Below are 70,364 nucleotides of genomic sequence, written 5' to 3'. Positions count from 1 at the left end.
TGCTAAAAGATTGATTTCCTTCAACGGCAGAACGAGCATTATGTGACACCTGTATCGGTGTCAGTTCTGCAGACTGAAGCAGTCAAATGGGCATACATGGGGTAAGGCCATCTCTCAAGTAAACTGGTTGCAAGTTGTTCAGTGTTTTATATATCAAATGGGCAACCAGTGCAGGTATGTGAGCATAGGTGTTATATGCTGACACGGTCTCATTCCTGTCAGCAACCATGATGCACCATTCTGCACTAACTGCAGCTTCTGGATCAAGCGCAAGGAATGTCACACATAGAGTGCATTGTAGTAATGCAATCTTGAAGCAACCATCCTTTTGCAGGAAGCGTGTTCTAACAGGCCCATCTATCTACTCCAGTATGGAGGACTTGACCTGGCATGTGTAACCTGACTTGGTTGGATGAAGCAGATGGGCCTGTCCTTGCCGCTGCTTGTCCACCAGGTTTCTCTTACCCACAGCCACCCAGGTCATATGGGTGGGGGGGGGGGGTTGCAGTGATTTTTAGGAAGTCATTAGCGTACACCGGGCGTCCTATTGGGAAGACCCAGTTTACTGAGTGCATGTTCTGGAAGTTGGGCAATAGGGGCAGTACAGGATTTCTTTTGGTGTACCAACTTCCCCGCTGCACCAAGGATTCCCTGCCCAAGCTGCTTCAAGTCGTAGCAGATGTTCTCCTGGAGACACCTAGTTTGGTTATCCTAGGGCAGGCATGTCTATCTTCAAGTAGGCTGTGAGCTACGATCCAATATAAAAAACTGGCAGTAATCTACCACCCTGGGATGGGTTCAGGGTGGGCGGGCAGGCGCTGGCTGCTTCCCCCAAAGGCGCAGGGCAAACTTTGATACCATCAACCAAGACATCCTTCTGGGCCGTCTAGAGGGGCTGGGAGCTGGGGGCACTGTTATACAGTGGTTCTGCTCCTTCCTCCTGGCCCGTGTTCAGAAAGTGGTGTTGGGGGATAAGTGTTCAGAAACCTGGGCTCTCACTTGTGGGGTGCCTCAGGGCTCTGTCCTCCCCCCCATGTTTTTTAACATCTATATGACGCCTCTGGGAGAAATCATCAGGGGGTTTGGGCTATGTGTTCATCAGTATGCAAATGTTACCTAGCTCTACCTCTCTTCCAAATCAGAACCAGTGAAGGCAGTGAAGGTCCTGTGTGAGTGTCTGGAGGCGGTTGCAGGATGGGTGGCGGCTAACAGATTGAGGTTGAATCCTGACAAGACAGAAGTACTGTTTTGGGGGGACAGGAGGCAGGCAGGTGTGGAAGATTCCCTGGTCCTGAATGGGGCAACTGGGCCCCTGCAGGACCAGGGGCACAGCCTGGGAGTCATTTTGGACTCACAGCTGTCCATGGAGGCGCAGGTCATTTCTGTGTCCAGGGCAGCTGCCTACCAGCTCCATCTGGTATGCAGGCTGAGACCCTCCCTGCCCGTGGACTCTCTTGCAAGAGTGATGCATGCTCTAGTTATCTCCTGCTTGGACTACTGCAATATGCTCTATGTGGGGCTACCTTTGATGGTGACCCGGAAACTACAACAAATCCAGAATGCAGCAGCTAGACTGGTGACTGGGAGTGGCCGCCGAGACCAAATAACACTGGTCCTGAAAGACCTACATTGGCTCCCAGAATGTTCCGGAGCACAATTCGAAGAGTTGGTGCTGACCTTTAAAGCCCTAAACGGCCTTGGTCCAGTATACCTGAAGGAGCGTCTTCACCCCCATCTTTCAGCCCGGACACTGAGGTCCAGCTCCGAGGGCCTTCTGGCGGTTCCCTCCTTGCGAGAAGTGAGGTTACAGGGAACCAGGCAGAGGGCCTTCTCAGTGGTGGTGCCCACCCTGTGGAATGCCCTCCCATCAAATGTCAAGGAAATAAACAACTATCTGACTTTTAGAAGACATCTGAAGGCACCCCTGTTTAGGGAAGTTTTTAATGTTTGATGTTTTATCGTGTTTTCAATATTCTGTTGGGACCCGTCCCGAGTGGCTGGGGAAACCCAGCCAGATGGGCGGGGTAATAATAATAATAATAATAATAATAATAATAATAATAATAATAATAATAATAATAATAAATTTGTTGTTGTTGTTATAACCTCTTCTCAGAGTGTCCAGCCAGATGCCCCAGTGGGAAACCCACAAGCAGGACCCAAGCAAAAGAGCATCTACGTTCCTGTGGTTTCCAGCAACTGGCAATCAGAAGCATTATTGCTTCAGACTATGAAGGCACACATGTTGAAAACCTCTGATTTAGGGGACTAGCCTAGTCCCCCATGTCCATTGACCACATGCCACTGTGTGGGAGCAAGTTCCATAGTTTAACTGTGCACTGTGTCAAGGAGGATCTATTTCATCTGTCATCTGTTTAGGACAGCTTAATCCTACGTAGCAAAACTGAAAAGGAAGAAAAGAATAACCGGAAAAAGGAAATTAAAGCAGCTCACCACTTCATTAGGATGTACCATGAGCAGATAGATCCCAGGGTGTTTCCCAGCCACCTGGTAGGAGCAGTTGATTTCCTCCATTTTACAAAGAGCCTCCACACACAGCTCACCTAACAATTTAAAAAAGAGAACGCCAAATGTTAGGGCTGTTGGAACCACCATAATATGAAGGCAAATGATCCCTGCATAAGATGAAAGTCATCCTCAAAGAATCATAGAACAGGAACAGTCACTATGCAGATGGTTTTATCCTATAAAGCGTCTTAAGGGAGATACCTGACTCGCCTTTTCATGAAGTTCAGAAAGGAGTGTGTTTAGCTTCGCTTTGTTTTGTTTGCAAAATGAATCACATGGTCAGGCATTTGGGGAAGGGGGCTTTCTTTGTTTTGATCCACTACCTTTTTATTATTAGTGTTTTGTCCCAAAAGCAGCAGCTCTGGTCTGTGTAAATACAAGTGATCACTGATGTCTTCTGTTAATCCTGGTGTCCTCTATTAATCCTGCCAATTAATTGTTTTTGAAAGATGCTTCCCCCCGCCCTTCTCACACACAGAACTAAATGCATATTTTATGAGGGCACATGTCGCCTACAATTGTTAGAACTGGTTGTGGGATTTTTAAAAAGTCATCTGCATCGTGAGTGCTGGAGAAGGCCTCTCCCCCCTCAGGCTCACCTTCCATCTGGCCTAGGGGGCGGGGCCCAGACTCACCTTCGCCACAGCTTTAAGAGGCCTCATTGGGGTCTGGGACATCGCTGCTGCTGCATCGGAGTGTCGGAGAAGGCCTCTCCCTCCTCAGGCTCACTCCATCCGGCCTAGGGGGCGGGGCCCAGGCTCACCCCCGTAATAGCTTTAAGGACACTGGTGCTGCTGCAGCATATGTTAAACATGTTTATATATATTTTAAGGTGTTTTAAAGGTGTTTTTATTGTTTATTTTGTTGTACCACCGTGAACGGTGGTTTTTATCCATGTATTTTGTTTTGTTTTGTTTTGTTTTGGGGTCGGTCATTGAGTGGGGTGGGGATTGGTTTTGTTTGGGCACAATTGTTTTTGGTAGTTTTGTTTTCTATTTTATAAATGGAGGCTTGTATGAGGCCTGGGATTGCTACCGTGGAGGGGCGAGGGAGGTATGGCGGTGGGGGCAGATATTATAGGCGAAGGGGATCGAGATACGGATATGCTCGTACCCCTTCCAATCTGCGCCCCATCCCGAGGGACGAGGGTAGGGTGAGCAAGGATTACTCACCTCCTTCACTGGTGTTGTGCAATGCCAGGTCTATAGGCAACAAAACCGCTACCCTGCGAGATTTCTTTACCTCGCAGGGGGTCGACCTGGCTTGTGTGACGGAGACCTGGGTGCGCGAAGGGGTAACTGTTACCTTACGAGAGATGGCGCCCCCGGGTTTCTCCGTCCTCCACCAGTCACGGACTGTGGGCCGGGGGGGAGGGGTGGCAGTATTAATCCGGGAAGATTGTTCTTTCAGGGCTCTACCATCGCCATCGATCCCCGGCATTGAATGTGTTGGCCTAGTGTGGGGCTCCGAGGAGAGCTTGGCTGTCTGGCTGGTGTACCGGCCACCTAGCACACCAGCAGCCACCCTGTCAGGCCTGCTGGAGGCGGTGGCCGGCTGGGCCTTGGAGTTCCCTAACCTATTGGTATTGGGAGACTTCAACTTCCACGCTGATGCCACTCCCTCCTCACAGGCTCTGGACCTGGTGTCTTCCATGGCGACACTAGGGCTCTCCCAGTTTGTTTCGGGCCCCACACATCAAGCAGGCCACACGCTGGATTTGATCTTTGGCGCCGGTATAGATGTGATCATGTCTCCTTCGATGAAGGTGCCATGGTCTGATCACTACGCTCTGAAAGCCAGGATTGACTTTCCACCCCCACCCTGCTTAGGTGGCGAGCCGATTTGGGCTCGCCCGCAGAGGCTGATGGACCCTGATAGATTCCGTCAAGCATTGCGGGACCTTGCTCCCCCTGGCGACTCATTGACTGAGCTTGTTGAGGGCTGGAATACCCAGCTCCTGGCAGCCATCGATGAGATCGCACCTAAGCGCCCTCTGCGACCCCGCAGAAATCGGGCTCCCTGGTTTACCGAGGAGCTTCGGAAAATGAAGCGGGACCTCAGATGGCTAGAGCGAGTATGGCGGGGTGCCCGTGACGGAGCCTCAAGAACATCTTATAGGGTTTTTATGAAAACCTATGAGATGGCAGTGAAGGCCGCTAAGAAGTCTTACTTCTCGGCCTCCATTGCATCCGCTAGCTCTCGCCCGGCGCAATTATTTAGTATAATTCGGTCTTTAACGTCCCTTGAAGGACAGCCAAATTTAAATAACAATCTGACACACAGCTGTGAGGCATTTGCGAGCTTTTTTGCGGAGAAGGTCCTGTTGCTCCGCCATGACCTCCCTGCCAATTTGGATACAATAAAGGAACTGGAGGCCCCTCAACTGTCCTCAGGTCCAGTATTGGACCACTTTGACCGGATATCTCCAGCCGATGTGGACAGATTCCTCCAAGCTGGAAAGCCCACCACCTGTCCTCTTGACCCGTGCCCGTCATGGCTGATTAGAGCGTGTCCAGACGAGGTGCGGGCCCCTCTGGGGGATATCATCAATTTGTCCCTTGGCACCGGGATATTCCCAGGGGAACTGAAGGAGGCGGTGGTGCGTCCGCTCTTAAAGAAAACATCGTTAGATCCCTTAGATCTATCCAATTACCGCCCGGTCTCGAATCTTCCATTCCTGGGTAAGGTGATTGAGAGAGCGGTTGCTGAACAGCTTGGTAGGTTTCTGGATGAAACATCTGCTTTGGATCCATTCCAGTCCGGCTTCCGTGCTGGTCATGGGACCGAGACGGCTCTGGTCGCCCTAACAGATGATCTCCGCAGGCAGCTGGATCGAGGCGGGTCAGGGCTGCTGATTCTTCTAGATCTGTCAGCAGCCTTTGACATGGTCGATCACGAACTCCTGGACCACCGCCTTGCCGACGTGGGGATCCAGGGCACAGTCCTTCAATGGCTGCGCTCGTTTCTCTCTGATCGGGGACAGAGGGTGGCGCTTGGGGGGGAATTGTCATCGCGCCACTCCTTGGTGTGTGGAGTGCCTCAGGGTGCGATTCTCTCCCCGATGCTTTTTAACATCTTTATGCGCCCCCTCGCCCAGCTTGTCCGGAGTTTTGGGCTGGGTTGCCATCAGTATGCTGATGACACCCAACTCTATCTGTTGATGGATGGCCATCCTAACTCAGCCCCAGACACACTGACCAGATGTCTGGAAGCTGTGGCTGGATGGTTACGTGGGAGCCGGTTGAAGTTAAATCCTTCGAAGACAGAGGTCCTCTGGCTGGGGCGGGACGATATGGGATCGAGGGGGCAACTCCCATCTCTTGCGGGGGTGCAATTAGTGCCAGCACCGTCCGTTAAGAGTTTGGGTGTAATCTTCGATACCTCCCTCTCTATGGAGGCGCAGATTACAGCTATAACAAAGGCGGCATTTTTCCATCTCCGCCAAGCTAAGCAGTTGGCCCCTTATCTCTCTCGCCCTGACCTAGCCACTGTGATCCATGCGACGGTCACCTCCAGACTGGATTATTGTAACTCGCTCTACGTGGGGCTGCCCTTGAGACTGACCCAGAAACTCCAGCGGGTGCAGAATGCCGCAGCGAGACTCCTTACGGGGTCTTCGCTGCGGGATCACATTCATCCGGTGCTATACCAGCTGCACTGGCTCCCGGTGGAGTACAGGATCAGGTTTAAGGTGCTGGTTTTAACCTTTAAAGCCCTATACGGCCTAGGACCCTCGTACCTACGGGACCGCCTCTCCTGGTATGCCCCACAGAGAAACCTACGGTCTACAAATAATAACACCCTCAAGGTCCCAGGCCTCAGAGAGGTTAGGCTGGCCTCAACTAGAGCCAGGGCCTTCTCGGCTGCAGCTCCAACCTGGTGGAATGCTCTGTCACAAGAGACTAGGGCCCTGCGGGACTTGACATCTTTCCGCAGGGCCTGCAAGACAGAGTTGTTCCGCCAGGCCTTTGGTCAGGGCGCAGCCTGACTCCCTCCTCTGGCAACCTGCACAGAATTTTGTTTAATCGGTTGCCATCAATTTGATTTTAACTAATTTTTATATTGAAATATTTTTAGAATGTGTTATTATTTGATTGTTTATTTGATTGTTGTTAGCCGCCCTGAGCCCGGCTCAGCTGGGGAGGGCGGGATATAAATAAAATTTTTTATTATTATTATTATCATTTTTTCCAGCACTTCTTATACCCCTGTATTGCAGACCAACCTTGCTACCCCTTAGATTACAAATGGAGGAAGAGGAAGCAGAGACTGGCAGAACCGCTATAACTGAGTTACTTTCCTCTAGACAAATGGTGAAACTCCAAATGGTGACCTGCTTAGGGAAGCTATTCCTGTCTGTTTAAATAGGCAGGACTTGGTTTGCCCAATACAGTGGTACCTCGGGTTACAGAAGCTTCAGGTTACAGACTCCGCTAACCCAGAAATAGTACCCAGCTCTACTGATACTGAGCTCTACCTCTCTTCCAAATCAGAACCAGTGAAGGCGGTGAAGGTCCTGTGTGAGTGCCTGGAGGCGGTTGGAGGATGGATGGCGGCTAACAGATTGAGGTTGAATCCTGACAAGAAAGAAGCACGGTCTTTGGGGGGGCGGGCGGGTGTGGGGGACTCCCTGGTCCTGAATGGGGTAACTGTGCCCCTGAAGGACCAGGGGCGCAGCCTGGGAGTCATTTTGGACTCACAGCTGTCCATGGAGGCGCAGGTTAATTCTGTGTCCACCTGGTACGCAGGCCCTACCTGCCCGCGAACTGTCTCGCCAGAGTGGTGCATGCTCTAGTTATCTCACGCTTGGACTACTGCAACGCGCTCTACGTGGGGCTACCTTTGAAGGTGACCCAGAAACTGCAATTAATCCAGAATGCGGCAGCTAGACTGGTGACTGGGAGCGGCCGCCCAGACCACAGAACTTGAAAGACCTACATTGGCTCCCAGTCCATTTCCGAGCACGATTCAAAGTGTTGGTGCTGACCTTTAAAGCCCTAAACGGCCTCGGTCCTGTATACCTGAAGGAGCGTCTCCACCCCCATTGTTCAGCCCGGACACTGAGATCCAGCGCCGAGGGCCTTCTGGCGGTTCCCTCATTGTGAGAAGTGAGGCTACAGGGAACCAGACAGAGGACCTTCTCGGTACTGGCGCCCGCCCTGTGGAACGGCATCCCATCAGATATCAAAGAGATAAATAATTACCTGACATTCAGAAGACATCTTAAGGCAGCCCTGTTCAGGGAAGTTTTTAATATGTAACGCTGTACTGTTTTTAACACTGATTGGGAGCTGCCCAGAGTGGCTGGGGAAACTCAGCCAGATGGGCGGGGTATAAATAATAAATTATTATATTATTATTATTATTATTCTTTGGCACTGCCCTTCTTTGGGATTCAGATGTAGACTGATCTTCTCCAATCCTCTGGTCACTTATGAGTTTTCCAAACTTGCTGGCATATTGAGTGTAGCACCGTAACAGCATCATCATTTAACATTTTAAATAGTTCAGCTGGAATACCATCACTTCCACTGGCCTTGTTATTTGCAGTGCTTTCTAAGGCCCACTTGACCTCACTCTACTCAGAGTAGACACATTTAAATTAATGTACACCAGTCATGTTCATAAAGTTCAATTGGTTTACTCTGAGTGGGACTAACATTGGCTACAGCCCAATGAAATTTAGGGGTAAGAAAAATTAAGGAACAGCATCTTCACAGAAAAGAAGAGTACAATAATTAGCCTGTGAATTAAATGTGAAATAAAACTGTATTAAAGCATATGGTGACATGCATTGATTAGAGCAGGCAAAATTAGTTATTGCTGAGACAATTCTGCTCCTGGCCTTCCTCCTCCACCCCACCCCCCCTAAAAGTATATTAGGTTTCCAAAGGGAGAAAAAGAAAAACAGCTAACTATTCAAAGCAGAAGTTTAAATCAATCCAGCAAAGGAAACCCAGGGAAAATTAATCCAGTTAATACATTAGAGTAAAAAATAGCTTTAAAAGTGAAAATAGTTTTGTCTGAGCATCACCAGAGAACAAAGGAAACAAAATGAAATCAAAAAACCAAAATTAACCTGACTTCTGTAATGAGAAAAGAGAGACTGAAAAAAAATGAAATACAACTGTTCCTAAGCCAATCCCCAACACAGGATGGCAGCTCAAAAGTTAGACTGAGCAACAAAATAATGAAGGGATGGGTGTTTGAAATCATTAAATTCTATCTTCTCTCAAAGAGAAGGCAAAAGCTGGGACTAGAAGGAGGAAATAATGCAGCAGTATACCAGAAAAACCAGAACTAAATACTGGGCCAAAAGTTAAATCAAGTAACAATGCAGAAGTGCAGCAACCAAAAACCTTTTCCTACTCTAACCTCAAATCCCTGACTGTCTAAAGACTGTCTCTCTGTTTGGGTATTTTGAGGAGGAGACTGGTGATGCTTATCAGGAACACTCTGGGCCCGTGAAGCTGTTGGGAGAAAGGAAGCATCTCAGCCTTGTATAGTGGTACCTCGGGTTAAGTACTTAATCCGTTCCAGAGGTCTGTTCTTAACCTGAAACTGGTCTTAACCTGAAGCACCACTTTAGCTAATGGGGCCTCCTGCTGCCGCCGCACTGCCGAAGCACAATTTCTGTTCTCATCCTGAAGCAAAGTTCTTAACCTGAAGCACTATTTCTGGGTTAGCGGAGTCAGTGACCTGAAGCGTATGTAACCTGATATCTGAGGTTGTTGAGGGCAGCAGTTGAGCTTGCAGGGCAGCAGTTGAAGAAGGAGCAAAAAGGGGTGTGGGTTTTTTGTGTGTGTGTGTGTGTGTGTGTGTGTGTGTGTGTGTTTCTTTGTGGCTGATTAGCTGTTCTCCCTGTGCAAAGGTCAGAGGGGGCAGGATTTCTGTTGAGGCAGGTGATTAGCTGTTGGAGGAGCTTATCAGAGCTTGCAGGGTAGTTTGATCCATCTTTTAGATTTAGGGGAGCTAGTCTCAAACGTTTGTTGGAGGAGACCTAGGTTTTTTTGTGGGGGGAGTTATTTGTCCTGTCTTCACGCTTTTTATGATGGAGGACCGCTGTAGCCACCCCCAAAGACACGTTCTCAAGATGGAGGGGGAGGGAACAGCTGCAGTCGCCTGCGGTTTCTGCGCAATGTTTGCCATCTTGCCAAAGGTTGCAGGCAGCTTTACCTGCAGCAATTGCATGTTGATTGCCCTCTTAAAAGACAAAGTCCAGCAACTGGAGGAACATGTAGCTACGCTCCAAAGAATTAGAGAGCTGGAGCTCTTCTTGGAAGCAACAGAGCACACCGTCTCCACCAAGGAGGAGACATGGGACTCCCCTGAGAAGGAGGCTAGTTCACCAACACAGGAGCCAGATATATGGAGAAACGTGACTCAAAGAAGTAGGAGGACCAGGGTTCGCTCTGATTGTTTAGAAATACACAATCGCTTTGAGGTCCTCTCCCCTAGCATGGAAGACAAAGAGCAGACTCCATTTGAGGATCTCTCCCTCATTACAGTCAATCAGGTATATGAAGACGAGCAGCAAAGTCAGTCCTCAGGGAATGTGCAGGCGACCTTGGAACGGACAGCTCACGGAAGAACCCCGACCAAACCTAAGAGGAGGCGTGTAGTGGTGATAGGGGATTCCCTACTGAGGGGAACAGAAGCAGTGATCTGTGGGCCTGACAAGATGTCTCGGGAAGCGTGCTGGAAAAATAGTGGAAGTGAACAGCTGGCTTCGCAAATGGTGTAAACAGGAACGGTTTGGATTCTTAGATCACGGACTGCAGTTTCTTGAAGATGGACTTCTGGCAAGCGATGGGCTACACCTCACAACGGTTGGGAGAAATGTTTTTGCCAAAAATCTCAGAAACCTCATCAGGAGGGCTTTAAACTGACTAATGTGGGGGAGGGAGACAGTGCTCCTGAAGGTAGGAGTCTATCAATTGATGAAGATGATCATCCAAATGTCATAGACCAAATGGAGCAAACAGCACGCAGACCTAGTGGTGGGAGGAAAAAATCCTTAAATAAGAGACACGGGGGAATGATTAATGGACTTCAATGTCTGTACACTAATGCGCAAAGCATGGGAAATAAACAAGATGAGCTTGAGCTCTTGGTACAGCAAACTAAATATGACATAATAGGCATCACTGAAACCTGGTGGGATAAGTCCCACGATTGGAATGTAATAATGGAGGGATACAATCTATTTCAGAGAAACAGAGCAGACAAGAAAGGAGGAGGAGTAGCGTTATATGTCAGGGATGTGTATACCTGTGAAGAGATCCAAGATTTAGAACCTCAAAGCCAAAGTGAGAGCATTTGGGTCAAAATTAAGGGAGAGAAGAATAACAGTGACCTCATTGTGGGAGTTTACTATAGATCCCCAAGCCAAATGGAGGACATAGATGATGCCTTCCTGGAACAGATGGCCAAGCATGCAAAAGGAAGGGAGATAGTAGTAATGGGGGACTTCAATTGCTGTGATCACCAATAGTCAGCATGGATTTCTGAAAAATAAGTCATGTCAGACTAACCTGATCTCGTTTTTTGACAGAATTACAAGCCTGGTAGATGAAGGGAATGCAGTGGATGTAGCCTACCTTGATTTCAGCAAGGCATTTGACAAGGTGCCCATGATATTCTTGTAAAGAAGCTGGTAAAATGTGGTCTTGACTATGCTACCACTCAGTGGATTTGTAACTGGCTGACTGACCGAACCCAAAGGGTGCTCATCAATAGTTCCTCTTCATCCTGGAGAAGAGTGACTAGTGGGGTGCCACAGGGTTCTGTCTTGGGCCCGGTCTTATTCAACATCTTTATCAACGACTTGGATGATGGACTCAAGGGCATCCTGATCAAATTTGCAGATGACACCAAACTGGGAGGGGTGGCTAACACCCCAGAGGACAGGATCACACTTCAAAACAACCTTGACAGATTAGAGAACTGGGCAAAAACAAACAAGATGAATTTTAACAGGGAGAAATGTAAAGTATTGCACTTGGGCAAAAAAAATGAGAGGCACAAATACAAGATGGGTGACACCTGGCTTGAGAGCAGTACATGTGAAAAGGATCTAGGAGTCTTGGTGGACCACAAACTTGACATGAGCTAACAGTGTGACGCGGCAGCTAAAAAAGCCAATGCAATTCTGGGCTGCATCAATAGGAGTATAGCATCTAGATCAAGGGAAGTAATAGTGCCACTGTATTCTGCTCTGGTCAGACCTCACCTGGAGTACTGTGTCCAGTTCTGGGACCACAGTTCAAGAAGGACACTGACAAACTGGAACGTGTCCAGAGGAGGGCAACCAAAATGGTCAAAGGCCTGGAAACGATGCCTTATGAGGAACGGCTAAGGGAGCTGGGCATGTTTAGCCTGGAGAAGAGGAGGTTAAGGGGTGATATGATAGCCATGTTCAAATATATAAAAGGATGTCACATAGAGGAGGGAGAAAGGTTGTTTTCTGCTGCTCCAGAGAAGCGGACACGGAGCAATGGATCCAAACTACAAGAAAGAAGATTCCACCTAAACATTAGGAAGAACTTCCTGACAGTAAGAGCTGTTTGACGGTGGAATTTGCTGCCAAGGAGTGTGGTGGAGTCTCCTACTTTGGAGGTCTTTAAGCAGAGGCTTGACAACCATATGTCAGGAGTGCTCTGATGGTGTTTCCTGCTTGGCAGGGGGTTGGACTCGATGGCCCTTGTGGTCTCTTCCAACTCTATGATTCTATGATTCTATATTTCTTCTGGCAATCTCATCCAGCCCAGCCTTTCGCATGATGAATTATGGATATAAGTTAAATAAGCAGGGAGACCATGTATAGCCTTGTCGTACTCCTTTCCCAATTTTGAACCAATCAGTTGTTCCATATCCAGTTCTAACTGTAGCTTCTTGTCCCACATAGAGATTTCTCAGGAGACAGATGAGGCACTCCCAGTTCTTTAAGAACTTGCCATAGGCTGTCTGGCTCAAGGTCAGCAACCACACTACCTGGGGTGTACAAGACATCCATATCTTTCTGGTATAATTCCTCTGTGTATTCTTGCCACCTCTTCTTGATGTCTTCTGCTTCTGTTAGGTCCTTTCCACTTTTGTCTTTTATTATGGTAATCTTTGTACAAAATGTTCCTTTCATATCTCCAGTTTTCTTGAACAGATCTCTGGTTCTTCCCATTCTGTCGTTTTCCTATACAGTGGTGCCTCGCAAGATGAAAAGAATCCGTTCTGTGATTCTCTTCGTCTAGCAGTTTTTTTCATCTTGCGAAACAAGCCCATTGAAGGATTAGCGGATTAGCGCTATTAGCGCTATTAGAGGCTTTTAGAGGCTTTTAGCGGCTTATCTGGTGATCGGATCAGCTGATAAGCGGCTTAGCGGCTTAGAAAAAGGGGGGGGGGAGAAAAAAACCAGCAGGAACTCGCAAGACATTGTCGTCTTGCGAAGCAAGCCCATAAGAGATTCGTTTTGCGAAGCACCTCCAAAACGGAAAACTCTTTCGTCTAGCGAGTTTTCCGTCTTGCGAGGCATTCGTCTTGTGGGGCACCACTGTATTTCTTTGCATTGCTCGTTTAAGAAGGCCTTCTTGTCTCTCCTTGCTATTTTTTTTTGAAATCTGCATTCAATTTCCTGTATCTTTCACTATCTCCCTCACATTTTGCTTGCCTTCTCTCCCCCGCTATTTGTAAGGCCTTGTTGGACAGCCACTTTGCTTTCTTGCATTTCCTTTTCATTGGGATGGTTTTCGTTGCTGCCTCCTGTATAATGTTACGAGCCTCCATCCATAGTTCTTCAGGCACTCTGTCCACCAAATCTAAATCCTTAAACCTGTTCCTCACTTCCACTGTGTATTCATAAGGGATTTGATTTAGATTGCATCTTACCGGCCCAGTGGTTTTTCCTACTTTCTTCAGTTTAAGCTTGAATTTTGCTATAAGAAGCTGATGATCTGAGCCACAGTCAGCTCCAGGTCTTGTTTTTGCTGACTGTATAGAGCTTCTCCATCTTTGGCTGCAGAGAATATAATCAATCTGATTTCGATGCTGCCCATCTGGTGATGTCCATGTGTAGAGTCGTCTCTTGTGTGTTGGGAAAGAGTGTTTGTGGTGACCAGCTTGTTCTCTTGGCAGAACTCTATTAGCCTTTGCCCTGCTTTGTTTTGAACTCCAAGGCCAAACTTGCCAGTTGTTCCTTTTATCTCTTGACTCCCTACTTTAGCATTCCAATCCCCTATAATGAGAAGAACATCCTTCTTTGGTGTCATTTCTATAAGGTGTTGTAAGTCTTCATAGAATTGGTCAATTTCAGTTCAGTGGTTGGTGCATAAACTTGGATTACTGTGATGTTAAAAGGTCTGCCTTGGATTCGTATCGAGATCATTCTATCATTTTTGAGATTGCATCCCAGTACAGCTTTCGCCACTCTTTTTTTGACTATGAGGGCCACTCCATTTCTTTTATGGGTTTCTTGCCCACAGTAGTCATCTCATCTGTCCTCCCAGTTGAACGACGTGGCCCAGGGAGAGAGGGAAAAATAGTGGAAGTGAACAGCTGGCTTCGCAAATGGTGTAAACAGGAACGGTTTGGATTCTTAGATCACGGACTGCAGTTTCTTGAAGATGGACTTCTGGCAAGCGATGGGCTGCACCTCACAATGGTTGGGAGAAATGTTTTTGCCAAAAATCTCAGAAACCTCATCAGGAGGGCTTTAAACTGACTAATGTGGGGGAGGGAGACAGTGCTCCTGAAGGTAGGAGTCTATCAATTAATGAAGATGATCATCCAAATGTCATAGACCAAATGGAGCAAACAGCACGCAGACCTAGTGGTGGGAGGAAAAAATCCTTAAATAAGAGACACGGGGGAATTATTAATGGACTTCAATGTCTGTACACTAATGTGCAAAGCATGGGAAATAAACAAGATGAGCTTGAGCTCTTGGTACAGCAAACTAAATATGACATAATAGGCATCACTGAAACCTGGTGGGATAAGTCCCACGATTGGAATGTAATAATGGGGGGATACAATCTATTTCAGAGAAACAGACCAGACAAGAAAGGAGGAGGAGTGGCGTTATATGTCAGGGATCTGTATACCTGTGAAGAGATCCAAGATTTAGAACCTCAAAGCCAAAGTGAGAGCATTTGGGTCAAAATTAAGGGAGAGAAGAATAACAGAGACCTCATTGTGGGAGTTTACTATAGATCCCCAAGCCAAACGGAGGACATAGATGATGCCTTCCTGGGACAGATGGCCAAGCATGCAAAAGGAAGGGAGATAGTAGTAATGGGGGACTTCAATTACCCGGATATTTGTTGGATGTCAAACTCAGCCAAGAGCATAAGGTCAAACAGATTCCTCACTGGCCTTGCAGACAACTTCATTGTCCAGAAAGTGGGAGGAACAACAAGAGGAACAGCCATTTTAGATCTGGTCCTAACCAATGTTGATGACCTGGTTAGTGGGGTAGAAGTGGAAGGATCATTAGGCGCGAGTGATCATGCTCTTCTGAAGTTTACTATACAGCGGAAAGGAGCAGCCAAGCATACTAGGACTATGGGTATGTTTGTAGGGTATGTTCGTAGCAAAAGGAAGAACAAAGAAACAGTGGGGTCACTCAGAGGAGAAGATGGTGAAATGCAAACAGGGGACACAGAAAGGGCTGAACTCCTCAATGCCTTCTTTGCCTCAGTCTTCTCCGATAAAGAAAAGAATGCCCAACCTGAAGAATTTGGAGCAAATGATTCAGCAAAGGAAACACAGCCCAGAATAACTAAGGAGATAGTACAAGAATACTTGGCTAGTTTAAATAATAATAATAATAATAATAAAAAATTTTATTTATATCCTGCCCTCCCCAGCCAAGCCGGGCTCAGGGCGGCTAACAACAATCAAATAAACAATCAAATAATAACACATTCTAAAAATATTTCATTATAAAAATTAGTTAAAATCAAATTGATGGCAACCGATTAAACAAAATTCTGTGCAGGTTGCCAGAGGAGGGAGTCAGGCTGCGCCCTGACCAAAGGCCTGGCGGAACAACTCTGTCTTGCAGGCCCTGCGGAAAGATGTCAGGTCCCGCAGGGCCCTGGTCTCATGAGGCAGAGCATTCCACCAGATTGGAGCCGCAGCCGAGAAGGCCCTGGCTCTAGTTGAGCCAGCCTAACCTCTCTGAGGCCTGGGACCTTGAGGATGTTATTATTTGCAGACCGTAGGTTCCTCTGTGGGGCATACCGGGAGAGGCGGTCCCGTAGGTACGAGGGTCCTAGGCCGTGTAGGGCTTTGAAGGTTAAAACCAGCACCTTAAACCTGATCCTGTACTCCACCGGGAGCCAGTGCAGCTGGTATAGTACCGGATGAATGTGATCTCGCAGCGAAGACCCCATAAGGAGTCTCGCCGCGGCATTCTGCACCCGCTGGAGTTTCTGGGTCAGTCTCAAGGGCAGCCCCACGTAGAGCGAGTTACAATAATCCAGTCTGGAGGTGACCGTCGCATGGATCACAGTGGCTAGGTCAGGGCGAGAGAGATAAGGGGCCAACTGCTTAGCTTGGCGGAGATGGAAAAATGCCGCCTTTGTTATAGCTGTAATCTGCGCCTCCATAGAGAGGGAGGTATCGAAGATTACACCCAAACTCTTAACGGACGGTGCTGGCACTAATTGCACCCTCGCAAGAGATGGGAGTTGCCCCCTCGATCCCATATCGTCCCGCCCCAGCCAGAGGACCTCTGTCTTCGAAGGATTTAACTTCAACCGGCTCCCACGTAGCCATCCAGCCACAGCTTCCAGACATCTGGTCAGTGTGTCTGGGGCCGAGTCAGGATGGCCATCCATCAACAGATAGTGTCAGGGGTTCAGGAGCAGAGACGCAGAGAAGGGAGGAGACAGAGAGCGAGGGGGAGGAATACGAAGGAAAGATGAGTGGGGATGACGACCCGAGATCACCGAGCCTGTCCAGTGAGTCCGAGGATTCCCAGAAGGGAGCGCCAGCGGACAGAGCAAGGGGGGAAAGCAGGGGGACACCCCAGGAAGAAGGGTCCAGAGAGGGATCAGAGAGCAGCAGTTGGAGATCGGGACCCACGTGCCCAGCCGGGAGCAGCGGGGAGAAAGGGGACCAGATATCGGGTTCCGGAGGCTTTCAGAAGGAGGGAGGGCATGAGTCAGGAGTAGTCACGCCCACCTCGGGGAGCGACGAAACGATCAAGAGGAAGGTAGAGAGTTGGGCGCGCGCGCCAAGTTCAAATGTAGCGGAAGCTGGCGCAGTAAGCAGCCCAGAGAGTGAGCCAGGTCCCAAAGCCCGCCGCAAGGAGGCGGAAGGGTCAGGGGGATCCGCGTCAGAAGAGAGTAGGAAAGAAGAGACCCCGGGGGGCAGAAGGACCCAGAGACGGAAGGAAAGGCGCAGGAGGTGGAGCAAGGCTAGGGTATTAAGCTGGTGTGCTAGAGGCGGAGACTCAGACGGGTCTTCGCCGGTCTGACCTAGAAGAAGTAGGGCTGCACATTGCAGTTTGGAAATGGAACCTGTAATCCAATAAAGACTCTTTTAACCGGAACGCTGGCTAACGTGGTCCTATGTGAGCTGGGACTGAGTGGCAGCCCTGACAGTAAGACCCGTCTCCATTAGCTTCGGACACCTGATACCTCGCAGCGGAGGCAGAAGCAGCGAGAGGAGGAAATTGGTGTTTGGGAGCAAGCTCACAACGGTTGGCAGAGATGACGGAAGCAGAGAAAATTTCAGCGCTGCAACAGGCAGTGACCCAATTGAACGCGGAGGTACAGGCATCCAAGAAAAGGGAGGAGGATGCGGCAGCCGCCTACAGAGATCTCCACGCCAGGTTTGAAGCATTGGTTAAGCATGGGCAGCCAGGACCCAGACCGGAGGGGGTTGGGTTGGCACGGAGAGCAGGAGGGCTTGTGGCTCACTTCGATGGGAATTTACAACAGTACCCCAATTTTCGAGCAGACGTAATGTGCGCACTGCAACTGCTGGCAAAAGACTTTAGAGATGAGGAAGAGAAAGTGGGGTTTATACTATCCCATTTGCATGGGGATGCTAAAGCGTGGCTACGCAATTTGTGGAGGGATAAAGATCCGGCGCTTCAGAGTGCAGATGCCTTTATCAAAGCGATGGATGCGTGCTTTTTATCTACCATTGACGTGGATCTTGCCCGACGGGAGATTCATGGACTGGAACAAGGGAGGGCGAGCGTACGGCAGTACCACGCCCGCTTTTTTGCGCTGGTCAGTGCCTTGGAATGGGACCGGGATTCGCCCCCCAGTCAGAGACCTATTCTGGGAGGGTCTGAGCAGTGCTGTTAAAGACGAAATTGCGAGGGGGGAGAGGCCCCGGAGCACGCAGGAGGTGGTCCAAAGGGCGCTGACTGTGGGGGTGAGGCTGGAAGAACGTCCATGGTGCAGAGACGAAGGACGTGGAGGGCGCGAAGCAGCGAGAAGTTTCTCTTTCGTTCCCAGGGAAGCTGCGCGTGCGCAATCCACACCTCCGCCAGGAGGGGGAGTGGAACCTATGGAGGTGGGAGGCGCCAGGGCTCAGTCAGCTACCAGAGCCCCTGCACCGGCGGCAGTCAAGACTAAACCTCCTAGAGGGACCCGGAAGTGTTACATATGCGACAGCTCTCAACACTTGGCGAAAGAGTGTCCCCAGAGGAGCTCCAAGCACACTGCAGCCTCCGCAACGGTGAAAGCGGCCACGCAACACAGCGAACCCCAGCAGGGAAACGACGATGTCTGGCTGGAGACAGAGGCACTGGGGCCCAGCCAGACGCATCACTGAAGCAGTCCCCAGCGATCTTGCAACCCACGGACCCCCTCCCACCCAAACCAGTAGTGCAGCTCACAGCATCTCTCCAGCTACCCGATGGCGTCACTATCGAAGTGCCGCTTTCTGTGGATTCTGGAAGCAACGCAGACTTTATAGCGCAGGATTTTGTGGAGCAGCACGCTATACAGCTATTACCTGCCACTCTGCCCCTGCAAGTCGTCACAGTGGATGGCAGAGAGTTGCTGGGGGGGCAGGTGGTGAAGCAGACGCCGCCAATGGTGATGCGCCTTGGTAACCACATGGAAGTCATCAGTTTTAATGTCACCCGACTGTCGGACACACCCATTGTGTTGGGCATGAGTTGGCTGGACAGGCACAGTCCGACACTGGCTTGGTACCAGCGACAGCTGATCTTCGGCTCCTCTTACTGCGCAGAACACTGCATCCTGCCCAGACAGGAGGGAGAGGAGGAGGAATCACAACTGCAGTTGGGAACGTTGCAAGCAGTCCCCCACAAATACGCAGACTTTCTGGAGGTCTTCTGCGAGAAGGAGGCAGACAAGCTACCACCACACAGGCAATATGACTGCAAGATTGACCTCCTACCAGGGGTGACGCTACCGAAAGGGAAGCTGTATTCCATGTCTGAGGACGAACTACAGGAACTCAAACAGTTCATAGATCACAATTTGGAGCGCGGTTTCATCCGGGAGTCCAGGGCAGTAGGGGGCAGTCCTGTTTTCTTCGTGAAGAAGAAGGACACGCCCCAAAAAAGACTGGTGGTGGATTTTCGCCTCTTGAACAAGATGACCAAGCCCTCTGATTTCCCCATGCCCAGGATTGACGACCTACTGGCGACGGTGCGCAAGGGACGCGTGTTCACCAAGTTGGACCTGCGAGGGGCGTACAATCTCATCCGCATGAGGGAGGGCGATGAGTGGAAGACAGCCATGTTCACGCCTCTGGGCACCTACGAATACAGAGTGATGCCGTTTGGATTGCAAAACGGTTCTCACTGTTTTCAAGCTTTCATGCATCATGTGTTGGCGGGACTCCTCTACAAGAAGTGCGTCTGCTTTCTGGATGACATCCTGATATTCTCCGAATCGCAGCAAGCGCATGACCAAGACGTTCGGGAGGTGCTGGAGAGGTTGCAGCAGCATAGACTGTACGCCAAACTGGAGAAGTGCCAGTTCGACACGAAGGAGGTGGATTTCTTGGGTTACAAGTTGTCGGACAAGGGGCTAGCCATGGACAGCGCCAAGGTTCGCGCGGTGTTGGATTGGAAGAGCCCGCGCAACCGGAAGGAGGTCCAGCGGTTTGTCGGCTTCGCCAACTTCTATCGCAAGTTTATCAAGGGGTTCGCGATGCAGACGGCAGCTATTACGGACACGCTAAGCTCCAAGAAAAAGAAATTCATCTGGACGGAGCAGGCGGAGCAGTCCTTTCAGGCACTCAAGCGTCTCTTCGCGTCGGAAGAGCAACTGCTGCATATCGACCCCAGCAGACCGATGCGGGTAGAGACAGACGCGTCCGATAGAGCAGTGGGAGCTGTCCTGCTGCAGAGGGACCCACAGGGGGTCTGGAGGCCGGGAGCGTTCTACTCCAGAAAGCTCAGCAAGTCGGAGCAGAACTACACCATCTGGGACAGGGAGTTGCTTGCCATTCATGCAGCTTTCAAGGCGTGGAGACACTTCCTGATCGGCGCCAAGCACACGGTGCAGGTCTGCACGGACCACAAGAATCTGGAGCACTGGCGCACGGCGAAGTTCCTGAACCAGAGGCAGATACGTTGGGCGGAGTTCTTTGCTGACTTCGATTTCCGAATAGAGTACGTCCCAGGCGACACCAACATCATGGCGGATGCACTGTCCCGAAAACCGCAATACCTCGAAGAGGCGACGCCAGCGGCAGCCATGCACATCTTCGCGCCAACAGCGTGGGCGTGCGCTTCAGCCACAGTAGACCTGGATGCGGTGCGGCGGGCGTTGCAGGACGACTCATTCGCGCAGGCGAAGATGGCCGAGGTGCACAAGGGCACGGCGAAGAGCGACGAGTTCCAGATACGAGACGGCTTGCTCTTACGTAAAGGGGCCATCTACGTGCCGGGAGACGAACTTCGCGCCAAGGTACTGCAGCAGTTGCACGACGCACCCACGGCCGGGCACTTTGGCACAGAAAAAACGGTGGAATTAGTCGCAAGGGACTTTTGGTGGCCCAGACTGAGAGGGGAAGTCGCGGACTACGTCGCGAGGTGCGACACCTGCCAGAGGGCCAAACCGGTGCACAAACCACCGGCGGGACTGCTGGAACCGCTGCAAACGCCGTTTGAACCGTGGGAGAGGGTGGCCCTGGACTTTGTCACGGATCTACCCAGCTCGAGAGGCAAGACAGCTGTACTAGTGGTGGTGGACTTGTTCACCAAGATGGCACATTTCATACCGTGTGCGAAGGTGGCCACAGCAGAACAAACAGCCAAACTGTTCATAGATCACGTGTTCAAAGTGCACGGGCTGCCGCGGTCTATACTGTCCGACCGCGGCCGCCAGTTCATCTCGAATTTCTGGCAGAAGCTGATGGGCTTCCTGAACGTCAAGATCAACCTGACATCAGCGAGACACCCGCAGACCAACGGGCAAGCGGAGAGGGTCAATGCCATCATGCAGCAGTACCTGAGATGCTATGCCAATCAACAGCCTGCGACGTGGGTGGATTACCTGCCGCTCGCCGAGTTCGCCTACAACAACACGAAGCACGTGTCCACAGGGGTGACGCCGTTCTTCGCCAACAATGGGAGGAATCCCAGAACCTTCCCGGGACTGGACAGAGTGGGGGAAGGGGAACCGCAGACGGCGGACGCTTTCGCGTCTGAGTTGCAGGAGGTCCACGATCAACTCCGACGGCAGCTGGAGCTAGCGAAGCACGCATACAAGGTGCAAGCTGACAAGCACAGGCGGGTTGGCGAAGAGATACGAGTGGGAGACTGGGTCTGGTTGGCAGCCCACGCAGTGCCGACCAGATCGTTAGCCAAGAAGAAGTTGGGGCACAAGCAACTCGGTCCATACCAAGTCGAAGCGCAGATCAACCCAGTAGCTTTCAGGCTGGTGCTACCGGAGGGTTCCAGGATGCATCCGGTGTTCCACAGGTCGGTGCTCACTCCCTACAGGACACCTCACAGGTTCCAGGAACCAGGAACGGCACCGAGTCCGTCTCAGGAGCGGACGGAGGCGGGGAGATTGCCACAGCAGGACCCCATCAACGAAGTCACGGAGATTTTGGACTCCAGATGGGGGGAAGACGGAGTAGAATACCTCCTAGCCAGAGAGGGCACCCGGGCCAGTGCTAATAGCTGGGTGCCAGACTACGCTTTGGAGGAACCCCTGCTCAAGGACGAGTTTCATGCCCTTTTCCCACACAGACCCATGCCAGCAGGCTTCTTCGACGACTGGTTGTTCACGCCCACACTTTCCTCCAGCACGTTCCATGGCTTCGACTCGGACGGGGAGCCCGCACAGGGCACACGTTCCCCAGAGGGGTCACCGGAGGGTTCGGCGTCCGACACCTCGTATTGGTGGGACGATCGGCCAGAGGAGCAGTGGCGCCGGAGGTGGCTGGAGATGCCAGGTCAAGCGACCGACGCAGAGACTGACATGGACGTGTGCGGGGAGGATCTCGGTTTCGAGCACGGCGGCACTGAAATGGAGGCGGAGCAGCTCACCGTTGACGAACGCGAGGAGGAAGACTCGGAGGTCTTCAGTTGGCGGCCAGCGACGAGGAGCGAACTGTATCCGGCATTCACTCCTGTGATGATGGAGCACCCAGCAACCACCCTTGAAAGCGGGGAGGGGGGGAAGGGGGGGCTTCGAGGGGGGGATGGATGTCAGGGGTTCAGGAGCAGAGACGCAGAGAAGGGAGGAGACAGAGAGCGAGGGGGAGGAATACGAAGGAAAGATGAGTGGGGATGACGACCCGAGATCACCGAGCCTGTCCAGTGAGTCCGAGGATTCCCAGAAGGGAGCGCCAGCGGTCAGAGCAAGGGGGGAAAGCAGGGGGACACCCCAGGAAGAAGGGTCCAGAGAGGGATCAGAGAGCAGCAGTTGGAGATCGGGACCCACGTGCCCAGCCGGGAGCAGCGGGGAGAAAGGGGACCAGATATCGGGTTCCGGAGGCTTTCAGAAGGAGGGAGGGCATGAGTCAGGAGTAGTCACGCCCACCTCGGGGAGCGACGAAACGATCAAGAGGAAGGTAGAGAGTTGGGCGCGCGCGCCAAGTTCAAATGTAGCGGAAGCTGGCGCAGTAAGCAGCCCAGAGAGTGAGCCAGGTCCCAAAGCCCGCCGCAAGGAGGCGGAAGGGTCAGGGGGATCCGCGTCAGAAGAGAGTAGGAAAGAAGAGACCCCGGGGGGGCAGAAGGACCCAGAGACGGAAGGAAAGGCGCAGGAGGTGGAGCAAGGCTAGGGTATTAAGCTGGTGTGCTAGAGGCGGAGACTCAGACGGGTCTTCGCCGGTCTGACCTAGAAGAAGTAGGGCTGCACATTGCAGTTTGGAAATGGAACCTGTAATCCAATAAAGACTCTTTTAACCGGAACGCTGGCTAACGTGGTCCTATGTGAGCTGGGACTGAGTGGCAGCCCTGACAGATAGAGTTGGGTGTCATCAGCATACTGATGGCAGCCCAGCCCAAAACTCCGGACAAGCTGGGCGAGGGGGCGCATAAAGATGTTAAAAAGCATCGGGGAGAGAATCGCACCCTGAGGCACTCCACACACCAAGGAGTGACGCGATGACAATTCCCCCCCAAGCGCCACCCTCTGTCCCCGATCAGAGAGAAACGAGATGTATTCAAGTCTCCAGGGTCAGATGAACTGCATCCAAGAGTATTAAAAGAACTGGCAGATGTGATCTCAGAACCACTGGCAGTCATCTTTGAGAATTCCTGGAGAACAGGCGAAGTCCCGGCAGACTGGAGGAGGGCAAATGTTGTCCCTATTTTCAAAAAGGGGAAAAGAGAGGACCCAAATAATTATCGCCCAGTCAGTCTGACATCAATACCAGGGAAGATTCTGGAGCAGATCATTAAGCAAACAGTCTGTGCGCACCTAGAAAGGAATGCTGTGATCACCAATAGTCAGCATGGATTTCTGAAAAATAAGTCATGTTAGACTAACCTGATCTCGTTTTTTGACAGAATTACAAGCCTGGTAGATGAAGGGAATGCAGTGGATGTAGCCTACCTTGATTTCAGCAAGGCATTTGACAAGGTGCCCCATGATCTTGTAAAGAAGCTGGTAAAATGCGGTCTTGACTATGCTACCACTCAGTGGATTTGTAACTGGCTGACTGACCGAACCCAAAGGGTGCTCATCAATGGTTCCTCTTCATCCTGGAGAAGAGTGACTAGTGGGGTGCCACAGGGTTCTGTCTTGGGCCCGGTCTTATTCAACATCTTTATCGACGACTTGGATGATGGACTCAAGGGCATCCTGATCAAATTTGCAGATGACCCCAAACTGGGAGGGGTGGCTAACACCCCAGAGGACAGGATCACACTTCAAAACGACCTTGACAGATTAGAGAACTGGGCAAAAACAAACAAGATGAATTTTAAAACACACGGCCAATCCCCAACACTAAAGGGATCCTAGACTTTTATCGGGTCCCATCCCCTGCAATTCAAGAATGTTTTGCCCCGCCTGGGACTCGAACCCACAACCCTGAGATTCGGAGTCTCGCCCCCCCCCTCTTCTCCTCCTGCCCCCAGGATCCCTCCCCCCACCCACCGGCCTCTCACCTCGCCCAGCAGGAGGCTGTCCCAGTTCTCGCTGGCGAAGGGCAGGATCTCGCGCTCAAAGTCAAAGTACTTCTTCTTGCAGCAGATGCTGAGGTGGTAGAGGACCAGGTGGGCTACGTCCTGTCAGTGTTTGTAGAAAGCAAAAAAAAGAAGGAAAGGGTTCTGACCTCCCTTTATCTTCTCAGACTCCTTGTCGGCACAAAAAGAGTCCACGGGAATATCCTTGCAGAGTTTTATTCTTAAAAGTCTTTGTGCAAAACATGACTGAATAACTATACACACCAGCACCAACCAACCCAAACACCAGCCACAGCCCAAACTAACATTTCTCACTTATATATACAACTTGGTTCAGACCGCTGAGTCATGCTGACCCAGCTTTATTCGCATTAAAGAAACAGCGGCCGTTTTAGCCGTGACACCCCTTCTGTTTCTTAAATGCGAAAAACCCCAACAGAAACAATACATTATATACATAAACCCAGTTTTGTCATCAATTCATTATGGCATGTTGCTGGCAAAGGCTTGGTAAACAAATCAGCAATATTATCTTGTGATTGACAGTACTCCAGTTTGATTACCCCATTCTGTACACAATCTCTCACATTCGCATGACGGATAGCAATATGTTTTGATGCGGATTTCATTATTTCCGAGCCCGCTAATGCAATGCACGATTGGCTATCTTCATACACTTGGATAGGCAAATCTACTTTACAATCTAGATCTTTTAGTATCTGTATAAACCACATGATTTCTTTGCATGCTAGCGACAGGCTCCCATATTCTGCCTCACATGATGAGGTCGCAACAAATCCTTGTTTCTTTGACCTCCATCCAATTATGGAATTGGCAAACATCATAACCATTCCACTTGTAGATTTTCTAGTAGCTACACAGCTTCCCCAGTCCGCATCAACAAATACTTCTAGTTTTTCATCTTGTGTACTAGATATCTTTAAACATGCATTTAATGTCCCCTTTAGATATCTGATAAGCCTTTTCAAAGCACACCAATCGGCAGTACTGGGTTTAGATACACGTTGGCTCAGAACATTTGTAGCACATGCAATGTCTGGCCTTGACCACTGGCTTAAATACAACAGTGATCCTATTTTTGAGTGATACAATTCAGGCTGATCAAATTCATCATCACACGGTGTCTTTGGGAAATCTGGTGTCATGGGAGTCTGAACTGGCTTACAGTTTTCCATGCCAAACTGCTCTATTAAATGAAGAATTTTCTCTTTCTGACTCAATAGGAAGCTTCCATCAGCTTCCTGCCTTACTTCTACTCCCAAGTAATTGCTTACAGGCCCCAAGGCTTTAAGCTTAAACCTCTTTTCTAGTTGACTTGTGAGCTTCTGGATCTCATCTGTGGAACTCCCTGCCACAAGCAAATCATCAACAAAGACTAAGAGCATTAGATATTTGTTGCCTGTCCCCTTGGTGTACAGGCATGGATCAGCCACACTCCTTTTAAAACCAAGTTTTACAAGGGCTTCATTTAAACACTGGTTCCAACACCTTCCACTTTGTTTGAGACCATAAACAGCCTTTCTCAAACGCCAGACTGCACCATTCTCCTCTTCAAACCCAGGGGGTTGTCTCATTAACACTTCATGGTCTAAATTTGCATGCAGATATGCAGCATCAACATCAAAATGGTGCACTGCTAGTTGTCTTACAGCAGCAATGGAAAGCATTAAACGAAAAGTTTCACTCTTTACCGTGGGAGAAAACACTTCATCATAACTCTCCCCTTTAATCTGAGTGAACCCTCTGGCTACTAATCTGGCTCGAAAACGTGGTTCCCCAGATGCAAGGGTTTTCCTTTTGTAAACCCACTTGCATGTGACCACTCTGCCACCAGGTGGCGGCATTATGACCTCAAACACTTTGTTACGTTTAAAAGAGTCCATTTCTTCTTTCATAGCTTGTTCCCACAAAGCACGTTCCCCAGGGGGTAAGTCTAAGACTTCATTATAACTTTGTGGTTCCACACAACTCACATTGCATACTCTCACTCCTCCTAGGGTCAAACGCTGAGGAGGTACACCCTTGTTTGAACGCTGGGAGCGCTTAGGTACAACTACTTCTTCTTCCCCCCTTATCTCTGGCTCTTCTTCCTCTTCCTCTAGAGAAGTATTATCTATTGCCACATCTTTTGGGGAAATCTGTGCCTCCTCCTCATTCTGCTCCTGTGTTGCCAATGGCTGAGAAGAAGCCTCTTCTCTTACTTGCAGGGGCAGTAGGCAGTCAGGGTTGGCATGGATCGCAGTCCATCTGTCCTGGTCAGCGAAGTCTGCGCTTCGTGACAGAACCACGCGTCCTGGGCGTAAATTGAAACGCCACCCTTTGCCATAGGACTGATATCCCACAAACCGCAGTTTCTGTGCTCTAGCGCCCCCTTTCTGGCGCTGAGCTTTGGGGATATTTACATGTGCCCAAGAACCCCAATTATGGAGCATTGTCCACTCTGGTTCTTTCCCAAACAACACACAATATGGAATATCTTTTATAGAGCTAGACCAGGTTCTATTAATCAAAAAGTTCGCGGTCAGAAAAGCCTCGCCCCACAGCCTATGGTTGTGGCCCAATCCTGCATCCACTAGCAGGCAGTCCTTTACTGACTGTATCACAGCCCCACATCTTTCACACAGACCATTTTCAGCAGGGCTATAAGGGTTAGTCAAACGGTGAGTGATCCCCTTACGTCGCAACCATGTCCCAAATTGTTTGTTCAGAAATTCTCCGCCCCTATCTGTTTGCAGCTGCACAACAGGCCGAGCGAAGAGCTTTTCAGCTTGGGCAACCCATTCTCTGAATGTGGGGAAACACTCAGATTTCTGCTTTAACAAAAACAGCCAACTAAAACGTGATTTGTCATCTATTACCAGAAAAACATATCTGGCGCCCCCTTCAGTCTTCTGTGGAAAAGGGCCTATCACGTCACAATGGACAAGTTCTAAAACCTCTTTAGATACTCTGTCGCTTTTAGAAGCCACAGGCTTCCTCTTAGATTTGGCCATTTTACATACATTGCAATCTAGAAAACAGTTACAGCTATTTACTTTTAGGTTCTTGCACACCTTTTGCATCTCTGAAAGCACACGGAAATTGGCGTGACCCAGTTTTCTGTGCAGTTGATGTACACACCCCTTATGAACTGGCGAATTATCCTGAACCACCTGGGCTGCTTTAACAGGCTTGTCCTGCATTACATATAACCCATTTTCCAACTTTGCATGGCCACATACCTGAGTTCCATTCTTTATCAGACAGCCATCCTGCGTGAACTTAACACGATACCCTGCATTAATCAAACAGCTTACAGACAGTAAACAATAGTCCAAACTGCTGATAAACAGAGTCTCTGGTAGAGTAGTGTTCAAGCACTGCAGGAAACATGTTCCCTGGCCATCAATCTTGCTTCTACGACCATCAGCAAGATAAATTGAGTCTTTTCCATCAGCTGGCTTCTCCAGGGTCTTAAAGTCCTCCTGACTATTGCAGATAATCCTGCTGCTGCCAGAGTCCAGCAACCATGTTCCTCGAGGTATCTTTCTCTCCTCCCTAGAAAATGCAGACACAAACTGAGTAGAACGCGTGTTCTTCTTCCCTGAAGAGAACCCCTTCTGCTTACGTTTCTGCGTCGATTGCTGTCTCTGCTCCATGTCGTCTCCTGGAAGTCTTGCCCTGCATTGACGTTGGAGATGCCCGGGTTGGTTGCATCTATAGCATCTCCTCACCGCCATGGCCAAGTCCAAACCTTGGCGTTGCTCCATTGGCAGATTCTGCTGCTGGCCCCCTCGGCTGTAACTCCTCCGCTCTTGGAGTTCAGCCTGCCTATCTGACCTTCTTTCTGCTTCTTCGGTCAATCTGCCAACCACATACTCAAGGGTCAGATCTCGGGGACGCATACTCTCCATGCTGTTAATCACAGGCAACCAGCTTTCAGGCAAACTTGAAAGGATAATGTAGGTTTGGTCAGTCTCATCATAACGCTTACCTCTCTGCTGTAGTTGAAGAAACAGAGATTTCAGCATTTGAAGATGAGTTGCCAAACTCTCACCTTCCTTCATAACAGTCCTGAACAGCCTTCTGGTCAGAGAAATGATAGTTCCGGCAGTTTCTCTGACATGCATTGCCCTTAATAAATTCCAGCACTCAAATGCTGTGCTGGCATTTGCTACATGCAATAACTGAGAGTTTCTCAAACACAGCATAATTTGGGCACGGGCCCTTTCATCCAGCCGTTTTTTCTCAGCAGAGTCAGTTCTCAAAACCTCAGTTTCAACACAGTCCCATAGTCCATCTCTCCTTAACAACTGCTGCATTTTAATTGACCAACTCAGCCAGTTGCTTTCTGAGAGAAGTTCAAAAGGGATGCCTCCCCCAATATTTACAACTTGGGAAGACTGGAAATCTGCCATCTCTGCTGGTGCTTGCTGAGCCCCTTCTGTGGGGCCTCCAGCAATCTCTCCTGACTCTCTCTTTAGAGTCCAACTGGATGGTCCTGGCTGGCACTCACCGGCTTCTAGCTGCTGCCTCTGTTGACCCTCAAGTCCCGCCTGGCTCTGCAACTGGTGTAGCCGCTCTGTGAGTCGCCTGCTGTGGTCCTCTAGCAGTTCAAACTGTTCCAGTAGCTGACGCTGAGTGCTTTCCTGATCCTCAGATCCTAGCCGCTCCAGCGTCGCTGCAGACAGTTACAGCTTGCCACCAACTGCTCCAACGCACAGCCACTGTCTCCGTACACCACCAGGACTCACCAGCTCTTTGCTGAAATGCTGTTAGTCGTTTTGCACTCTGCACATGCTCAGAAACACTGGGCCCATAACCTGTCAGTGTTTGTAGAAAGCAAAAAAAAGAAGGAAAGGGTTCTGACCTCCCTTTATCTTCTCAGACTCCTTGTCGTCACAAAAAGAGTCCACGGGAATATCCTTGCAGAGTTTTATTCTTAAAAGTCTTTGTGCAAAACATGACTGAATAACTATACACACCAGCACCAACCAACCCAAACACCAGCCACAGCCCAAACTAACATTTCTCACTTATATATACAACTTGGTTCAGACCGCTGAGTCATGCTGACCCAGCTTTATTCGCATTAAAGAAACAGCGGCCGTTTTAGCCGTGACACGTCCACCCTGCGGGGGGGGGGCAGGCGGGAATCCCTCAGCGCAGCCAGCGCAGCCCCCCACCCTCCCGGCCCCCCACTCCCGCCCGGTGCCTCCTGGCCCTTGAGGTGGCGGCTTCCTTCGCTCTGGCGCCAAAACCTCCTTCCCCCTTCTGCTCTCTCTTCGCTTTCCAGATCAGCTGCTGAATTCTGACCGACTTATTCTAAGTGTCCCAATTATCCCAAGCGGAGTATTAGGAAATCAAGTGAGAAGCAGGAAGCTGTTAATTAAAGGGCCCAAGTGGATCCGGATACACTCCAGATGTGGGGTTGTTGTTTTTTTAAGGACCCACCTTCCTTTGGCTCTCTTTAAGCTGCTTTTATATGGAATCACAGTTGGCAGGTACCCCGAGGGTCATCCAGTCCAGCCCCCCAAGATGCAGGGACGTCCTGCCCAACGGGGGCCCCGATCCCGTGACCGAGTCTGGGGCCAGGCCGCTGCATTGCTTTCTTGTGCTCATGCCCCCCTGCCGCCCCAAAGCGCCCCCTCACCATCTCAGGGGGAGACGCCGGACGCTCTCTGGGCCTCCCGTGCAGACGCAGCACTCAAAGACGTAGAACCTGCCGGGTGGAGCCGGGTGTGTGGGGGGTCAGTCACAAGATGCCCTCGCCCTCTGACCCCCACCCTCCCCCCCCCACCCAGGGCTGCCCCTCACCTGTCCCCGTAGAGCAGCGGCTTGCTGAGGCACTGGGTGCAGGCCTCGTGGAACCACTGGGCGCAGCCGCGGCACTGCAGCATCTTCAGGTTCCACCTGAGGCAGAGGGAGAGAGGGGGCCGGTCAGCTGAGCGCCCCCCTCCGGTTCCAGAGGCGCCCTCCCTCCTCCCCACAAGCCCCCCTCTTCCGGGGGGGGCAGACTCACTCTCCGGGGCCCCCGCAGTAGCAGTAGCACTGCTGGCGGTTGGCGAGGTGCTCAGCGTCCCACTCCAGGGTCTTCAGCTGGTAGGGCAGGACCAGTTTCATGCCCAGCATGGCCTTGGCGTAGGGCCCCTTCTTGAGGGCGCCGCCCCGCTGCAGAAGGAGGAAAGCCGTGGGGCAGAGTCAGTGCGCGGGGCTGGGACAGAGGACCTCGGGGGGGGGCAGAGGAGACCACACTTACCTTGGTGGCCACAGCAAAGACACACTGCCGGCACGTCCAGGCCCCATCGCTCTGCACCCGGGGCAGGTGGCATTCCTGGTGGTAGGCTGCGGGGGGGGGGGAGAGGAAGGAGGGTCATCAGTGGGGCAGTGGGGGGGAGAACGGGGAACCAGGGGCAGCTTGTGGGGCTCCTTTGGCGGACTCACCGTGGCTGCATTTCTCACACCGCACCAGCCGGTTGTCTGGGCTCACGGCCTCCGAGTGGCACACGCAGCAGGACTGCTCCTCCCCAGGCACAGCCGCTAGGAGAAAAGGCAGGGGGGGCGTGAGGGGCCAGTCCCCCCCCCCAGGGCAGCTGGGTTCCTGCCCCAAGAGCCTCAGGAGCAAGATAGACTGCCTCTGGAGGTGGAGGCTCCATCGGGAGATAAGAAGTGTCTTCTGGATGGGATCCTCTGATCCAGCCCCCCCGCCTCACCCTGGGGAGCCAGGGAATGCCCCCCCCCAAAAAAGCGGCTTCCAGGAACCGGCCCTTCAGAACCACTGATATCTCGGCAGTGGGAGGGAGTTCCACAGGTGAACTCTGCACTGGGGTCATCCCTACAGAACAAGGCGGGGGGTGGGGGGTGGGGAGCAGCCAGGCCTGCAGGGGGCGGAGACTGGGGGGGGACCCCAAAGTGGGGGGGTGGGGGTGGGGGGCTTCACTGCCCACTGACCTGGGTTGATGTCCTTCCAGAGCACGAGGAACTGGGAGTCGTCCTCAAACTGCACCAGGCACACCTGCCGGAGGGGGTCCACCTGCGGGGGGGGCGGAGGGGGTGAGCAGAGACCCCCAGCCGGGGGGGGACGGGGGCGGACCCCCCTGCCCCCCCCGAGGGGAGGGGCAGCCACTGACCTTCTTGATGGTGCCCAGGTAGAGGAGGCCGTCGGTCCAGCGCGCCAGGACATCCTGGCCCTCCCAGAAGCGGGGCCAGCCGGGCGAGGGGGGCGCCCCTCCGCTGCCGGCCGCCGGCCGCTTCCAGGGCCCCGAGGTCAGGCGGGCGCTGGTCCGGGTCAGGCGGGCCGAGGCGGGGGAGGGGCGGGGGGCGCCCCCTTGCCGGCTCCGCTCTGGGGGTCCCTCTCGCCGCGGGGGGGGCGGGGGGTCTCAGGGGCGGCGGAGCGGGACCCTCGGCGGCTCCAGCCTCCCGCCGAGGGCCAGTGACACAGCAGCCGGAGCGGGGGGCCGCCAGGGGGGATGCCGAGGGCCGGGCGGCCCAGCCCCCCCCCCAGCGCCCCCACCCGGGCCCGCCACGCCCCCGCCGGGCTGGGGGGGGCAGCGGGGGAAAGACCGTGGCAGCGCCCGGGGGTCCCCCCAATGCCAGGACCCCCCGGCCCCCCTCCAAGGGGATCGCCCCGCTGCAGCGTCCCTGTGTGCCCCCCCCTGCCTCAGGCCCCCCCCCGATCCCCCTTCATGGGGGGGAGGGGAAAGGGGCCAGGGTCACTCGGGGTCCCCCCCCTCCAGGCCCCGCCCCACCTGCGCAGAGGGGCAGGCGGGTGTTCAACGGGGGAAGCTGCTGCCCCGGTGGCCAAGGCGCGCTCCGCCGGCCTCCCCCGGGGGGCCCCTCCCGTTTGTTTATTGATCTCCCTAGACATTGATCTCTCTCCCCCTAGATCTCCCTGGCCCCGCCCCTCCGGCGCAGGCCCCGCCCCCGCCCGCCCCCCCGCCCGCTCCCTGCGCGCCGCGGCCGTTGCCAGGGAGGGGCGGGGCCGCCTGCGGCACGCGCGCGCGCGCACTCACGCTCGCCCTCCCGCCGACGCTCCTTCCGGCGGAGGCGGGCTCGCGGCGCGCGTGCGCAGTGCGTCCTCCGCTCGGGCCGTGCGCCAAGGAGGGACTTGGGGGCGGAGCCGTGGGCGTAAGACGAAGAGGGCGGGTCCGGCCCGCGCGACGGGCGGCGCGGATTGGTCTCCTCCTCTCGCCGCCTGGCCATTGGCTGCCGGGCGGCGCCGCGGAGGAGGACGGGAGCTGTCCGTTTAAATCGACGGCGTTTGGGTCGGAGAGGGAGACGGAGGGCGAGGCGGAGGAGCCGGAGGGGCGCCGGTGAGGCCTCGGGGCGCGGGCAGAGGGCAGAGGGGCCCCTTCCTCGGGCGGGAGGGAGGGGGGACCAGCCAAGCCCCAGCAGATCGGGGGGAGGCGGCCTGAGGCCCGCGGGCGGATCCGGCCCCCGTCGCCTTCTCCCTCCGGCCCGCGGAGGGCCCGGCAATCAGCGCCCTTGGACATGCGCAGAAGGTGTCCTTTCCTTGAAAAGGCATCTCTGGCTTCTTTGCGGGGCAGAGGAATTCGCTCTCTTCCCCCCCCTCCCCGTGTAGTCCGGCCCCCCCAGGGCCTGCGGGACAGCGGACCGGCCCCCTGCGGGAAAGGGTTGCTGCCTCCCGGCCCAGAGGCAGCCTATCTCGGTGCTGGGGGCCATTTGGACTAGCCGGGCCTCCTTTGACCTTGCAGGCTGGGCTTCATTTCCTTACTGGCCTCCCACTGGCTTCTCCCCGAAGGCCTTGCCTGGAGCTGATGGATGGTCCACCTCCCGTGAGTCCCTTTCGGGGGCCGGGGGGGCGCCTCTCTCTTGCCTGCCTCGGCCTTCGACTCCCCCCCCCCTCCACCCTGCTTCTGAGATGCTTCATTAAATGAACTCAGCGGCCTTCCTCAGTTGCCACTCCGGGAGCAGAAGATGAACTCTGAGGGGAAAAGTTTCCTGCTGCCGAAAGGCCCCTCCCGGCTCCCTGTGTCTGCGCTGCACCTCAAGCGCCCGGCCAGCGATGAGAATGAGCCCCCCAAGGTGGACCGGGTGAGTTCCCAAGCCCCTCCCTTCTGCAGCATGGGGGGGGGTGCGAATGGGGCGTTGCCATTTCCAGCAGAGAGGGACGTGGAATAGGACCGGTGAGGGGGCATCCAGCCTGGCCCTGGAGAATAACAAGCGGCTGCCCTTTCCTTCCTCCCAGAAACGGGCTCGGGCTCCCCTGGACCCTACCAAGCAGGGAGGACCTGTGACAGCAGCCCCCTCCGTTCCGAAGCCTCCGCCAGCGGCCCCTGCGCTCCGAGGCCACCGCCAGGCCGGTAAGCTCAGGTCGGGGGGGGGGGGCGGGGCAGAACCTGGGGAGCCCTTCTGGACTTTGCTGTAACACCGCTTTCTTGGCAGGGGGGCGCCGCCGCTCGAGCACTCGGACCCGGGGGACTGCGGGTGTGGCAGGGCCGTCCACCACAGGTAGGCAGCGGGCTGCAGAAGCGTCCCTGTTAAGGGTGCCATATCGTACCTGTAAGGAATTGATCATTTAGAGGAGCAGCACCCATCGTGTTATTTTTCAAAAATATTATAAATATTGTTGTATTGATTTCCATTACAGTGGTACCTTGCTTCTCAAACGGCTTAGTTGTTGAACAAATTGGCTCCTGAACGCTGGAAACTTGGAAGTAAGCTTTCCAGTTTGCGAACGTTTTTTAGAAGCTGAACATCCGACACAGCTTCCGAATGAGTGCAGGATGCTCCTGCAGCCAGTCGGAAGCCGTCCCTTGGTTTGCGAATGGTTTCTGGAGTCTTGGACTCCAGGAACGGATGAAGTTTGAGAACCAAGCCACCTCTGTATAAAAAACAATGGCATTGCATAGCTAACCTATGGAACTTCCTCCCACAGGAGGTAGTGATAGCTACTAACTTGGATGGCTTTACAAGAGGATTAAACAGATGCACATCCGAGAGGGCAATCAGTGGCTACTAGCCGTGATGTCTGTGCTCTGCTTCTATGGCTGGAGGCAGAAATTCTTCTGGATACCTGTTGCTGGAAGCCACAAAGGGGGAGAGGGCTCTTGGACTTGAATCCTGCTCTCTGGTTTCCCACAGGAAACTGTTTGGCCACTGAGAACAGGATGCTGGGCTAGACAGGCCCCCTTGGGCCTGATCCAGTTATGTTCTTACAACACCAGGCAGCTATCTTTGCTGGACTCTTTTTGGCACCTGCTGAAGCCATTTTAGTTTTTTCAAGCTGATTCAGATGTGTAGAATGTGGGTTCCCCGTAATCCTGCATCTGGTGCCCCTTTAACTTGTGTGCATTCAGTGTAGGAAACAATATAAAAAGTTTGGAGAGGGGCTGGGGAAAATGCTCTGGCAATCCTGCCCACCATTAAATCCAGCATATTTCAGCTATACGTGATTTTGACTTTAGGCGCAATCCGTGGAAGGGAACCCCCACATATGTTGCTTTAATCTGTCTTGAGTTCCTTGCTGATTTTATGTTTTGAAGTATTACTATTGTTTGGAGATGTTTCATGAAGCAACGGAGGGGAGACAGGGTCCCCTTGGGAATCCTTTCACTGCTTCATGTCTCGTTCCTTGTTTCCCAGCAGGATCCCGTCGGACGGTGGCTGCGGCAGCCCCTAAGCCAGGTAAGGCCTAGAGAAGGGAGGGAGGTGCCCCCCCCCCGTGCCATCCTTGAGCCGCCACCGGGACCCTCACACTGTCCTCTCTCTCTCCCTCTCCCCTTGGCAGCCGCTGCTCCTGCCGCTGCTGGCGGGGGTGAGAAGAAGCGGGCCCCCTGGGACTTGAAGGGGCAAGTGAGCGACTTGCGGGCCAAAGGGGGGACCTACAAGGAGAAGGCCCAGGGGCTGGCCGGGGAGAATGAGGCCCTGAGGCATCAGCTGAGCCAGCTGGAGGGGGAGCTGAAGCAGGCGACGGCCCGCAACCAGCAGCTGGAGGGGCAGAACAGGTGAGCGAGCAGCAGCCTGAGAAGGGCATGGCGGGCTCCGTCTGCTCCTCCTGCAGCAGGACCTGACCTCTGCCCTACCCTCTCTTGGCAGTGCCCTGGCCTTGGAGCTGCAGACCTGCCAAGCGCAGGCCACAGAGAGCCGGCAGAGGGTGGAGCAGCTGGTGAAGCAGGAGCAGCAGCTGGAGGAGACCGTCAAGAGCCAGAGCCAGACGATCCAGGAGCTGGAAACCGCTGGCCGCAAAGCCAGGGAGGCCAAGGAGGATTTGGCTGCCCAGCTGGAGGCCAGAGAGGTGAGGGGGGGGGCTGGGGACCCTTCCACCCGCCCTTGAATGGTGATTGGAATCCCAAGGTGAGGCGAGGAATCCTTGGGACTAGCCAACATCCGCTTGTGACGCCTGCATTCCAGCGGGTTGGACTAGATGTCCCGTAGGTACCCTTCTGATTCCACAATGCCAGACTCAAGATCACAGTTAAGGGTCCTCAGCCCCAGAAAAGAGAGCTAGATACCTTAAAAAATGTTTTTTTAAAAAAATTATTAAATATTTTCAACATATAATACAAACCAAACTAGTTTTAAAAAAGATAATAAGATGAGAGAAAGATGTTGCAAACACTCTTGGAAAACAAGAATTTTTTAATAAAAGATAATAAGAAATACAGAAAAAAGCAATAAAAGGTGGGAAGATAAGGAGAAAAAGCAAGAAAATAAATAAAAATCACAACAGTAATAGTAATAATCGCAATAAAACACAAAATTTTATGTGTCTAGCCCTCTATCATAATTATATCTTAATCTTCAATCCCCCCCATACAGAGAAGTGTATCCCTCTCGGCTCTCGCTGGAAGCGCTTCCCTTCTCCTCAGCCTCACACCCTGTTTCTCACACAAGTCCCTTTTCTATCCATCGCAAGAGGGCCCTAGATATCTGTCTGGGGGAAGTGCTAACCTCTGCTGTGTCTGTTCCTGCTGGTGCTTTTCCTTTCCCAGCTGAGGAAGCCTGCATTTGCCGCCTCCTCCCTGAATTGTTGCCTGGCTGAGAGGGCGGGTGGGCGGCTCTGGGTTTGAGGTGGCCCGTCCCTCACTGGCCCTGGGGTTTCTCTGACGCAGGCGGAACTGCGCCTGGCGCAGGAGAGCCTGGCCCGGCGGGCGCAGGAGAATGAGGCGCTGGCAGCACACAAGGCCCAGCTGGAGCAGAAGCAGCACGAGTCGGAGATGGAGCGGCGCTCCCTGCACAACGCCGTCCAGGAGCTGAAGGTGGGCCGGTGGTGGTGGGGGGCTGGCACTGGGGGACCCTTTGTGGGGCTGGGTGCTGACGACTCCCCGCTCCCTCCAGGGCAACATCCGTGTCTTCTGCCGCGTGCGCCCCCTGCTGAGCAGCGAGAAGGAGGCCCAGAAACAGGGGGTGAGCCACCTCCGCTTCCCGCCAGACAACAGCAAGAGCCTGGTCTTATCCAAGGCGGAGGAGGTCAGTCTGGGGGTGGGGGGACAAGGCGGTTGTCGAAGTCTTGGTGGCATCTTGGGCTGTCACAGTTGCCAGGGGATGTCAGGAAGTCTCCACCTGCCGCAAAGCCTGCCGAGAGCCAGTGTGGGGTAGTGCTTAAGAGCGGTGGCCTCGTAATCTGGGGAACCGGGTTCGCATCTCCGCTCCTCCACATGCAGCTGCTGGGTGACCTTGGGCCAGTCACACTTCTTGAAGTCTCTCAGCCCCACTCACCTCATAGAGTGTTTGTTGTGGGGGAGGAAGGGAAAGGAGAACGTTAGCCACTTTGAGACTCCTTTGGGTAATGATAAAGCGGGATATCAAATCCAAACTCTTCTTCTTCTTCAAATAAGCCAGTGTTGTTCCTGCAATGACCTTTGCAGGAGCAGGAGAAACCCAAATGTTGATGGCCGGCCCAAGGCCAACAGACCCAATGCCAGCTGGAGGATATGTGTGTGTGTGCGAGAGAGAGCATTGTGGCCCCGGGAGAGCTGGCCAAGGGGGAACGCGGCCCCTGTCACCACTTACTCGGTAGAGGCTCATAATCTCAGAGTTGTGGGTTCAAGTCTTGCTTGGGGGTGGACTAGATGAGCCTCGTGGGTCTTCCAACTCTGCAATTCTTTGATTCTCTGCCAGTCCCACGTTGGTCGGGAGCGAAAAGAGGACATTGTCTATGAGTTCAACTTTGACCAGGTCTTCCCTCCGTCCAGCTCCCAGGAGGAGGTCTTTGAGGAGATCTCTCTGCTTGTGCAGGTAAGGAAAAGCATGTTATTCTGTCAACCACCCTGAAGAGCACATAAATCAATCAAATAAATATATAGAATAAATACATTAAGGGGGGAAGCGGCCCAGTTCTTCTAGTTTGTTATTATGTTGAGCATGGTACAGTCGTATCTTGGCCCTCAAACACCTTGGTACTCGTACACTTTGGCCCCTGAACGCTGAAAACCTGGAAGTAAGTGTTCCAACTCCCCAACATTCTTTGGCAGCCTTAGTTTTTGAACGGACTCGGTTCGACAACCAAGGTGCCACTGTATGATGATGATGATCGTGAGGATGATTCCCTGGCTGATTTGGCTGGTTTGTCCTGTGAGTCGTGGCTGAAGGATGGTCTGGAAATTCCACATAGGGCGGCTCTCCCCCTCCGGGGGCAGGTGGGGTCTGGTGGACGCCAGCCTGACGGCTTCCCTTCCTCCCCGCAGTCGGCCTTGGACGGCTACCACGTCTGCATCTTTGCCTACGGGCAGACGGGGAGCGGCAAGACGTACACCATGGAGGGCCCCGACTGCCAGGACCCTTCCACGGCCGGCATGATCCCCCGCGCAGTGCAGCAGATCTTCAGGAAAGCCCGGGAGATGGAGGCCAAAGGCTGGAAGGTGGGGGCAGAGAGGGAAAGCGGATGCAGGTGTCCAAAGGGGGTGGAGACCCCCGCTGCATTCACTCGCCATGCTGCAATTGCCAGGGGGGTTTCGCACTGGGCTTGGGAGCTCCCAGAGAGGGCGCTGGTGAGAGAGGGCTGCCTCCTTCACCCTCACCCACCCCACAGGATGGTGAGACCGCCAGTGTTTTTCTGCAGGGCCTTCCGTTCAGCCTCACAAGATCCCCTGAACACCCGAGGGCTGGCCTGTCTGAACTCCTGGGCCTCACCTTTGGAAGCCTCCTCTTGGAATAGCCATGCCAGTTGGTCCCCGAGTCTGAGCTGGGAGCGATGTGCTGGCTGGGCACGCGCCACCCCAGCCGCCTTCCCTGGTCTGATCCTGCCCCTCTGCCTGTCTCCTCCCAGTACCATTTCACTGCCAACTTCCTGGAGATCTACAATGAGTCTCTGCGGGACCTGCTGGTGTTGCGCCCTGAGCAGGGCTCTGAGCTGGAGATCCGGCGAGTGAGCCAATGCACGGAGGAGCTGCACGTTCCCAACCTCTGCTACGTCCCCGTTGCTTCGGAGCAAGAGGTACCGCGGTGGGGGGGGGCAGCTGTCTGTCTGGGATTTTCCTGGGGGGTTCCAGCGGTGCAGGGGGTCGGGTAGATGACCCTTGGGGGTCCCCTTCCAACACTACTCTTCTCCCGCTCTCTGCACTGTGTCCGGCCACCAGCCTGCTTGCAAGGGGTGGAGGAGAGGCAGAAGCCAGAGAACCAGCCCCATTGTGACCCGTTTTAGGGCCTTGGTCTGGGGACAAGGCAGCCAGAGTGTGTCTGCATCCAAAGCCTCTGAGGGGAGGAGCAGAGGGAGGAATCTGGGGTTGGGCTAGATGACCCTGGGGGCTCCCCTCCGACTGTGCCGTTCTCTGAGAGGCTTCTGCATGAAGGCCTGAGCCATCCTGCCTGTCTGGAGAGCTCAGATCACCTGGGTCTTGGCCCCTCGGCTCCTTATGGGGCTTCTGCCTGCCCTAGAGTTCCCAGAGGAAGAACTCCCCCCCCCCCATGCTTCCCTTTCTATTTGCAGGCAATGGTAGAAACTCCAGTGTAGAGGCTAGGCACCAAGCGGCTCCTTAAACCAAGCTTAAACTCACCCAAATGGGATGTCTCGTTGCCATTTTGGGGCCAGGCGTTCTAAAGTCTTATTTTTCAAATGATGGCCTGACTGACTGACTGATTCTCAGTTAAACATCTGGCCAGTTCAGATGACCACCTTGAGCTGGGATTGGGGCAGTCCACATATCTTGGCCTATTCCAACTTCTCTTTCTTAACTGTACATTCAGAATATAAGAATATTCTTTGCAGCTGAGCGTGGGGCAGTGGGGGCAGCGGGGGAGTGAAGTCAGGTGAGAACAAGGAGCTGCCATTGTTCACTGCTCCTGCTCAGGCTGCTGAGAGAAACCGTTTTGGTTCCTGATACTCATTCTGATTGTGTAACGGATAGAATTCTATAGGACGAGGTCCTCGTGTGTGGAAAGAGTCTTGCTCCGAGGATTCCCAGGCTTCCCCTCCAGGCGGTGATGTCCAACGCCATCGGGCGCCCGGGCATCTCAGTCTGGTCGCAAGTAGCCAATAGCCGGGGGGGGGGGAATGTGCCCGGCTAGCCTCTTCACGCTGTTTGCCTGGGGCTGGCTAGGGCCAGAGGATCTCTGGGGTCCCTTCCGACCGCCATTCTCCGCCTCCTGCCCCCCGCTTGCCCCTTCAGGTCCTGAAGCTGCTCCAGAGAGCCAAAGCCAACCGCTCGGTGGCCAAGACGAATCTCAACGAGCGCTCTTCCCGCAGCCACAGCCTCTTCCAGCTGCGCATCGAGGGCCACAACCCCAACCGGGAGCTGCACACCTCCTGTGAGTGTGGCCGGCCCCACGACCCCCTTCGCCGGAGGCCTCTGTCCCTGCCCTGGCCCAGAGGCGCTCCCTTGCTCTCCCTCCTCTTCTAGGCCAGGCCCTCTGTGGGTCCCTGGTCCCCAGCACCCCCCCCTTCTCCCTCCACCCTCACCCCTCCTTTGTCCCCCCCCCCCCCGCAGCCGTGCTGAGCTTGGTGGACCTGGCTGGCAGTGAGCGCCTGGACAGGTCCCTCTCCACCGGCGACCGCCTCAAGGAGACCCAGGCCATCAACAGCAGCCTCTCCAACCTGGGCCTGGTCATCACCGCCCTCAGCAACAAGGTAGGCGGGAGAGGGGGGTCGCGTGTGCCTCCGGGGGGGGGGGAGTCCTGGCCAGCCATGGGGCAGCCCTTTGCAGCCCCACAGCCCGCCTCCCGCAGTGCGCTGGTCTTCTGCGAGGGTGAGGATGTGGCGTCCAGCACTGTCTCACGTGTGGGGTGCCCACCTATCGGGGGCTCTAGAGCTGTGATTCCTTCCAACTCTACAATTCAATCGGGAATGGGACAGCCTCATGATGCTGGCGGAACCGGCCTGCCCTAAGTGGGGAGGAGGGTCCCCACACATTTCCCCCTCCTGCACCCATCCTTGTCCGCTTCCTTTGCCCCCTTGCAGGAGGCCCATGTGCCCTACCGGAACAGCAAGCTGACCTACCTCCTCCAGAACTCCTTAGGCGGCAATTCCAAGATGTGAGTCGGCAAGGAGGGAGTTGATGGCTCCCCCTCCCCTTTGAGGCCTGGTCTGCGCTGTCCTGCCAGGAACGCAGGGGGTTGGGCTAGATGACCCCTTTCAACCCAGAGGTCTCTGACAGGGGGGCCATGCACCCCCCTTGAGGCAGCCTCTGTTTCTCCTCACCCTCTCCTCTGGCCTTTCCCCCCAGGCTGATGTTTGTTAACATCTCGCCCTCGGAGGAGAACTTTGCCGAGTCCCTCAATTCCCTTCGCTTTGCCAGAAAGGTAAGTGGCTGCAGCATCCGGCTGGGGGGGGGCGGGGGTGTCCCTTTCTCTGGGCTGCTTGCAGAATCTCCTCTGCGGAAGGGGCATCCTGACCGCAGCTGGATGGAGGAGGTGGCGGCAGCAGCAGCTGTGGGGACCAGTTTCTGGCCCCCCAAATCTGCCCGGTCTTGCCTTGCAGGTCAATGACTGTGTCATTGGCACAGCATCAAAGCGGAAGTGAGGGCGGCGGAGGCGGCTGGTCTTTCTGCGTCTCGGATAGCGACTCCCATTCTTACTCTTTTGTCTTCTAAAGTCATGATACTTTTTTTGTAATAAATGTTTATATTTCTGCATTTATATTCTGAAATTTTCTTCTTCCACTGCTGAATTTGGCTTTTTCTGCTGTCTTCCTCCGGTGAGCTGCGTGCCCAGGCTCCACTTCAGGGCGTCTCCTCCCTCTCAAGCCTCCCTGCCCTTTCGTTGGCAGCAGTGCAGTGGCCTGTGTGGTGTAGTGGTTAAGAGCAGTGGACTCGTAATCTGGGGAACCGGGTTCATGTCTCCGCTCCTCCACATGCAGCTGCTGGGTGACCTTGGGCCAGTCACCCTTCTCTGAAGTCTCTCAGCCCCACTCACCTCACAGAGGGTTTCTGGTGGGGGAGGAAGGGAAAGGAGATTGTTAGCCACTTTGCGACTCCTTCTGGTAGTGATAAAGCAGGATATCAAATCCAAACTCCTCCTCTTCCTCCCCCTCTTCTTCTTCTTCTTCTTCTTCTTCTTCTTCTTCTTCTTCTTCTTCTTCTTCTTCTTCTTCAGGGGTAAGGGAAATAGGTGGCTTGAGCTTGAGTTTGGCCCTTCTGGAAAGGATCCTGTGGCAACGGGAGGACTTTAACTGTGGCTGAGGCAGGAAAGCCTTGTAGGTAACCGTAAGACCCTTGTGGTCAGAGGAGGCTTCAAGGGCTCTCAGCAACCAACTCTTGCATGATGTGGCTTTGCTAGCAAGGCCAAAACATGCAGAAATGGCCCGCCAGGAAAGATGGGCTACTCCTGTTGAACTCCTTCCTGCAAAAAGCTGCCACAGCACCTCGCCAGAGACTCCTGAACAGGCTATTATGTTCTTATGTACGAAGAGATAAAAGTTTAGCTGTGTTTCAGAGGAGAAAAACATGCTGGTTGTGTCAGGGCTTGTTTGTGAGTTGGGGGGTTCATCCAAGCAAAAATACACACCATAGTAACAAACAACATACTGTTACGGAAGAATCTAGGTGGGAGGCTGCTCAGTCCCCCAACCGGTCGGGCAGAGCCAGAATAAAGGAGGAGTCCAGCCACCAACCGGAGCAAATAGCTGTAGACCAAAGTTTATTGCGCAACAGGGTCAAAGAGGAATTTGGAACCCCGAGGATGGGGTGGCGACTTTTTAAAACTTTCCCACCATATCCCAGAATACAGTTCAAAGGGGAGGGGTTAACCTTGGCAAACATGTCCAGACAAGTCCTTGGTACAACATCAGCATAAGCAGACATGTCAGGGCAAGACCCAGGTGTTAGATTAGCATAGGCAAACACTTCTGAAGTCCCACCACCCAAAGTAAAACAGAACTTCCTTTGCATGTCTGGCCCCTTGGCAAGTTTGAGGATGGGATTAGGCTCTCCTTGGTATGTAGCCTTTTTAATCCATGGGTAGGAAAAATTGTTGCACCCGAGCAGAGACAAAAGGAGCCAAACGACACCAAGGGGTTAATCCAGAGAAAGAGTGTTTTATTCTGCCATGGGGGGGGGGGGGCAGAGGCACCTGTGTGATTCAGTTCACAAAAGACAGGCCGCAGCAAAAAGTATTTTACATCAGGTTTTTATCCTGTTCTCCAAAGCCCCTCCTTCCCTCTCCCCCTTCACAGATTCTTACATAGAAATGTTGCTTTTCGTTCTCTGACTCTGTTCCCGGAAGTATGTTGCAAGTCAATGTACCAGGACAAGGTTATCTTGGATCTGGGAAGCGAAAGGCTTTACTGTTCTCAGCTGTAGGTTTGTTACAGCGTTTTTGTTACAGAGAGGACTGCTTAGCTCATGCTTTTTGTCTTAGAGGAAAATGCAGTTTTAAAATGCGTACGCCGAGGCCTGGCTGGGGGGGGGAATTCACAAACAGTTTTTAGGGCTTTCTGGGGTAACCCTAACTACCCCTTCATTCCACACCTCTCAATTTTGGGCAGCCTCCAAGGCTCGTCCCAGGAAGGCACAGGCTGATATACTCGGGTCAGAGCTATAATCTGGGGGCGAAGCATGCGTGAAATCATATTGCGTGTCATTGTATGCAAGCATTGCAGCAGGCAAGGTACAGAAAAGCAAAAAATTAGCAAGATGAACAGTGGGCCAAGCAGCAGCAAAAACAGGCCTTTTACCCATCCTAGGTTTGGCAACCAGTCAAGCCATGACATGTCCCATCCCTCCCAGGTTTCGGTAGGAATATGGGCCACTGTTTCAAGTCCTGCTGCCAAATTGCGAATGGCTTCACCATGATCAGAGATGTTAAAGCAACAGGCCCCACCCGTGAGATTTAACGCTGCACAAAAGCCGCCATATTGCGCCAGGAGAAAGTCCAACGCTAAGCGGACTGAGAGAAACGCGTGTCTCATCCAATTGCGTGGCAATTAACCTAAGGGCCGTGGCTGTTGTGTTAGCAACAATCTCTACCACTGCCTGGAGTCTGATTACGCGGTTCAAGTTCTAGATCAGCCCCCTTGCCCCAGAGATTTTCTCTCCCCGATTCCATGAGGCTGGAGAATAATGGGCCAGTATCCTTTCTGGAGGCCACTGATTTTTGCCCCAATTCTGGGAACTCCCACCTGCAATTGTTGCCAGGTCAGTCGAAACGCCTCCTTCTAGGGAGTGCAGAGGCAATCTGGTCAGGAATCCACATGGGGGGGTATTAAGTAGGCTGGAAAACAGACCCCGTACCATCCTCTTGGGAGGGCATAGAATCATAGAAGAGTTGGAAGAGACCACAAGGGCCATCGAGTCCAACCCCCTGCCAAGCAGGAAACACCATCAGAGCACTCCTGACATATGGTTGTCAAGCCTCTGCTTAAAGACCTCCAAAGAAGGAGACTCCACCACACTCCTTGGCAGCAAATTCCACTGTCGAACAGCTCTTACTGTCAGGAAGTTCTTCCTAATGTTGAGGTGGAATCTTCTTTCTTGTAGTTTGGATCCATTGCTCCGTGTCCGCTTCTCTGGAGCAGCAGAAAACAACCTTTCTCCCTCCTCTATGTGACATCCTTTTATATATTTGAACATGGCTATCATATCACCCCTTAACCTCCTCTTCTTCAGGCTAAACACGCCCAGCTCCCTTAGCCGTTCCTCATAAGGCATCGTTTCCAGGCCTTTGACCATTTTGGTTGCCCTCCTCTGGACACGTTCCAGTTTGTCAGTGTCCTTCTTGAATTGTGGTGCCCAGAACTGGACACAGTACTCCAGGTGTGGTCTGACCAGAGCAGAATACAGTGGCACTATTACTTCCCTTGATCTAGATGCTATACTCCTATTGATGCAGCCCAGAATTGCATTGGCTTTTTTAGCTGCCGCGTCACACTGTTGGCTCATGTCAAGTTTGTGGTCAACCAAGACTCCTAGATCCTTTTCACATGTACTGCTCTCAAGCCAGGTGTCACCCATCTTGTATTTGTGCTTCTCATTTCTTTTGCCCAAGTGCAATACTTTACATTTCTCCCTGTTAAAATTCATTTTGTTTGTTTTGGCCCAGTTCTCTAATTTGTCAAGGTCGTTTTGAAGTGTGATCCTGTCCTCTGGGGTGTTAGCCACCCCTCCCAGTTTGGTGTCATCTGCAAATTTGATCAGGATGCCCTTGATAGGCCTTCCTGCCACACACCCAGTAAACGTCCTGACCATGGGCAGATATGGTGCCTGTTAGCAAGCGGGCCAGGCATGCAGTCAAATTGGAACCAGAAAAAGTTCCTGTCTCGGACTCAGGCATGTTTGTTGGGGCTGGGAAGGTACGATCACAGTGGGAAGTGCCCACATAGGTCTGAGCGTCACTGGCGTCATTCGATTTGTTGACACAAAGGCAGCCAGTGATCCGGTGAACCAGGAAAGGGACAGAATGATTCCATAAAGAAGAATGGTTGCCCAGAGGCTGGAAGGCAACAAGTGGAGTTGTGACCAAGGACTCATTCCAAGGCACAGGGAGGAGTGGCATTCCTCCCAGAGCATCTACAGGGGCCAGGGTGCAGACGGCACAATTGGTCCAATTCGCAGAGAACGCAACCATCTCGGCAACCTGAACCCACTTATTATTTGTGTGGTGGGCCCCCCACGATTGAAGCAGTTGTCTGGTCAGTGTGAGTGGTATTGGCATTTCTAAGGTCAAAGGCAACAAAAATACCAGCACGGGTACCAACAGTCGTATCTGAGCCATTTTATGCACGGGGAGGGGCTTAGGTAAGTGCCAGAGAGCGGGCTGGGGTGTAATTACGCTGAAAGAAAAGACCCACTAGACACCCCCCTCTGCAGGGGTGGCGTAAAGCAAACCAGGCCCAGGTACCTTCAATAAAGTTCAGTTATGCAAAAGGAAAGGAAAGAAAATGTCCCCTTTCAATCCACGCTGGTTGCAGGAGCTGGAGTGCAGTCTGGAGCACGTCTGGAAATGGTGAGTCGAAGCGGCTCTTGTTGATGCGGTGTAACAGTCCAATCCGAGAAGGCCTTCTTTACACGGGTATGATGTATCCAAGGAGCTATGCCGGAGACTTTAACAGCCGTGGGAGTAGAAAGTAAGACGATGTGTGGTCCTTTCCAACAGGGCTGGAGCGGCGTCTGGGCCCAATCACGTATCCAGACCTCATCACCCGGTAAAAACGAATGGAGGGGCTCAACCAAGGAGCAAGGCGTCCTGGCAAATTGCCACCTGTTGAGAGAAGAAAACACACGCGAGAGAGACTGCAAATAGTTTTCAATATGCATATCATGAGTTGAATGTGGAGATATCATTTGCACATAAGGCAGGGGCCTAGCAAACATTAATTCAAAAGGACTCAGATGAATATGCTTAGCGGGAATACTTCGAACGCGAAGCAATGCGAGAGGCAACATGCTAACCCAATTTTAGTTCGTTTCTTGGGTTAGTTTTGACAGCTGGTTTTTCAAAGTCCTATTCATACGTTCAACTTTCCCAGAGCTTTGAGGCCTGTAGGCTGTGTGAAGTTTCCAGCTTCCACCCTTCCTGTGTAAGTGCAGACAGCCACTAAGAGATCATGGTATAAGCCACACCTGGGCAGTTCAGTGAAATCAATAATTAAGTCCTCCATGGGAGCTGTCCCTTGATGTTGAATTCCGGAAGGAGGTAAGGGTCCTGTTCTGGGATTCTTTTTCTGGCAGAGAACACAACGCCTCCAGGCCTCAGACGCTAACCTTGGATCTATAGTAACTGCTCCCAAGATCTTTGGCCAGAGCATCGGGCCCCACGTGACAGGAGTCGTGGTACCGACGCACAACTTGGGGGGCTAGGGACTCTGCCACCCATAGGCAGTTGTCAGGTGTAAGATACCATCCCTCATCAGTAGTTGCCAACTTCTCAGCTTCTGCCACTTGTCGCTCCTGTGTGGTGTATGGTGGTCTAAGGCTAGTATCCACAATCTTCTCTGGTATCAGGGATCCCAGGAAGAGAGCAGGTGCCTCTTGTCTAGCTGCTTGTTTAGCTGTTTTGTCGGCTAGGCGATTGCCCCTGGCCGCATCACTTAGTCCAGTTTGATGTCCATAACAATGTATCACAGCCACTTGGCTGGGAGCCCATACTGCAGTTAAAAGATCCATAAGGGCTTGGGGGTGCTGCACCTGGCTCCCCTTTGACGTGAGCATGCCACGCTCCTTCCAAAGTGCTCTGTGGGCATGCAGGGTAAGAAAAGCATATTTTGAGTCAGTATATATATTAATGTCTATGCCTTCAGCCAACTGTAGTGCAAGCTGAGCGGATGAAGAAGGGGGAAGTGGGGAGGCTTCAATGATTTCCCCTTCCAGGGCTACTACAGCGTACCCCGCTTTTCGTTGGCCTCCCTCCAGAAAGCTGCTACCATCCACAAACCAGGAAGGCCAGGCAGGATTTGGCATGTCCTTCAAATCAGGTGTACTAGAATAAACTTCATCCATCACCTGTAAACAATCAGCTCAGCAATTATCACCTCTGGGCACTTCCTGGAGTCCCTTTTCCAAGGGCAAAATAGCGTTGGAATAGAGGAAAATGGCAAAGGAGTTGATTTTATGATTTTTTAAAGCTAGGTAACTTACCTAAGCTGTCAAGTTGAAAGAATACATTCAGGCATAATATTTGTAACATTTAACAACTTTAAAGATGTGCCCCCCCATAATTTTCATAAGAATATGTCCAGCCAATATGTCCATCCTATGTCAATAACAAATTGTCGCTGTTTTTTGGTTGAATATATGTTATATGGACCTAAGAGGTATCTAAAGCCATTTGCACATAACATTTGCCGCAACCCTGTAATAGGAATTTTATGCTCTTAAATATATGATAATGTTCATAAGTGTACCAACCAAGCACATATATAGATCAGCACAGGAAGACACGCCTGGAACCTTTTTGGTTCCTAAACTGAGCAAATGTTTTCTCTGCAAGGTCAAACCGGAAAAGCCTCCCCATTGTCTTTTCCTTCACAAATCCTGTCTTAAGGGTATGTCTGTGTTTGAATAGGGTGTCAGCCTGTGACCTGGCCCAGGAACTAAGTATTTATCATTACAAAAGACTGGCCAGGCTCCCCAGGCAATCCAATCAAGGAACCTGCCAGACAGGAGATAAACAAAAAAGGGAGAAAAACAATATTAAAAATTCTATTTTGGACTGCCTTGTCTGTGATGTAGGTGTGATGTATCTGAGGGGTGGTCTTAGGTTACACCCCTTCTGTGATGTATGTATGATGTTCCAGGGGGTGGTCTTGGTCTACAGGGTGGCAATTTCAAAAGTCTTTATAAGGCCTTGCGCACCATTGTTCTGGGTCCTTCCTCTCTCCTGCAAGTGAGGGGAGCACCCTGTTGCAACAGTTCAATCAAGGCCAAGCCTACAGGCTGCTGTTTTGCTCCAAGTAATCCTAGTTGGTGTCTTTGTTTTCGTCCAAGGGAGCCCTCGGATTTTTCCGCTAACACCCCAGAGTCAAAATAAAAAAATTCCTTCCAGTAGCACCTTAAAGACCAACTAAGTTAGTTCTTGGTATGAGCTTTCGTGTGCATGCACACTTCTTCAGATACACTGTATGTATGTGTGTGTGTGTGTGTGTGTGTGTGTGTATGTATGTACAGTATGTGTGTATCTGAAGAAGTGTGCATGCACACGAAAGCTCATACCAAGAACTAACTTAGTTGGTCTTTAAGGTGCTACTGGAAGTAAATAGTGGAAATCTCAGGAAAGAAAGGGGGGGAGCATATAGGCACATGAAGTGGCAGAGATTCCCCTTGAAAGATGGGGCGAGAAGAGAGAAGCCAAGAGAGCCCCAAAGGCGCCTCCGTCTCTGATAGGCAGGGTGCTTTTATTATTCATATTATTACAGTGGAACCTCGGTTGTGGAACGCCTCCATTGTCGGGCGTACACTCCTGAATTAAAAAAAACACATTCAGATCTCAGGGTGTTTCACACCATAATATACAAGAGGAAAACAAGTCAATAAGTAAACAGCAAAAGAAGACCCCTCCCCTTATTCTATTCTGGACTCTCCTCCTGCCCCGTCCTGCTCCAGTGGCTGGAGAGATCCTGGAGCTTCACCGGAGGCCAGGCAGCAGCAGCAGCAGCAGCTGAGGAGCGTAGAAATGTCGGGTCAGAAGGGACCCTGAAGGTTATCTAGGGCAGTGTTTCCCAACCACTGTTCCGCGGCACACTAGTGTGCCGCGAGATGTTGCCTGGTGTGCCGCGGGAAAAATTAAAAAATTCGAAAGATTTTTTTTAAAAAAAGTCAAATTTTCGATTGGGACGCCGTCACTAGATGACCCCTGGGGTTCCCTCCCTCCCTCCCGCTCTGCGCCTCCCTCCTCCTCCTCCTCCGGGGAGGCCCTTCCTGGCTCTCGGCCAAGGCTTGGCGGCTGCCACTCACTCACTCGCTCGCCCACCCGTCCCTCCATCCCTGCACCCAGCCTCTCCCCCTCCGTCCCCGGCGCGGGGGCTGCCGGGATCCGTAGTCCCCTCGCCCTTGGGCTCCGCGCCCGCGCGGGGTGCGCGAACTACGTTTCCCAGCGTGGCCTGGCGGGCCGGGCGTTTTGTTTGAAGCGCTCTTCTCCCGGCCATGGAATGAGCACAGCGGCGGCGGGCGGGCAGGGGCTCTTCCGCGCAGACCCCGCACAGCCTGCCTGCACCCCCACGGAGATCGGGTGGCAGGATGGAGCCCAGGGATCCCCGCGGAGGCGGAGCGGCGGAGGCGGAGGCTGCCCCCCAGGTAGGGCTGCGTCGGGGGGGTGTTTATTTTTGCAATGCTGCATCCGCGCCGGAGGGGACGCATCGGACCGCGGGGAGACCCCTTGGCGGGCGTGCAAGGCAATGCATGCGTGCAGGTGTTGCATGGAGTGCAGTGCAATGCAATGGCAACGCGGCGCCCTGCATGCATGCATGCAACTTCCACCGGCGCTCCGGACTTGGCAGGTGAGGGGGGTCCCCAGTGGGTGGCAGAGAGAGCCGGGAGGGCGAAGGGGAGCCGGGGGGGAGCAGCGCTGCTCCCCGAGCTGAGCCCGGGGGGAAACTTCGGCGTCGTTGCACCGGGTGTTGGAAGCGGAGGCTGGCGGGGGCCCCTCACCTGCAAAACCTGGTCGCCTCTCATATATTTCGTGCATTGCATTCATCGCCCGCTTTCTCCTCCAAGGAGCTCCCGGGGGCGCGCGTGGTTCTCCCCGTGTTAACCTCGCAACAACAGCCCTGCGAGGTGGGTCAGGCGAGTGGCCCACGGGAGCACCCAGGGATTGTCCTGGCCAGGTGGGGTGATTTGAACCCTGCTCTCTGCCCGGTCTTCGTCCTCATTTAGCCCCCACATGTGCATGACTGTGCATGACTGAGGTTTTCCCCCCTCGTCTTGGCAATGGTGTGAGTCTGTGCTGTTAATTAATGGGATTCTGCCTTCGGAGAAGATGAGCCAGCCCTCAAGGAGGTGATTATGTAATTTGCTAGCAATTCATGTCCCTCCCGGAGTGACGCTGAGCACTGACGTCACGGGGCTGTAATGGTGGTGTGCCTCGAGATTTTTTTCATGAAACAAGTGTGCCTTTGCCCAAAAAAGGTTGGGAAACACTGATCTAGGGGGCTGGACAAGATTTTATTACTTATGTGCCTCCCATCTGACAGGGTTGCCCCAGCCACTCTGGGCGGCTTGCAGTAAAATATTTTAAAAGATGACCCTCGAGGTCCCTACCAATTCCTCTCTCTGTGTAAATTATTGAATGTGCCTACATGCCATTTTTTGTTTACTGAAAGCTCAAAGCAGCTTACTTTAACAGAAATAAACAAATCACATTGTTCCAAATCACAGAACACAATTAGGAGCACTGTGAAATATCAGCAACAGTGCTGTAAAACAGACAAATGAACCCACAAATCAGCACTAGAAAATGAACAGACTCAAGGAGGCTCCAAAATTTGTCCAGCCAGAAGCCTCCGAAAGAGAAATATGATTTCTGTCAAACAGGGAACTCCTGGCCAAACTTGTGGCTTCCCGTGGCCACCTACAGAAGGCAGCGTTCCCAAAGGGGGGCATCACAATGTTGTTTTATGGTTTTTTATCCCAACACCTTGTATCATCAGGAATCCCTGGTGGGCGGCTGCCCAGGCTTCTGAGACAAGGCAGCAGCAGAGGAGAGAGAAAGGTTTGGAAAGGAGCCCAGCCCCCTGCAATACAGTTGATAAAGCAAGCCTCTTGTGGGGGTTGGGCTAGATGACCCTTGGGCTCCCTCCCGCCTGGCCTGCGGAGCCCCCTGTGCCCTCTCCTCCCCCCTTGGCCCCTCACCCTCTCCCTCCTCCTTGCAGCGGCCATGGAGCCCGAGACGCGCAGCGTGCAGATTGAGTTCCCTCACTACGCCGCCGTCCTGCTGGAGTCGCTCAACAAGCACCGGCTGGAGGGCAAGTTCTGCGACATCGCCATCCACGTCCAGGGCCGCGTCTTCCAGGCGCACAAGAGCGTCCTGGCCGCCTCCTCGCCCTACTTCCACGACAAGCTGCTCCTGCACGACACCAACTGCATCGTGCTGCCCGGCGTCATCGAGCCGGACGCCTTCGAGAACCTCCTGCAGCTCATCTACTCGGGGCGCCTCAGGCTGCTCCTGGAGGCCCTGCCCAGCCACCTCCTGGTGGCCAGCGGGCTCCAGATGTGGCAGGTGGTGGACCAGTGCTCAGGCATCCTCAAGGAGCTGGAGGGCGGCGCCTGCCGGCCTTGGTCCAGCCGCGCCAGCGAGAGCCAGTCGCCCAGCAGCAGCAACTACTTTGGCTCCAGGGACGAGGCTGAAGCCGAGGCTCCTGGGCGGCGGCGGCGCACCTGCCCCGACGGCGAGGTCCTGAAGATCCGCGTGCCGCCTGACGAGGAGGAGGACGAGGAGGAGGAGGATGAGGAGCACCAGGCGCAGATCTGCAGCGGCTCCACCGACGGGCCGGCCAAGGCCGAGGAGAGCCGAGTCAAGGAGCCGCCCTTTGCCTCGGCCCACGAGGCCCCCAAGGTCTTCTACATCAAGCAGGAGCGCTTTGACGCTGAGGAGGCGGCCGCCTCGGCCTCGGTGCTGGGCGGATCCGGCAGCAGCTCGTGCCTGTCGGAGGCTGGCTTCTTCAAGTCTCTGGGCAGGCCGCTGGCCGTGTTGGGGCTGTGCCCGGCCGAGATCCAGGAGAGCGGCGAGGTCAGCTACCTGCTCCCTGGCGCCCCGGCGGCATCCTCGTCCAGCGGCCCTGGCGGCGGCTTCTCGACAAAGGCGGACTCGGTGGCCTTCCCCGAGAGTTCGTGGAAGCCCGTGGACCTCCATGGCAACGAGATCCTGGCGCACGCCGTGCACGGGCAGGTGGTTCACGCGCCCGTCAAGCTGATGTCTGCGCCCGACGGCAAGAAGTTTGGCTGCCTGTGCGGGAAGTGCTTTGCGGTCAAGCCCAAGCGGGACCGCCACATCATGCTGACCTTCAGCCTGCGCCCCTTTGGCTGCTCCGTCTGCAACAAGAAGTTCAAGCTGAAGCACCACCTGACCGAGCACATGAAGACGCACGGCGGCAACCTGTACGCCTGCGAGGACTGCGGGCGCAAGTTCCGCGTCCAGAGCTGCTTCCTCAAGCACAAGGAGATCTGCAAGGGGCAGGGCTGGGCCACCGCCTGCTGGACCTACAAGTAGAAGCAGGGGGGAGAGGCCCACCCAGAGATGGATGGAGGGATGGGAATCCCTGTGGACCCTCTTGGGGGCACGGAGGCGGGTTTGGGGGTCAGGGGGCCAGAGTACGTGTGGTGGGCAGGGCACCTCCCCCTGTGCTGGGGGGCGATGGCATAGACACGCCCAAAGACCCCCCTTCGCCAGCCCCGCCACTTTGGGGATCAGGCTGGCGTGAAAGGCAGGGAGCGAAGGGTTAAGCCCCAGGTGATGGGGAGGGGGGCTCCGTCAAGAGGGCTCTCCCCTTCCTGGACAGTCCCCCCTTCCCAGGCATGTAAGCTGTGGGGCCTTGTACAGGCCTGCTCTTCCTGCCCCACCTTCTTGGGGGGGAGTCCCTGCTGCCCCCAGGTGGCGTCTGCGCACCCCCCACTTCTCTGCCTCTGTCTGGACACCATTTAAAATCTAATTCAATGCACAATTTTGAAATCGACATTAAAACCCCGCCATTCACACAAACTGGCTGCTGGATGAGGACGTGGAAAGCTGCTCTCGTTCAGCCCCTCCAACGGCTCCAGGGGGGAGACGGGGGGCTGAGAGAGGCCTCCCCGGCTGCTGCCCTCCCTGGTCTTCCGGTGGACTGGCTCTGGACATGGAGGCTCCACTGTGGCCTTGCCCTGCTCTTCCTCTTCCTCCCTCACATCCATTTTGGTTGTTGGCCTGCACACGGCCCTGTGCCCCCCGGCCTCGCTGTGCCCCAAAGCGCGTCTGTCCCAGATCCCTGGGGCCCCTGGCGGCAACCCTCCCCGCTGTTCTGCCCTCTTATGATTTCCCCAGGTAAGAATGAGCTGCCCTGCCTTTCTGGACGCTGCTTCTGAGAGGACCTGGGCAGGGGAAGGGCTTGGTGGGCAGAGGAGCCCCTCGGGTTCCTCCTGCTGCCGGCCCAGGGGTCTGGCCCTTGGGGCTGCAGGGAGGGCAGCCGGCAGCCAGGGGGTCTCCAGCGCCCTTTTCCCAGAAGAGCTGGCAGGCTGCAGGTGCCCCACATGCCCCACAGCTGTGTGCAGAAGGACAGGAGGGAGAGGGGCTGTCTCAGGGGGAAGCGCAGGACTGTAGTGTGGCAGCAGGCGCTCAGTCCCCAGCATCTCCAGGCCACAGGTCCAAAATCCAGCAGAGCTGCTGCCAGCCAGTGTCAGCAGCCCTGGGTTCACCAGACCCAATGGCCTTGACTTTGTCTAGGGTGGCTTCTCCCCCCCCCCCCTCCGTTCATAAGCTGGGATAACTCAGTGGAGCGCGAGATTCTTGGGTTCGAGTCCCACGTTGGTCAAAGAAGGATCTTGGGCTGGGCTGGGCTGCGTGACTCTGATGGTCCCTTCTGACTCTGGGATACTATGCTAACTTCCAAAGCTTCCCAGAACTGCAGAGGGGGAAACAGACTGGATATAGAAATACTAACTATGTTTATTATTTCATTCTGTATTCTGGGTTGGCCCATCCACTCTGGGCGGCTTCCAAGAGAGATGGAAGCAGAACCAAACGTCCCACCTTGAAAACTTCCCTGCACAGGCAGCCCCAAAGCTGTCTTTGCTATTAAATTGTGGGGTGGAGATTGGTAGGGAGCAGAGATCCTGGAGATGGGGCAGGACAGGTCTTTCCCCCTTTTCTTTTGAAAGTTTAGCTTAATTTATTACATAGAGAGAGAGAGAGAGAGAAGTGAAAAACACAAGGACACAAAAACCACGGGAGGGGCCCTCTCCCACGAAATGAGGTTCAGACCAGGGAGAAGATTCCCAGCAATATAACGCAACAATCACGAAGGAGCCCCTTCCAGCAGGGGGCGTCTTTTTGAGGAATGCCAGAGGCACAGAGGACCCCTGCAGCCGGATCAGGCCAGTGGCTCCTCTGGGTCAGCATCCTGCCCCAAAGGGAAGGAGCCCCAGAGGAGCGCCAGACTGCCGCAACCCTCTCCCCAGCGAGAAGCTACCCTTCAGACCCAGAGCTCCTGGCCACAGACGGAGAAACGAGCCATGGGGGGGGGTGGCCCCGATCCTCCGTTAATTTGCCTAATTGGTGGCCATCCCTGTCTCTTGTGGGAGCCAGTCCCATGGTTTGCACACGTCTGCCCTGTATCTTCCGGCATTCGGCCTTTTCAGATGTCGCCGGCAGGTTCTAGAGGTAAACCAGTCGCCCCTTGACTGCTCCCTGGCCGCCTCTCTCCCTGGAGGGCTTCTCTTGCTGGGGCGGCTCACTTCCACCATCCAAAGGCAGACACAGTTGAGGAAGGCGCCCCCCAGGAGAGGCTTTTGGCCTTGCAGGCAGTTGGACTAGATGACCCTTGGAGTCCCTTCCAGCTCCGTGATTCTAAAAGCAGGTCAAAAGCAGCACCTTGAATGGTGCCAAGGAGCCCTGGCTTCTGGCCACCATTGTTCCATGGAGGTGGCAGTGAAAGTGTGGGTCTTTGTGTTGGTTGCAAACCCCACCCCCAGGGACCTGGGCTTTCATTGCAGGGGGTTGGCCTGGATGACCCTTGGGAGTCCCTTACAACTCTCCGATTCCATGAGAACCCACCTCCTTCCCAAGGAATCGCTTCCACTGTCAGAAAGTTCTTCTTGCTGTTTATTTGGGGTCTCCTATGTCGCCCCTCTGCCACCTGGCTTTTTATGGCGGCCTAGGTATGGCTAGTGTGGGACGCGGGTGGCACTGTGGTTTAAACCACAGAGCCTAGGGCTTGCCGATCAGAAGGTTGGCGGTTCGAATCCCTGCAACGGGGCGAGTTCCCAGCTCCTACCAACCTAGCAGTTGCACATCAAAGTGCAAGTAGATAAATAGGTACCACTCCGGCGGGAAGGCAAACGGCATTTCCGTGCGCTGCTCTGGTTCGCCAGAAGCGGCTTAGTCCTGCTGGCCACATGACCCGGAAGCTGCACGCCGGCTCCTTCGGCCAATAAAGCGAGATGAGCGCCGCAACCCCAGAGTTGTCCGCAACTGGACCTAACGGTCAGGGGTCCCTTTACCTTTAGGTATGGCTGGACAGTACAGGAAAAGCCTGGAAAGACTTAATTCTTCCATGGTGGGGGGTTTATGGCGGGTGGAGAAATTCAGGGCCCTGCTGTTTCTTCAACCTCCCCGTTCTGAGCAGGAGCAGCATAGATGTCAAAAAAGGAGAAAGGTTTGTTTGGAAGTCTGCAGGAGGCGGAAGCTGCCCAGGGCATGAAGATTTATTTAAAATAAAATAAGATGAGGGTGCACTCAGTTCTGGTGCTAAAACTGGTTTTCTGTGTTTCAGCTAGACACCTTTCTGCATCGCGTGTTGCTTCTCTCACTGCCTGCTAGAACATCCAGTGCCATCAGCAGCAGAACCAAAGCAGTGAGAAGCAAATGCTGGGGGCGGGGAGGAACACCCAGTATATTAATGAAAGGGGGGAGCAAAAGGACAAAGAGTCAGTAGCTGTGGAATGGCCAGAGGCGCGTGGGGGGGGGGGTCAGATATCCCAGAGGCCCACAAGGGGCAAGCCCATCCTGGGGGGGGGGGTGTCTTCATGGCAGGTCTCGCTTGGAGCAAATAAACACACTTCTAGTCGCATTGTCTGACAATCATTTATTGGTTTATAAAAATATTTATATGCCGCTTTATCCTAAAGTGGTTTACAGCAATGTAAGAACACAAAACCCAAACAAAAAATTGTAATGAGTGGAAAAAAGAGAGAAATTAAAAACCTCCACAGACCATGTATTCTTAGCTGCCTGCGTAGGCTTGGTTGAACAGTCTTTGGGAGGCGTTTTAAAAGTCAGCCCAGAAGGCGTCTGCTGAATCTCCAGTGGCAGGGAGTTCCATATGACTAGGCCAGTGACAAGAACATTTGCAGAGTCTCGCAAACCTGATGAGGAGAGCTTTGAACTAGATCTTGAGGGGGAAGGAGATGATATTGCAGAAGACAGAAGAACTCCTGGTACTGGGGATTTCTAGCCTCATTGATGCACAGGAAACTGAGGCGATGCTCCAGAAACCCGATAAAGGGCAAGAAACTACAGTGGTATCTCTGGACGCGAACGGGATCTGTTCCGGAGCCCCATTCGCAACCTGAAGCAAACGCAACCCGCGTCTGCGTGTTCATGGGTCACGATTTGCCGCTTCTGTGAATGTGCGTGACGTCATTTTGAGCGTCTGCACATGCATGAGCGGCAAAACCCGGAAGTAATGTGTTCCGTTACTTCTGGCTTGCCACGGAGCGCAACCTGAAAACGCTCAACCTGAAGCAACTTCAACCCGAGGTATGACTGTACAAGAAGGAAGCAGCTGGAGGGAGCGACTCGTGGTTTCAGTTCAGCAAGACAAATTGGCGCTTCCACTACAGGGTGGCAAATATCACTCAGAAGGCATTACTGAAACCTGCTGGAATGAATATTAATGGTTCGTTACACTTTCTCTGCTCGTAGATAATTGTGTGAAGGCACCTCAGTAACATGCTTTCAATGGTTTAGAAGAGTTTTTCCTCGGAAACAGTGAACAGTAACTGAAGTTATTCTTAGAGATGAATCACTCACAGACTCTGAAAGCAAACAGCTATAATAGCACGCTTTGAGTTAAAAGTCTCTCTTTCCAGCAACGGCGTCCATCAGCAGTCCCAGCAAAGCAGAATTTACAGGCAGCACTCATTGGGTAGACATTTGCCGTCTGCAAAAAATGAAACTGATAGTTCCTCTTTCTTATTGGCACTACCAGCCAGAGCCATGCATGCTTAGAGTGCCACTCCCATATGTAAATGAATTTTCTGGAACCTCCTCTGTTTCTGGCAGAATGATTCCCTAACAATGAGACTCATGACTGGAACGTGGAAACTGAGGGGTACAGCCTGTTTAAAAGGAACAGACCAAACTGGAAGGGAGTAGTACAGTGGTACCTCGGGTTAAGAACTTACCGTATTTTTCGCTCTATAGGGCGCACCGGACCATAGGGCGCACCTAGGTTTTTTTGGGGGGGGGAATAAAGAAAAACATTTTTATTTCCCTCCCCCAGCCCCAAAGAGCAAAGAAGCCAAGACAGCGAGAGGGATCCATCCTGCTGGCTGTCTTGGCTTCCTCTTTAGCCACGCACAACCTCTCCAGCCGGGAGAGGCTGCGCGCGGCTTCGTTTTTAGCCGCGGGTCTGGGGCGGAGGAAGCCCGAGCTTCCCCAGCCCCCAGAACAGGTCTGGGAGCGGTGGCAAGTGCTGCGGATAGCTGCCCGAAGCCCGGGGAGCGCAGTGCTGCGCTCCCCGGGCTGCAGGCTGCTATCTGCAAGCCTTCGGAGCCCGGCGGGAACTCCCGCTGCGCTCCGAAGGCTTGCGGATGTGTTCCTGAAGCCTGGAGAGCGAGAGGGGTCAGTGCACACCAACCCCTCTCACTCTCCGGGCTTCAGCGAAAGCCTGCATTTGCTCCATAGGACGCACACACATCTTCCCTTCATTTTTGGAGGGGGAAAGTGCGTCCTATAGAGTGAAAAATACGGTAATCCGTTCTGGAGCTCCATTCTTATCCTGAAACTGTTCTTAACCTGAGGTACCAGGAGCCTCCCGCTGCTGCCACCACACAATTTCTGTTCTCATCCTGAAGCAAAGTTCTTAACCCAAGGTACTATTTCTGGGTTAGCGGAGTCTGTTACCTGAAGCGTCTGTAACTTGAGGTACCACTGTGTACACTTGTGAAGAAATCCATGACCGGGAGCATGGAAAGCAGATTGAGAGTATAGGGATAAAAATGGTAGGAGAAACAGCAGTGGCTTCACGGTGGGTGTCTGTTATAGATTGCCAAGCCAGACTGAAGACTTGGATGACGCCTTCCTAGAGCAGATTCCCAAACATTCAAAAGGAGGGATACAGAACTCGTGGGAGACTTCAACTTCCCTCATATTTGTTGGATCTCAAGCTCTGCCAATGAAAGAGCTTTTAAGCAGAGATGGTGTTTTAAGCACAGTTTCCAAGGTAGTTCCTTTCCACTGTCTCTTACCATCAGAATGTTTTCCCTGTTGTTTAGTCAGAATCTCATTTCCATTAGATCAACTTGGGCTGGTGGCCTAGATGTGCTACTAGATCCTTTTCCGCCTCCAGTCTGTAGGGACCTCACCTGTTCTCCAAGAATTCTCAAAGATCACAGACAAAGGCTCTGAGATTACCGTATTTTTCGCTCTATAGGACGCACTTTTTCCCCTTCAAAAATGAAGGGGAAATGTGTGTGCGTCCTATGGAGCGAAGACGCCATAGCCCCGCGACCCTCGCCCGGCTGAAGAGGTGGCATGCGGCTATGGCAGAAGCCTCTCTGCTGCGCCTTTCCGCTGCTCCCTGACCTGCTCTTTGGGGCTGGTGGTGGGCTCCCCCCCCCCCAGCCCCAAAGAGCAGGTCGAAAGGAACCTGAAGCCCGGAGAGCGAGAGGGGTCAGTGCACACCGACCCCTCTCGCTCTCCAGGCTTCCAAGGTAGCCGCCTGAACGCACCTTAAACGGCACCTTGTTTTAGAGCAGGAAAACAAGAGGGGGAAAGTTCTCCCCCTCTCTGTGCAGCGCCTCCTGCCGCTTCACTGAAGGGGCACTGGGCAGAGAGGGGGAGAATTTTTTTCCCTTGTTCTCCCCCCTCTAAAACAAAGTGCGTCCTATTGTCCGGTGCGTCCTATGGTGCGAAACATACGGTACATCCTCAAGCTCCTTTAGTAGCCTTGGATGCAGCCCATCAGGCCCTGGAGATCTGAATTCATTTCTTGTTACCTCATTTTCTAACTTGGGCTGCAGTTCCCTCCTTACATCATTTATTTGATTATCACCAGGTTGGGCATCACTTTCCTTTTGGATGAAGACAATAGGTGTTGAACAGTTCTGCCTTCTCTTGGTCACCCAATAGCATACCCCCTTCTTCTCCTACCAGTTACAGATAGGTAGCCGTGTTGGTCTGCCATAGTCAAAATAAAAAAATTCCTTCCAGTAGCACCTTAAAGACAAACTAAGTTAGTTCTTGGTATGAGCTTTCGTGTGCATGCACACTTCTTCAGATACACTGAAACAGAAGTTGCCAGATCCTTCTATATAGTGAGAAGGTGGGGAGGGGTGTTACTCAGAAGGGTGGTGGGAATGGGAGATTGGCAGATAGCTGAGATGAGCCTGTTGACGACTCTTAACAACTGTAATAGGTCTTACAGGAAAAGGCAAGGGGTGAGAAGGTGAGAAATGGCTTATCATGTATAATGAGATAAGAATCCAATGTCTTTGTTCAGACCAGGTGTCTCCATTGTTTTAAGTTTGGTAATGAGTTGCAATTCAGCAGCTGCATACACCCGGCACATACACCCGGACAACACCATTACTGGCCCCAACAACATCACACATACCATCTCGGGACTATTTAATTGCTCATCGTCTAACATTGTGTATGCCATCAAATGCCAACAGTGTCCTTCAGCTCTCTATATTGGACAAACAGGCCAAACCTTACGCCAAAGAATAAACGGACATAAATCTGACATCAAGAATCACAAAACAGAGAAACCAGTAGGAGAACACTTCAATCTCCCAGGACATTCTATACAAGATCTCAAAGTAGCTGTTTTACTACAAAGGAATTTCAGAAATAGACTGGAAAGAGAAGCTGCTGAATTGCAACTGAATTGCAATTTTTTTTATTTTGACTTCTCCTACCACTTCCTTGCTCTTCCTTTTACTTTGGACATAGTAAAAGAAACCTTTCCTATAATTTTTAACCTCTTTTGCAAGCCTGAGCTCATTCTGAGCTTTAGCCAACCTGACCTTCACCCTGCAACTGCTGGCTACTCATGTCTACTCCTCCTTTGTGATTTCCCCTTCCTTCCATTTCTTACACATTCCCTTCTTAACTCTCAGCTCATCTGTAAGCTCCTTATGCAGCCACATCGGTTTCCTTAGATGCCTCCCACTTTTCTTTCTTGTTGATATTGTCTGCATTTGGGCCTTCAATATTTCACCTTAAATAAATCCCCATCCTTTTTGGACTCCCTTCTTTCTGAGTATTTCTGACCATGGGAACATCCCCAGTAACTCTTTCAGTTTTTTTAAAGTCCAGGGTCAATGTCCAATTTGTGGGATATAATCCACTGGGAGCAGCCATGTACAATATTCCTTGTTTTGCTAGAGTGGGCATGCAAGGGAATGTTTGGTCCAGCCAGTTGAAACTTCCTGTTCCTCCTGGCCTGGAGCAGCCTTCCTCGCATGTGACCCTTCCAGACCTGGTAAAAGGCCAAGTCATGCTGCTACCTTCTACTTCTCTCCTTTTTGACCTCCCTGCATCACCTGGACTGGACTGCTAGCTGCCACAGCAGTCCCCAGGTCATCTTCCATATGGGGTAAACCTGTTTGTACATTTGTAACTTTAAGCTTTAAGCTTGCCTTCAGGGATCACACTGTGCTTTGCCTGCTCGTAAGTAAAACTACTTTTTGTTACAGGTAGGTAGCCGTGTCGGTCTGCCGTAGTTGAAACAAGATAAAAAAATTCCTTCCAGTAGCACCTTAGAGACCAGCCAAGTTTGCTATTGGTATGAGCTTTCGTGTGCATGCACACTTCTTCAGCTACACTGCAACAGAAGTCACCAGACCCTTCTATATAGTGAGAAGGTGGGGAGGGGTATTACTCAGAAGGGTGGTGGGAATGGGTGATTGGCTGATAGGTGTGGTAAACCTGTTGATGACTGTTAACCTCTGACATTGAGATATTGGATTCTTATCTCATTATACATGATAAAGCTATTTTTAGCCATCTCATCCCTTGCTTTATCCTGTAAGACCAATTGCAGTCGTTAACAGCTCATACCAATAACAAACTTAGTTGGTCTCTAAGGTGCTACTAGACGGATATTTTTTTTTACTTTTTGTTACTTATGAACAAGACTGTGGTGTCTTTATTCTTTTAGGAGGGATTTAAAAGGGGATCTTAGCAGGAATAGTAGAACATATTTCAATCTGGACAAGCCAGATTGAATTGCTTATTGCCTTAAGAAACTCACACGAGTTTGCAACCAGGTTTCTGGTGCATCAGAAGAGGAATGCACTCTGCTAAGTTAGGAAGGATATTGATAATCAATATATCCTCTCCTGCCACCCTCAACATTCCCACACAATTACACTCCGCTTCCCCTTGCCTCTGTATCATGAAACCCAGGAGAACATGATCACTTCCTCCCAAGTTTCCCAGTACTTCTACTTCATCGATCAGTTCCTCCCTGTTGGTGAGGCATCCATCTCCCTTGTCTTGAGAGACAATGGGAGAGTGTGTCATTGAGGAAAAACCATTGAAGAGTTACAGCGCCTGCTGTGGTTGCAGAGACCAATGTGGGGGAGACATGTTTTGTTGCATCTGGGCAGATGAAGGCCTGAAATCTTTGGCACTGATATGGTTTCTTATGTGAGTATGAACATTTTTGGGGGGTTTTGCCAGTGCTCTGCAGGCTTTTGGGGTTTTTTGTATAATACTTCTTTATTAGCTTTTCAAATAAGAATATGTCAGGGGTTCAGGAGCAAAGGCAAGGGCAAGGGAGGAAACAGAGAGCGAGGGGGAGGAGGCAGAAGAAAAGATGAGTGATGACGACGACCCGAGATCAGAAGATTCACAGAAAGGAGCACCAGTGGCCAGGGCAAGGGGGGAGCCTAGGGGGACATCCCAGGAAGATAGGGCCAGAGGGGACTCAGAGGGGAGCAGTTGGAAATCGGGACCAGCGTCACCAACAGAGAGCAGGGAAGAGGAAGGGCGCCAGGGATCAAGCGCTGGCAGCTCACAACAGGAGGGAGGGCACGAGTCAGGAGTGGCCACACCTCCATCGGGGAGCGAGGAAACGGTCAGCAGAAAGTGGAAGGTTGGGCGCGCGCGCCAAGTTCAAATGCACAGGAAAGTGACGCAATAGGCAGCCCGGAGAGGGAGCCAGGTCCTAAAGCCCGGCGCAAGGAGACAGGAGGGTCCGGGGGGTCGGCGTCAGAGGAATCCCGGAGGGAAGAGACCCCGGGGGGCAGAGGGACCCAGAGGAGAACAGTCAGGCGGAAAAGGTGGAGCAGGGCTAGGATATTAAGCAAGACAGAAAGACCCCGAGAGATTGCCTGATTACATTCAGATCCAAGGATGAAAGAGACAAAATACTAGGACTACACTTTGAAAAGGCCTTGCAAATTGGAAACTCAGCTATACAGATTTTTAAAGACATCCCAAAATATATTTTGGATCTAAGAAAATTTTACAAGGACTTGGCTCTTCTGTTAAAGAAAAACTCCATCCGCTTCAGGTGGGAATTTCCACAAGGACTGTCATTTGACTACAAGGGAAAGAAGGTGAAAATAAAGACAATTCAAGACAAAGACAAATTTTTGGCAAGAAATCAGGAGGACCTGCAGAAGGGGACTGTGGACGTACTTGCAGAACAGAGGAGAGCACTAGACATTCTGAATCTCTCGATTGGACAAAAACCACCACCATCAGAAGAAGAGCAACAACTTGGAGCTGTTGGAGGAGTTTTAGAAAAATAACAAGATGGCTCTGCAATTCCTTAGTTGGAATTGTAATGGGCTCAATGGGCCTTTGAAGAGAAGACAAGTATTTCATATATTGAACAGAGAACAACTGGACTTGATATGCCTACAAGAAACTCATATAACTAGAGCCCACAGGAGACTACTCACAAATAAAAGGCTAGGACAAGAATTTATTTCATCAGATAAAGTTAAGAAAAGAGGAGTCGTAATATATGTGAAAGAGAAATGGGCCCCAAAAATGATATTTAAAGATGAACAAGGGAGATACCTGGCAGTGGAGATACAAGTACAAGGAGAAAAATTTTTAGTTGTTGGAATCTACGCACCAAATGAAGGTAAATCTGACTTCTTTAAGAGACTCCATGAAACCCTGACGGACTATTTGGATTACAATATGATAATCATGGGAGACATGAATGGCGTGGTCTCCACTAACATGGACAAGGCACAAAGACTAACAGTTAGTAAGGAAGGGAGACTTCCTAAGACTTTTTTTGAAATGACGGAAAACATGGACTTGATAGATATATGGAGAACAAGGAACCCTCTGGAGAGAGAGGGAACCTTTTTCTCTCAAGCAATGATGACCTGGACCAGAATTGACCAAATTTGGATTACTAGTGGTATGGCTCCAAAGATTAAGAAAGTGGAAATCTGCCCAAAAACTTGCTCCGACCATAATGCCGTGAGGATGGAGATGAAACTTACAATAACTGGTCAATTTAGATGGAGAATGAATGACACCCTCTTTCGAGATAAGGAGATCCTTACGAAGGCCCAAAAGACTTTAAAAGACTATTTTGAAATAAATCTGAGGGCCGACGTGGAGAAAAGAGTGATCTGGGACGCAAGTAAAGCGGTGATGAGAGGCTTCTTGATTCAACAAAATTCAATAAAGAGGAAAAAACAAAATGAGAAAAAAGAAAAGATTTTGGAAAAGATAAAGGAAGGAGAGAGAAAATTAAGAACAAAACCAAAGTCCCAGGAGATTTTAAGAGAGATCAAGCTATATCAAACACAATATATGGAATTGATGAATCAAGAGATTGAATGGAAGATAAAGCAAATGAAGCAAAAGACCTTTGAATCAGCAAATAAATGTGGTAAACTTTTGGCATGGCAACTGAAGAAAAGGCAGAAATTAAATACAGTCACAAGCCTAGAGGTGGATGGAAAAAATATATCTAAACCCAATGAAATTAGAAATTGCTTTTTGAGTTACTTTAAAAAACTTTACACTCAAGGCCCGCAAAATGAAGAAGATATAGACAAATTCCTTGATAAATATGGACTACAAAAAATCTCTCATCAAGGCAAGATGGATCTGAACCAGAGAATTTCAGAACAAGAGATAGAGGCTGCCATTCAGAATATGCAATTGGGCAAATCTCTAGGACCAGATGGACTGACTTCCAGATACTACAAATCGTTGAAGGAATGGTTGATTCAACCACTAAAAGAAGTTTGTAACGAGATTCTTGAGGGAAAAAAGGCACCAGAATCGTGGAAAGAAGCATATATTTCACTCATACCAAAGTCAGAGATTGAAAAGACCCAACTTAAGAACTACCGCCCAATATCATTACTTAATGTGGATTACAAAATTTTTGCAGACATTTTGGCAAAAAGATTTAAAAGAGTGTTGATGGAGAAGATTCATAAGGACCAAGCAGGCTTTCTCCCTAAAAGACACCTAGCAGATAATGTAAGGAATGTAATAGACATTTTGGAAAAGCTAGAGGTGAATATAAACACTAAAGCAGTACTGATTTTTGTGGATGCGGAGAAGGCCTTCGATAATATTTATTGGAGTTTTTTGATAAAGAATCTTCATGGGATGGGGGTGGGTCAAGGTTTTGAGAATGGTATGGCTGCAATATATTTTGAACAAAAAGCTAAATTGATTGTAAACAATGTAGTGACTGAGGAACTTAAGATAGAAAAAGGAACACGACAGGGGTGCCCAATTTCCCCATTACTCTTTATTTCAGTTCTGGAGGTGTTGCTGAATATGATAAGAAATGACCAGCAGGTTAAAGGAGTGCAGGTCGGAGCTAAACATTACAAGTTAAGAGCGTTTGCAGATGACCTAGTATTGACTTTGCAAGAGCCAAACACTAGTACGAAAAAGGTTTTAGAAATAATACAACAGTTTGGCCAGGTAGCTGGATTTAAGTTGAATAAACAAAAAACCAAAGTTTTAGGAGAAAACTTAACAGATATGGAAAAGGAGAAATTCCAAGAGGAGACAGGGTTGACAGTGGTCAAGAAGGTGAAATACCTAGGGGTTTACTTGACATCTAAAAATGTGAATTTGTATAAGGACAATTATGAAAAATGTTGGTCAGAAATCAAAAAAGATCTAGAAATATGGTCAAATTTGAAATTGTCAATGTTAGGCCGAATCGCAGTGATTAAAATGAATGTATTGCCTAGAATGCTATTTCTGTTTCAGACCTTGCAGATTCTTGACAAGATGGAATGTTTCAAGAGGTGGCAGAAAGACATTTCGAAATTTGTCTGGCAGGGCAAAAAGCCCAGAATTAAATTTAAAATATTGACAGATGCTAAAGAAAGAGGGGGTTTTGCCCTGCCGGACTTAAAATTGTACTATGAGGCAGCAGCTTTTTGCTGGCTGAAAGAATGGATGCTCCTCGAGAATACGGACATTTTGGATCTGGAAGGTTTTAACAACGCTTTTGGTTGGCATGCATATCTATGGTATGACAAAGTTAACAGTGCCTTTAAAAATCACATTGTTAGAAAAGCATTATTCAATGTTTGGATAAGATATAAAGATCTGTTGGAAAACAAAACCCCTAGATGGGTGTCACCAGTGGAGGCTAAAGCAGTGAAGAAACTCAATATGGAGGTCGGATGGCCGAAGTATTGGGAAATTTTAGAACAGGATGGAGATAAATTCAAACTACAAAGTCATGAGAAACTGAAACATAAAGTACAAAATTGGTTTCAATATCGTCAAATATTGGAGTTTTACAAACAGGACAGGAAAATTGGTTTCCAGGTGGAAAAATCAAAACTAGAAACTGAACTGTTAGAACCCAATACTAAGAATTTATCTGAATGTATAACTTGTTGCTGAAATGGAGTACACAGGATGAAACAGTTAAATCGGCTATGATTAAGTGGGCACAGGATGTTGGACATAACATTATGTCAGCTGACTGGGAATGGTTATGGAACACCGGTATTAAATTTACGGCATGTAATGCCTTAAAGGAAAAAATTATGAAAATGGTTTATAGGTGGTACATGACCCCAGTCAAGCTGGCAAAAATCTATCATTTGCCCGATAACAAATGTTGGAAATGCAAAGAGACTGAAGGTACCTTCTACCACCTTTGGTGGACATGCCCGAAGATTAAGGCCTTCTGGGAAACGATCTATAATGAAATGAAAAAGGTACTTAAATGTACTTTCCCTAAAAAACCAGAGGCCTTCCTCTTGGGCATGGTCGGCCAATTGGTGTCAAAGAAGGATAGAATTTTTTTTATGTACGCTACAACAGCAGCAATAATAATAATAATAATAATAATTTATTATTTGTACCCCGCCCATCTGGCTGGGTTTCCCCAGCCACTCTGGGCGGCTTCCACAGAAACCAAAAAACACTAAAATATCATACATTAAAAGCTTCCCTGAATAGGGCCGCCTTAAGATGTTTTCTGAATGTCAGGTAGTTGTCCATCACCTTGACATCCGATGGGAGGGCATTCCACAGGGCGGGCGCCACCACCGAAAAGGCCCTCTGCCTGGTTCCCTGTAGCTTCGCTTCTCGCAATGAGGGAACCGCCAGAAGGCCCTCGGCGCTGGACCTCAGTGTCCGGGCAGAACGATGGGGGTGGAGACGCTCCTTCAAGAATACTCATCGCAAAGTATTGGAAGACACAAGATCTACCCACTCTGGAAGAATGGCAGATGAAAGTGATGGACTATATGACATTGGCGGAAATGACTGGCAGAATCCATGACCAACGAAAAGAGACGGTGGAAGAAGAATGGAGGAAATTTAAAAGTTATCTTAAGGACTACTATAAACTTAATGAATGTTAAAATGTTATGGTTTTCAGAAACAAAGGGATACAGTGATATAAGGTCATAACACAAAGAGGACTAAGATGACAGAGGCTGGAAAGTAAGAATTGGGAGTTGCTATGAAATTATGGGCATTGGGATGCAGAAAGGGGGGGTATGGGGAAGTCCAAGAAAAGAGGTTTATGAAAATATGTTATGAAATTATGCGTGTATGTTTGTCTTTCTAAGTGTTTGTTTGTTCTTTAAAAAATCCTGTAAAACCAATAAAAATTTTATATAAAAAAAAAAAAGGATATTAAGTTGGTGCGCAAGGGGCGGAGACTCAGACGGGACTTCGCCGATCTAGCCATTAGACGTAGAGTTGCACGCAGCAGCTTGAGAATGGAAACTGTAACTCAATAAAGACTTTTACTCAATGATCGCTGGCTAGCGTGATCCTCTGTGAGCTAGGATCGGGGAGCAACTCTGACAGAATACAATGTCAAAACCATTTCAAAACAATACACCTCAGGTTCATCAGAACCTTTTGACTTCCCTCCCCCCATGTTTCTTCAAATAAACATAAATTCTCTGCATCTTTTAGTTTTCCCACTGTTAAAGTATACTAAAAATAATTTATCAAAATTAATTTCACATTACAAGTCTTCACACAAACATGCTAATGTTTTAAACTATTTGCAGTGATCTTTTAAATAATACACAAATTTACTCCAATCCTTCTCAAATACTTGATCTTCCTGATTTCGGTTCTTCCCCGTCAGCTTTGCCATCTCTGGAAAGTCCGTAAGTTTCATCTGCTATTCTTCTTTTGTTGGCACATCTCCTTGCTTCCATTTTTGGGCTAGTAAGATTCTTGCTGCTGTTGTTGCATACATAAAATGTTTTGTTTTTTTAAAAAATTTTCTGGGAATCTGTTCACCTATTATACCTAAAAAGTCATGGTTTTTCCACAAATGTATATTTAAACATTTTATTTAATTCATTATATATCCTTTCCCAGAAATCCCTTACCTGCCTTGCCCCTTTGTACCTGGGCAGGTAAGGTCCTGCCCACCTCTAGTCACATGCGGAGGAAGTTTGTCCCAGCCCAGGAGGAAACAGGAAGTTTACTACTGGCTGGTCCAAGCATTCCTATTTATGTCTACTCTAGGAATGTTGTACTTGACTGCTAGGTGTTTCACACCCTCCAGTCTGAAACCGGCTATTTGGCCAAATTCACATAACCTATCCAGCACTTTAGGTACATTGGAAAGGGGATCTTCCACCGTTATTACTAAGTCGCCTGCAAAGGCTTTTAATTTGTAATAATAATAATAATAATAATAATAATAATAATAATAATAATAATAATAATAATAATAATAATAATAATAATAATAATAATAATAATAATAATAATAATAATAATAATAATAATAATAATAATAATAATTTATACCCCGCCCATCTTTATGTCCTACTCTTATGCCTTGAATATCTTGATCTAATCTTAAGACTTTCGCCAGAACTTCCAAAACAGTTATAATTACCAATGGTGATAAAGGACAACCCTGTCTGGTACCTTTTGTAATATCACAAGTTTCTGTTAAAGTGTTGTTAACAATCAGTTTGGCTTTCTGTTCATCTCCGCCAAGCTAAGCAGTTCACTCCTTACCTCTCTCGCCCTGACCTAGCCACTGTGATCCACGCAAAGGTAACCTCCAGACTTGATTATTGTAACTCACTCTACGTGGGGCTGCCCTTGAGACTGACCCAGAAACTCCAGCGGGTGCAGAATGCCATGGTGAGACTCCTTACGGGGTCCTCGCCTTGGGATCACATTCACCCAGTGCTATTCCAGCTGCACTAGCTCTCAGTGGAGTACAGGGTCAGATTAAAGGTGCTGCTTTTAACCTTTAAAGCCCTATACGGCCTAGTACCCTCATACCTATGAGACTGTCTCTCCTGGTATGTCCCACTGAGGACCTTACGGTCTTCAAATAAAAACATATTGGAGATCCCGGGCCATAGGGATGTGAGGCTGGCCTCAGCCAGAGACAGGGCTTTTTTGGCCGTGGACCCGATCAGGTGGGACGCTCTGTCACAAGAGACTGGGGCCCTGCGGGACTTGACATTTTTCCGCAGGGCCTACAAGACGGAGCTGTTCCGCCAGGCCTTTGGCCAAGGCACAGTCTGACCCCCTCTCTCCTTCTGTAATCTTCATAGAACTCTAGCCCAATGGTTGCCATTAATTTGATTCTGAACTGATTTTAGAATGTTTTTTAATTAATTGACTGTGATGTTATGTAAATTGTGCTATTTTTACTGGTGTTAGCCACTCTGAGCCTGGCTTTGGCTGGGGAGGGCGGGATATAAATAAATTGTTGTTGTTATAAATAGCTCCCAGTCCCATATGGAAAGGTTGATCAAAGTCCATCATCTCTAAATTATTTTTCATAAAGTTCCATGAAATATTGTCAAAGGCCTTTTATGCATCTATAAATATTAAAGCTGCTTGCTTGTCATTCCAGGTCTCCAAATATTCTATTAGGCCTACCATATCTCTTACATTGTCTTTCATATGTCAACCAGGAAGGAAGCCTGCTTGACCTTCATGAATTAATTCTTTCACCAATTCTTTTAACCTATTTGCTAAAATGTTAGCAAAAAGTTTATAATCATTATTTAATAACGAAATTAGCTTATAATTTTTCACCATAAATGGATCAGCACCTTGTTTTGGAATTATTGTAATATATGCTTCTTTCTAAAAGACTGGTAATTGGTAATGTTCCTTTATTCAGTATGTTATTCAGAACATTCTTCAATGGCTGATTCATGGCCCCTGCCCAGAAAGGCTTCCCTTGGGGCTCTGGCAGGGGGAAAGGATGGCCTGGCAGGGGCTCCCCCATTTCAAGGGGGATTCTGGCCATCCCCCCCAGACTTGGCAGAGAGAAATGGGGGGCAGCAGGACCCTCTGCTCCCAGACTTGGGGGTCTGCCCCTGCCATTCAGAAGCAGAACACCCCCCTGCAGCCCTGGGACCCCCTTCTGGGTAGTGCTTAAGAGCGGTAGTCTCGTAATCTGGGGAACCGAGTTCGTGTCTCCGCTCCTCCACATGCAGCTGCTGGGTGACCTTGGGCCAGTCACACTTCTCTGAAGTCTCTCAGCCCCACTCACCCTACAGAGTGTTTGTTGTGGGGGAGGAGGGGAAAGGAGAACGTGAGCCGCTTTGAGACTCCTTAAAGGGAGTGAAAGGAGGAATATCAAAATCCAAACTCCTCTTCTTCTTCTTCTTCTTCTTCTTCTTCTTCTTCTTCTTCTTCTTCTTCTTCTCCCCCAGGCACCCCAAGGGGGAAGAGAGAGGAGACTCACCGGACTCTTCCCAGGAGGGAAACAGAGGCAGCACGCACGCGAGGAGGAGACAAGAGATGCCCAAAGCGGCTGGGCACGGAGGAAGGGGATTTTGCTCTGGAGGACCTGCTGCCTGCTGTCTCTGCTTCCTGTCCTCTCTAGGACTCCAGCTCTGTTCGATTTAACCCTTTGCAAGCTGAGCGCAGCCAGCAGGTCGCTCTCCCTCCCTCCCAGAATGCGGATGGTCCAGAGCATGTGCAGAATTCTCTGTGATTCTCGGCTCAGAGGCCATCAAGACAGCAGCCTCGTGCCCTGACCCCAGATGTGCGGGCGGGGTATAAATAGTTGTTGTTGTTT

The 70,364-nt window shown here is 51.4% G+C and overlaps 2 protein-coding genes and 1 pseudogene across 3 annotated transcripts; 2 read left to right on the top strand and 1 right to left on the bottom strand.

Annotated features, from left to right (window-relative positions):
• Positions 1-29,711: 29,711 nt before the first annotated feature.
• On the bottom strand, positions 29,712-32,314 carry LOC308578127 (PHD finger protein 1-like; the record flags this gene model as incomplete). The annotated part of the gene is made up of 8 exons (XM_081178390.1): positions 29,712-29,834; positions 29,930-30,025; positions 30,135-30,283; positions 30,372-30,457; positions 30,557-30,652; positions 31,064-31,145; positions 31,243-31,466; positions 32,125-32,314. The coding sequence occupies 8 exons, from the start codon at positions 32,312-32,314 to the stop codon at positions 29,762-29,764; spliced, it is 996 nt and encodes a 331-aa protein (XP_081034516.1). The 3' UTR covers positions 29,712-29,761.
• Positions 32,315-32,862: 548 nt separating this feature from the next.
• LOC308578253 (carboxy-terminal kinesin 2-like) lies at positions 32,863-41,071 on the top strand. Its single transcript, XM_081178498.1, has 17 exons — positions 32,863-32,907; positions 33,029-33,166; positions 33,321-33,435; positions 33,518-33,583; positions 34,718-34,759; positions 34,863-35,079; positions 35,171-35,369; positions 36,187-36,333; positions 36,413-36,544; positions 37,196-37,312; positions 37,762-37,935; positions 38,343-38,510; positions 39,682-39,820; positions 40,000-40,139; positions 40,470-40,543; positions 40,735-40,810; positions 40,989-41,071. Exons 1-17 carry the CDS (start codon positions 32,890-32,892, stop codon positions 41,028-41,030), a joined length of 2,004 nt encoding a protein of 667 aa, XP_081034624.1. The 5' UTR covers positions 32,863-32,889; the 3' UTR covers positions 41,031-41,071.
• Positions 41,072-50,812: 9,741 nt separating this feature from the next.
• Positions 50,813-52,429, top strand: LOC308577971 (zinc finger and BTB domain-containing protein 9 pseudogene; annotated as a pseudogene). Its single transcript has one exon. The product of its transcript is annotated as a zinc finger and BTB domain-containing protein 9 pseudogene (transcript).
• Positions 52,430-70,364: the final 17,935 nt, after the last annotated feature.

This window comes from Podarcis bocagei (assembly GCF_964188305.1).
Source record: "Podarcis bocagei genome assembly, chromosome: W".
In the NCBI taxonomy this organism is placed as follows: Eukaryota; Metazoa; Chordata; class Lepidosauria; order Squamata; family Lacertidae; genus Podarcis; species Podarcis bocagei.
The sequence above is the reverse complement of the archived record's forward strand: the minus strand, read 5'-3'. Positions and strand labels throughout refer to the sequence as shown.

Excerpts from the sequence above, each read along its gene's own strand:
- LOC308578253 (XM_081178498.1), top strand. Across the intron at positions 34,760-34,862 it reads TGCGGCAGCCCCTAAGCCAG|CCGCTGCTCCTGCCGCTGCT; the intron begins GTAAGGCCTAGA and ends TCCCCTTGGCAG. Across the intron at positions 38,511-39,681 it reads CCGTTGCTTCGGAGCAAGAG|GTCCTGAAGCTGCTCCAGAG; the intron begins GTACCGCGGTGG and ends TTGCCCCTTCAG.